At 32.3% G+C, this 71,162-nt stretch overlaps 8 protein-coding genes, 3 long non-coding RNA genes and 1 other non-coding gene across 68 annotated transcripts in view; 3 read left to right on the plus strand and 9 right to left on the minus strand.

Moving 5' to 3' along the window:
• The window catches only part of LOC106440540, a 3,049-nt gene extending 1,841 nt beyond the window's left edge, over positions 1-1,208 (minus strand). For 2 of the 29 annotated variants that reach the window (XR_007339992.1, XR_007339995.1), the window contains exons 1-3: positions 727-1,208; positions 484-535; positions 1-412 (exon numbers count right to left, since the gene is read on the minus strand). The exon at positions 1-412 is cut by the window's left edge and continues 326 nt beyond it. This is a non-coding gene — a long non-coding RNA (uncharacterized LOC106440540). Of the gene's footprint in view, positions 413-483; positions 628-726 lie in introns of all 29 variants that reach the window. The other 27 variants (XR_007339986.1, XR_007339968.1, XR_007339987.1 and 24 more) reach the window with 19 other exon arrangements.
• Positions 1,209-3,833: 2,625 nt separating this feature from the next.
• Positions 3,834-5,312, minus strand: LOC111206956 (zinc finger CCCH domain-containing protein 49-like). Its single transcript, XM_022704456.2, has one exon. The coding sequence runs from the start codon at positions 5,239-5,241 to the stop codon at positions 4,156-4,158; it is 1,086 nt and encodes a 361-aa protein (XP_022560177.2). The 5' UTR covers positions 5,242-5,312; the 3' UTR covers positions 3,834-4,155.
• Positions 5,313-14,124: 8,812 nt separating this feature from the next.
• On the plus strand, positions 14,125-17,196 carry LOC106396328 (glutathione hydrolase 3). Its single transcript, XM_048781546.1, has 5 exons — positions 14,125-14,399; positions 14,503-14,837; positions 15,128-16,147; positions 16,211-16,348; positions 16,747-17,196. The coding sequence occupies exons 1-5, from the start codon at positions 14,270-14,272 to the stop codon at positions 17,047-17,049; spliced, it is 1,926 nt and encodes a 641-aa protein (XP_048637503.1). The 5' UTR covers positions 14,125-14,269; the 3' UTR covers positions 17,050-17,196.
• Positions 17,110-17,746, minus strand: LOC125609938 (ATP-dependent 6-phosphofructokinase 1-like). The gene is made up of 2 exons (XM_048781562.1): positions 17,588-17,746; positions 17,110-17,509 (listed from the first exon to the last, which is right to left on the minus strand). The coding sequence occupies exons 1-2, from the start codon at positions 17,729-17,731 to the stop codon at positions 17,360-17,362; spliced, it is 294 nt and encodes a 97-aa protein (XP_048637519.1). The 5' UTR covers positions 17,732-17,746; the 3' UTR covers positions 17,110-17,359.
• LOC125609942 lies at positions 17,745-20,715 on the plus strand. Of its 28 annotated transcripts, none has more exons than XR_007340018.1 (8): positions 17,750-18,148; positions 18,248-18,391; positions 18,534-18,577; positions 18,964-19,200; positions 19,283-19,493; positions 19,590-19,874; positions 20,021-20,125; positions 20,219-20,715. It is a non-coding gene; the product is annotated as an uncharacterized LOC125609942 (long non-coding RNA). The 28 variants fall into 28 exon arrangements; XR_007340007.1 differs by having other exon boundaries at positions 18,340-18,391; positions 18,463-18,577; XR_007340011.1 differs by having other exon boundaries at positions 18,349-18,391; positions 18,463-18,577.
• A 2,262-nt stretch (positions 20,716-22,977) lies between these two features.
• Positions 22,978-25,087, minus strand: LOC106374436 (B3 domain-containing protein At4g34400). The gene is made up of 7 exons (XM_048781555.1): positions 24,922-25,087; positions 24,281-24,653; positions 24,090-24,149; positions 23,852-23,995; positions 23,688-23,759; positions 23,493-23,581; positions 22,978-23,407 (listed from the first exon to the last, which is right to left on the minus strand). Exons 1-7 carry the CDS (start codon positions 24,976-24,978, stop codon positions 23,150-23,152), a joined length of 1,053 nt encoding a protein of 350 aa, XP_048637512.1. The 5' UTR covers positions 24,979-25,087; the 3' UTR covers positions 22,978-23,149.
• Positions 25,088-25,779: 692 nt separating this feature from the next.
• Positions 25,780-28,694, plus strand: LOC106362857. Its single transcript, XM_022715624.2, has one exon. It carries the CDS (start codon positions 25,810-25,812, stop codon positions 27,352-27,354), a length of 1,545 nt encoding a protein of 514 aa, XP_022571345.2. The 5' UTR covers positions 25,780-25,809; the 3' UTR covers positions 27,355-28,694.
• Positions 28,695-29,044: 350 nt separating this feature from the next.
• Positions 29,045-32,015, minus strand: LOC106366584 (vacuolar protein sorting-associated protein 32 homolog 2-like). Its single transcript, XM_048781560.1, has 8 exons — positions 31,855-32,015; positions 31,668-31,765; positions 31,399-31,498; positions 31,238-31,323; positions 31,061-31,152; positions 29,668-29,782; positions 29,399-29,573; positions 29,045-29,303 (listed from the first exon to the last, which is right to left on the minus strand). Exons 2-7 carry the CDS (start codon positions 31,737-31,739, stop codon positions 29,400-29,402), a joined length of 639 nt encoding a protein of 212 aa, XP_048637517.1. The 5' UTR covers positions 31,740-31,765; positions 31,855-32,015; the 3' UTR covers positions 29,045-29,303; position 29,399.
• A 6,912-nt stretch (positions 32,016-38,927) lies between these two features.
• On the minus strand, positions 38,928-40,976 carry LOC106441095 (protein DETOXIFICATION 51). The gene has a single exon (XM_013882882.3). The coding sequence runs from the start codon at positions 40,742-40,744 to the stop codon at positions 39,128-39,130; it is 1,617 nt and encodes a 538-aa protein (XP_013738336.2). The 5' UTR covers positions 40,745-40,976; the 3' UTR covers positions 38,928-39,127.
• A 20,624-nt stretch (positions 40,977-61,600) lies between these two features.
• Positions 61,601-61,708, minus strand: LOC125579431. Its single transcript, XR_007317466.1, has one exon. It is a non-coding gene; the product is annotated as a U6 spliceosomal RNA (small nuclear RNA).
• Positions 61,709-62,661: 953 nt separating this feature from the next.
• Positions 62,662-63,781, minus strand: LOC106374405. The gene is made up of 4 exons (XR_001274933.2): positions 63,532-63,781; positions 63,106-63,256; positions 62,956-63,019; positions 62,662-62,878 (listed from the first exon to the last, which is right to left on the minus strand). It is a non-coding gene; the product is annotated as an uncharacterized LOC106374405 (long non-coding RNA).
• A 6,119-nt stretch (positions 63,782-69,900) lies between these two features.
• The window catches only part of LOC106358796 (transcription factor bHLH68), a 4,369-nt gene continuing 3,107 nt past the window's right edge, over positions 69,901-71,162 (minus strand). Inside the window, exons 7-8 of one of the 2 annotated variants that reach the window (XM_048781586.1) lie at positions 71,153-71,162; positions 69,901-70,448 (exon numbers count right to left, since the gene is read on the minus strand). The exon at positions 71,153-71,162 is cut by the window's right edge and continues 35 nt beyond it. In XM_048781586.1, coding sequence (XP_048637543.1) covers positions 70,251-70,448; positions 71,153-71,162 — 208 coding nt within the window. In that variant the 3' untranslated portion in view covers positions 69,901-70,250. The remainder of the gene's footprint in view (positions 70,449-71,152) is intronic. The other variant, XM_048781590.1, reaches the window with a different exon arrangement.

Genomic DNA, 71,162 nt, shown 5'->3' on the forward strand with positions numbered 1-71,162 from the left:
AATTTTGTAGAGGACATGATTTACTCTTAAACCTAATTTTATATTAGGATTTATTTAGTTCATAAATTTTGGCACCTTGATCACAAAAACGGGGAAACCTGGATTAAAGATTATGGTAGGCTCTTAGAAACTAATATATAAAAGTTAGAAACCAAGTACATGTCCAGTAACTTACTCTAAAGAAGATGAAGGCATTCGTCCCATTCAAAGAAACCATAACTACTATTCGATAGCAAAAATAAAACTATCTGCAATAGGTAAGGGTGGACTATATTAAAAAAAAAACAGAAACTATACCTCTGGTGAGAGAATCAACAACTCCATCGGATTCTATATACTTCCTGATACAGATAGACCCAGAAACAATTCAAAATCTTTTTATAAAGTTGCAGATAATGGTTCATCCCCAGATCTAGCGAGGAAGCAAAAATGAAATCAGTCAAAGAGAAAAAGGAAAACAAAACATGATCAAAAACTACATACCTGATTTAACTCCTTGTTTCAAAGTATACAAAAACTTCGATTTCTGCACCAACTGATTGTGTTAAACACAATATTAAAAAAACGAAGTACAATTTGTTACAACATAACATAAGGTTCAGCTCAATTTAGCGATTTCTGCACCAACTGATTGTGTTAAACACAATATTAAAAAAACGAAGTACAATTTGTTACAACATAACATAAGGTTCAGCTCAATTTAGAGATAACATACAACTTTCATACCTGTCTACGCGATTAGAAGCAGCAAACCCTGGTTAATTCATTGGCCGGAGGATTTTGTAGTTCTGAAAGCCATTGATCGCTGCGTGAAGCAGGGAAAGTTCGATCTACCTGCATCCCTATTTATAGCAGTCAAAATTAGGGATTTCGGGAGAACGCTTCAAGGAGAGAGGTAATGGCCAGACTTCGTGAGCAGGTTTCAATGACACAAAAAACGTTATAATTCGGTAAGGTTGTTGCCGGCTGGACATAGGGATATGAACAGACAGACGAAGACTTTCGAAGAAGATGGATGTGAACAATTGGGCTTGATTATCAAATTTTGGAATTAGGCCTCAGCATCTTAACTAAACAAATTTGTCCACATTTCTTTTAACTTGCTCGAAGAAGAAGTAAAGTGATAACACGTGTCCTCATTTGCCCTTCCTTCCATGCTGAAGTGGCAGCAGGAGGTGAGAGAAAACTCCCCTTTATATATATAGATATATTAGCTTGACGGGTTCAGTTTCACTTACTTCTGGAGATTTTAATACGCTTGGCCCAACGGCAAGGTAGTGAGAAATAAACCAAGGTTTGATTGATCTTTTATTTACGGGTAATTCTCTCAGATAACCATTCTTTTAAGTTTTTGTCATAAAATAATACTAAAGAAAGAAAATGAATTTTTACTCTTTAATAAAACATATTTTGATCATTTTTTTATTGAGAGTTATTTTTGTGACAAAAACTTAAAAATGGTTATCATAAAAAAAAAAATTTTATTTATCTTTAAATTATTTTACGTGTGTTATGTAATTTGTTTGAGTTAGATTTAATTTTCTTTTGTGAGGTTTAGAGATTCTTTGGTTTTTATTCGTTTAAGAAAAAAATTAATCGCTAAAACATTAGTTGTAAGAAAAAAAATAATTTGTATAAGCTTTTGTTCTTTGTGATGAATCGAATTGTTTCGACGAGATGAATTTTCGATATTTAAAAACAATCTAGGTATAATAGCATAGCTTGTAGTTTGGTTTGATTGTCTTCTTTAGCCTGGTTGGCCATTCCTCTACTCTAGTTACTCCAGTAATGAATTCATCTACTTTTTTTGAGAAAATATCATACCATCTCTCATTTGCGACCTAGCTTCAAATGACGAAAAAGGTGATTGCCATACGGAGATGTATAAACTGTTGATTTATGAGTTTGGAGAAGCTTAAGAGAAGGACGAAGGGTTAAAAACGCTTGTAATTAAAAGGGTAGATTTTATGATTTAAGGGATATGAAACACAACAACAAAAATAAAATATTATTTTAAAGTTAGTACGTTAAAGTTATGGTTTGTATTTTACATATATTATTATTATTATTATTATTATTATATAAATAAATAGTCATCTATTAACAAAGAAGTTAGTTTCACTACCAGAAATACATTGATGCAAAGAACTAATGTTATGGGCCGGTCCGGTTGGGAGCAATAGCAAAGGAATTTACTTAGGACATCATAATTTTGTTAGACAAATTTAATTGTATATAGGGCATTATAATTTGTTTTACGAATAATAAGAGTATCAATTTTATTCAACCATAGGCCATTAAGAGTTTTTTTTTTAATGTCAGACCAATCCAGGCTATGGTTGAATATTTGACAATAAGATGTACTATAAACAACATTTTCTAAAGATTCCAAAAAAATTGTTAAAATTTTTGAAACACGTGTAAAATTCCTTGTGGAAGTTTTGTGAAACTTTATGACAACTTCAACCGATCAAAATGTGATGAATAGATACACGGATAAGTTCTGCTGTTTAATTAACCTGAATAGGTTTGTCTACTCATAATTGTAAAATTGCGCTAACAAAGATGAGTTTCTGTATAATAAAATTAACTTAGGTTAGAAAAGAAGAGAAGTTAACTTAGGTTTCTACCAACTCGAGAATATGACTCTTTATCATTTTTTTCGAAAGTGCCAATATTAAATGAATAAAAATAGGTTATCTTAGCATCTTATATTTTCAAAAATGTTTACATATATAGCTAATTGTCCCTTTGATTACATAATGCTACATAGGCGTGGCAAAAATAATTGTTTTGAACAGTTAATAGAAGTAAACTAGTATAACAAAAATGACTTTATAAATAGGTTTCTTCTTTTTGACATTAGGCTCGAGTTTGTGGCCTAATCGCCCTACAGAAATGTACTAATTCTTTTGATTGCAAATTTGGCAGTTCCCCCATATAACAACATCTGTATCTGCATTCATTCATACTGCATTTAATTATATCTGTGTTTCTTCAAAAATGTTAATTCTGATACCTAACATTGGACCCACAATGTCGTTTCTATCATGAATAAGTTAATTATATCACAAAGTTTCAATTCTGAATTTATATTTTGCCTTAATGATAACTGAGTATTTCAAAGGTCAATACCAAATATTCTAAATAATTACAGTAAAAAATCTAATTACAAATAAAAACTAGATTCACACGGTTAAGGTATTTTTAACTTCATTCCATATTTTACTCTAAAATAAAAAAAAAATACAGTATAAAATAATAAACAAAAAATAAATTGTCACTCTAGGCTATAGAGTAATACTTTTTTTTTTTTCATTACTTCATTTTCTATTTCATTTTGTAATAAAATATGGAATGAAACCAGAGATGATCTTACGTACATCACGTTACTAATCGATTTTATTAATTTACGGCATGACTTAAAATGACACTCATGGCAATCATGACATACATCGCCCAATATCAAAGTATATATTACCCTGTTATCAAAGCAAAGATGGTACTGGTCTGATCAGAGTCAGACTTTTCTTAGCCATTGCAAATTTGTATTGGTCAATGTCATTTTCTTCTCTATGCTATAGCCAAATGGTATTAGATAATGTCAAAAGCCAATGATCTGCCAAACGCTATGGTACGCCACTGTACATGTGTTTAATTGGTTAAAATAAATTTAACTTTGGTTACTTATTTGGACAATAACTAAATTACTCATTCAATTCTGAACCGTTCAAGGTATGGAAGATACAGTCAAAAGTCAAACTCCTGAAACGAAAACTTACCGTTAAATTTCTCATTAATGATTAAATAAAGGAAAACTTGAGCAAACAAAGTAGATAATAATTAGCATTCATTTACTGAATAATAAACAAGTCGTTACATTTAACCATATAGTCTTAATAAACACGATAGAATATTTAATAATATATATTAATATTCCGTAATTAAAACCCTAGGCACATCTATACAAACAAGATTCCAAAGCTCAGAAAAAGCCTCCCCAAAAATCCATATTTAATATATTATTACCGGATAATGCGAAATTAGTAAATAATAATATGAACACACTTCTAGATCTCCTCCTCTTTTCCTTAGAAGAGATCCCAGAAAAAAAGCCGATATTTGAGATCCGGGTACAGTTCGGATCTTGTCCTCCTACATCACCAGCTCAGATACCCACTCTACATCGGGACCTTCACCCGAATTATGATCCGGATCCGGTTCAACCCGATCCATGCAATTCTCCTTGCTCAGTTTCTCAAACATCTTTGCTCGCAGCTCACGACCCGACTCTACGACCCGCTCCATTGCGGGCTCTTCCTCTATACCATTCTCCCAGATATCCATATTACCAGGTCGGGTTGGGGTTGTGGGTAGACTCTGAAAACCAGGACCCAAGATGGATCCTCGGGGCGACCCGAATCCAGATTGATAGCAACGTAACGGATTGTTGTAAGACGGAGGAAATGATTTCACCTTCTCAAACTGTAAGTTCCTAAACGAAGACACGACGTCGTTTATAGAGTTAGACCCGAGTGAACGACTCAGCGACTGACTCCCCGAGTCAGCTCTAGGACTCACCGGCGGCGAACCGGAAACCGGCGAAATCGACAGCTGAAACGCTCTGGCGCACGAATGACGCATCGGAGACGAAACGTCGAATGAATCAACACGATCAGGGCTACGATTCGGGAGATACCTAAGCTGATCCGGCGAGTGAGCAAAGAAACAAACTCTCCGGCGACAGTTACCGCCGTCTTTACACGGCTGAGTCCGGTAACGAGCCGGATGGAGCCAACACTCGAAAACACCGTGAGCGAACTCGCACGAGTCTCCTTTAACGCAACCGCCTTTGCGAAAATCGGGACAAGCCGTCCCGGAGTAGCTGTACTTCCTCGGATCTCTCCGGCGAGCCTTCTCTCCGGGATGAGCGTACGGACACTCCGTCCAGTCGTGGCTCCGGCCGCGAGCGCACCTCCGGACTTTGAAGTCGTACATGCGGAAATGGTCGCATGAGTAGGCGTCGATAGGAGAGTCCGGGCCGAATAGATCCGGGTCGGAATCCGGATCCGGTTCGTTAGAGGGTAAGTAACGCTGCAGCGCCGCGAGAGCTTCAAGCATGCTGCAGTCTGGACTGTTCATCACGGGAGAGAAAACATCCCCCGCCGTAAAATCTTCAGAAACGGGCCACGTTGGAATCTCCACCGTTGGATAAGTCCGGCGAGTATCTCCGATCATCATCTTTATCAATCACACTCGTCTGAGTTTTTTTTTCTTTTCTTTCTTTCTGATTGATTTGCTGTTGTTTGATATATCCCGGCAAAACCTTTATGTAGAAGAAGTAGCTAACCGTGGTTTGGTTAAATATTTTAACCATGGTTATGACTATCAGCCTAAGACTAGGAGCTGCCTTTCTACTGCTGTTAAAAGATAAGTTTAAAACATTATGTAACGAGGCTGTGAGTTACACGTGTGTAACAGCGGTTTTAGAGTTCCCCACGGGATAGACTTATCTGGATTTTTCATGAGGTGGAGGTTTCTCTAATGACCTTGAGGCAGTCTACGTGACCGGCCCGTGAGCGTATCGTCTCCTTAAAGATTATTAGCAAATCTCTTTGTCTACTGAAGTCAGTTGAGTTTTAGATACGCTGAATGACGACAAACTAGATAATCCGACTTTTGTTAATTAATTATATTATTATTTAGAAACATTTACACTATGTTAATTATCCGTTGCATAATTATCCTCACAATACAATCATAAGACAATCTCCAATAATACTTTAATTTATTCTATATTTCACTTTAAAATATAGAAAAAATTATAGAGTACCACTAAAGATACTTTAAAACTTTTTTTATTTAAAAAATACTCTTTTCTTTTTATAATATAAAATGTTTTAGAAAAATTTTAGTGTTTTAAAATATAAAATATTTTGATATTTTTAAGATATTTCAACTTTATTAAAAATTAGTTAACCAATTACATTTTACTGCACTATTTATAATTAGTTAACTTATGTTCAATTCATATTAGTTAATAATATTATTTTTTAAAAAATATTATTTTTAATTTTTGTACCTTTAAACAAAATATAAATACTATTAAAAGAGAAGGAGTCTTAAAAAAATCTAGCTATAAAATTGTTTGGACCCTTTCATTTAACTCATTATTTTTTGTCTTATTTTAAACTTAGACTAACAATATGTTACCATGTATTTCTCTAACAATAATTTATTCAATTCCTTTATTTATTCAAATATCACTTCTACATCTTAATCATTACTATTACTATATTTACCATTTTGATTTTTAATCATAAAAGCATTGAAACTAATGTTTTATATTATCACTTTTATCATATAATATATGATTTAAAGCAAGAGAAGTTACACGACATATATGTGTACATTCTAACTTCCTATTTCCTTTATAATAACGTAATCATATCATATATAAACTTTCCTACTAAAATCTCATATTATATACTACATTTTCAACCGTCTATAGTTTGATAGATATTTTCATATTTAAAAATGAGCTTTCTAAAAATATTTTATCAACCATGTTTTTGTACAATAATATTAAAAATCTATATCAAAAGGTTGTTAGACCCGATATGGACGTAATGGGTCCACATCTGTTCGGGTATTTAGGATCCTAAAAAAATTCGAAATATCTAAAAAATCTGAAAAATATCTGAAACACGAAAAGTACTTGAAACTCCAAACAAATAGCCAAAAAAATTCAAATACCTAAAAATTCAAAATCTTATTTAAAATCTGTCACTGAACTGAAAATACCCAAATTTTATCCAAATACCCAATTTTTTTTTACTTTGAAAATTTACCTGAAATCAAAAACTATAATCGTAAACCAAAAATCAAAAAAAAATATCCATAATGCTGGAAACATATTCGAAATATCCAAATATACCTAATAAACACAACATATTTATGATCGGGTCTAGAGTAGGAACCGGACTCAAACAAAGACATACGGATCCAAAAAAATCTCAAATAGGTTATCTTCTCTGGACCTGAACTAAACCTATATTTCTGGGTTGGTTCGGTTTGTTTTTTTTATCCGGATATAATTCTCAGGCGTAAAAAAAATTTACGTAAAAGTGTACATATAAAATATCAAATAAACTAATACATAGATTATATAACTGTTAAAAATTATATTTTCGATATAATAAGACTTTGTATTATAATATAATCCAAAAAATCTGCGCTTTCCAAGCGCGGATCAAAATCTAGTCTTATATTAAAACGGAGAGAATACTATTTATTTGTTTTTTCCTTGCATCCGAACTGTAACAATATGTTGCATTCTATTTACAGTTTGTTTTGAATATAAAATCTCGTTTAAAAATAACACTAAATCATTTTTTAAAAATATTTTGGCTAATTAAATATTATGCCAATTTCATTTCAATTCTTACACTTTTGTCAATATATAATTTTAACGTAAAAAAACAATGATCAGTTATCAGGCGATATATCTCAACAAAAAGAGCAAATTTAATAGGTTTTAGAGATTAAATATATCATACAATTCTCAGTTATAGATTTGAGCACCATTTTTTTTATTGAGGGCTTAACAAAAAGAGAAATGGATAAGAAATGTGTCGGATGAAGAAGACATGTTGGAACAGATTTGGAATAACGTTCAAAGGCATTAAAAAAGAAAAACATTTATGTTTCTTTGCTAAAACTGGAAGCAATTCCATATCCCTCTAACACACAAATCGACCTCTCATCTATCCTTTCTTCTCTTTCTCTTTTTCTTTTTCTGTGTGTTTCCTCTTTTTTTACAACAACTATTTATTTTATCTCAATTCAGTTTAAATGTTATGAAAAAAAGGGTTTAAATGTTATGGTCTTAGGGTTTCAATTAAACGTACACCGATAAATGCTTTTTTTTTTTAAGATGACAAAGAGTTTAAAGTTTAAACACAGCTAGAGGAATTATTTTATGATTTGCTTCCATCAAAATTACAGTACACGTGATTCCTCTTATACACGTGTTTAATTCTTACAAAAATTATACATTTAAAAAAAAAAAAGAGTGTTCCAGATTTCAGTTTGAAAACTCTTTTTTGGTCAAATAAAAAAACATATTTATTTAAAACCCATATTTCCTAAGTTCTAACGAAGAAGACAAGTTGCAAAATATCTAAAAACGTGTAGCTCATACCGATTCAACGAGCAATTATTAGCTATCTTTATTTGGAAGATAGTGAGATGTACACAAACAACCCAACGCCTTCGTTAAACATTTGTGTATGTATGGACCCAAGCATCGTTAATGTCGTAAACTCTTACGGGATGAGTTGTATAATTTCAAATATGTACTAATTTATAAAGAAATAGGAAGACGAAATTTGATTGAAAGTGATTTATATAATACCTAGCAGGGACCATAGGTATACAGGTTCACCCATTAATGCTTCTTATAAAGATTAATTCTTCCCTCTCTCAACTTGCAAACACAACCCAATCAAAAGACGGACTTCAAAATTTATATAGATGATTTCTCTTTTGATTTCTACTCGCTTAGATATTTATCCGACATTCACATCTTTGGCAGCCTTACCTTTTTGTCTGATACTTTAATGGAAACTTTGCTCAAAGAATAAATAGCCTGTCTTCGAGCACGTATTTTATTTTTAAGGTGATTAGACAATCAGGCAATTTCTTCTTGTAAACATAATCAAGAGGTAAACTATATTATACGTTAAACGGATTTTACAGTAGTGTTTAAGAACCGTAAAACCAAATATTACTTCTTATGTACAATATGTTATATCTCAATTCTTAAACTAAATAATCTTTTTGTCTGCAGAGTCGTACAGATTTATTAAATAAATTTCGCAGATTGAATCTATCTAATTATACATAATTATAAGCCAGACCCTTATATGACTAATATATGCAGTTGTAATGCACATATATAACAAATTTCGTACTTCTCTTTGTCTATATATTTGCTTGTGTGCATTAAATGTGTAAGCAACTTTATCCTTGTTAACCGGTGCAATAATATATACTATATGATCAACAACTACCTGCATATAAAACTGCGGATTAGCCAAACATCAAACATCTACCAAAAGTAATAGGTTGCAAAATTATTAAACTCTAGGAGATGAATAATATATTTAAAATCAGTGTACCAAACTAGGCATGGGGAGTGGGGAGGTAACGACACCCAACTATTAGCAGCACATGTGGAATGGTATGGTTACGTTTATTTATTTATCATCGATGACATTTAATACATTGAATTCACGTATTTAATAACATCTCCAATCGCACTCTATATTTACTTCAAAATGAAAAAAATAAAATAAAAAATAAAGTGAAAAACAAAAAAATAATAACATTATTCTATAAATAAAATAATACTTTTATTTTTTGTTCGTTAGTCCATTCTCTATTCTATTATTTTAATTTTGGAGTAAAATAAGGCATAAGGTTGGAGATGCTATAACACATAACTATGAATAGCATTTTTAAAAAATATGCTAAGGGTGCAGTTAGAATACAAATTTTTTTTTGAAATTAAACTGTATGAAATGATTTGTTTTAAGTATACCGTTTGAATAAAATAAAGAAACAATTTTCATTCCAAGTGATTCTTTTTCGGGGTCTAACATTCCAATGATTCTATGCAGTGTATAAAAAAAAATAGAATGTGCGCATAAATGAAATGAAATGAAATGGAATCTTTGGTCTACTTGTTTCTCAAATTCCCAACTTTTTATCTTTGCATAACTTCTCTTATTACATTCATTTGGCATTCTATTTTTTTAAGTTCATTCATTTATAATATTCATTGAAATTGATAACCATTAAACCTGTTTACGTACTTTACAAAGTAATGTCTCTAACTAAGATCACACAAGTATATAGTATACATTGGTTCTTTAATATCTTAGTTACAAACAATTCAACTATTTGTTAGAGTTTTGACGCTTGTCAACTAAAAGTGTAATTGAATAGGATCAAACACGAATGGAATATGGCCGTTCTTTTTTTTTTTGGTCTAAAAATGGCCATTTCTTTTTGACGGTCATATATGTAGAGCAGTAGAGGATCTATATATTTCTTCCAAGTATGTTTGCTATGGCTGCGCTTTTAGGCGTAGAGACGAGAATGGGACTAGTCATCTTTAAAACAATGGACCGATCAAGGAATCTATAAACCCATTGTATGCGACTTAAACGACAACAGCGAAGAAAAGGTAAAAATAGAGTTTGTAATTTGTTGGTGAAATTTGAGGGACCAGTCTCTCAGACTCTCACTCTCATCTTCTCGTTTCCTATATTTTATTTTTGTATGAATGTAAAATTTATTCATCAGAGAAAACTTTATAGATCGTTTAATTAGTTTATATACGAAAAACCAAGTTTATGCAATAAAATAAATTTAGAATGAATTGTTCACTGATTTACCAGTTATTTGTGCAATTAGTCTATAGCAGACGTGGTATTTATTATTACGAAGTTTGATTTTTTTTTTTATTTAACTTTGTTTTAGTTTCCCTTGACTTCTTTAAGCCAAAATGAACCCTTTTCAGGGTAAACATAAAACGATATTTTTAAATAATTTTTAAAATTGTGGATGTAAGTGGTAACAACTAAAAAGAATATATGGAATGATATAATTTTTTTTTTCTAAATTTAATGGAATGGAATTATTATTCTACTTATTCTAAAAGGTTTTTGATTTGGAATAATTTTTCAAATGATAGTTAATTTTTTTCTCGAATGATATAAAATATTATGGAATGAAATGGAATATACATTCTATTTTTTTAATTGTAACTGGTAAATTTTTTTTGAAATACACATTGATTAAGCATTCAAGAAGTTTTAATTCCAAAAAATTATATTTCAGTTGCGGCCTATGTTTTCGCGTCAGTTTTAATCAATTTTCTTTTCTTTCTCTTTTTGCTAAACATAACTTTTGAGTTTTTTTTAAACAAGATTTTGAGTTCTTATTTGTGGGCAGATATTCATTGTTTTCACTTGCATTTTCGATTTTTTTTTGTTACATACTGTAACATACCTAACAAAAAATGTACCATTTTGATAAACGAGTGAAAATTGTTTGAACTAAACATTGGTTGCGATTATTTAGTTGAACATGATGTAAAGGTTGAAAAAGAAACCATGCGACCCCAAAAACACTCCACAATGTGTAATCTCAGCCACAAGTTTTAAGATGTCAATTTATTACTTTTACTTTTTCTTTTTTTCTTAAACATCACTTGTCTTCCATCATTTTTCATAAAATAATCTATGTATATCGCTGCATATCGACCACACAATACAACACAATAACGTTTTCGCCATACGGTCCAACCTCATATTATACACTACTCCAATGCATTAACTGTTGTCCCTTTTATTTGTCAATATCATCGATAACTAAGAACATGATTATTGTTTTTATTCGAATATATGACACATCACTTTAATCACTCAGTTCTATTGTTTCTATCCAAGATTTCCGACCTGATTCCGCTCTCGTATTGCTTCGTTTTGCTACTCATTTTTTCTTTCTCGCATTGCTTTTTATTGCTCAATTTTACCATTTCTAATCGATTTTTAACACCATAAGATCATAAGCTTCTATCAGGGAAGAGTGTGCAACTGGCATCAGATACAAATCGGTAGTTTGCATCATACGATATAAACGTCGATGACAAAAAAATGTAACAATTAATTAAATCATCTAAAAATTGAAATGCCAATTATATGTCTACTCGGAATGTTTTTATAATGTAAAGGAGCTTATGCATGTGATGTACGTAAAGAATGTATACGTACACGCGTCGAAATCACATGATAAGAATGCCACCTCTTAAGGAAGCATGAGGGATCATGCATGCATGTCCCATCCATCTTGACCGTTCATTACGCTTAAATTTAATACTTTTATATGATTTTTTATACTTTCTTATTACATGATACCCACCAAACAATTAACATAGTTGATATAATCTATCCCACGATCATGACTACTACGTGACCCCTTTTATTCCTCTTTGATTACTCAATTTTTATTTACTATAATCACCAATTCTTGATCTTATCCACAAATTCCAAATTATTTTCTTAATTTGCTGTCATAACAATATCGACCCCTAGCTATTTTGATCATGGAATTATGTGAAAATAACCCTAGCCTAGTAGTTTTCTAAAATTTAACCTGCTACGAGTTTCTTAAGCACGATATCAAAGGTTTGGTATCCAATAAGGCAATAATGTATGAAAATATTCAATAATGTGTCAATAAATACATCAAATGTTTGGTATCCAACGACTATTATCAATACCATTATATCTACAATATCAGAAAAGTATATAGCACTGAAAATTTACACAAACAGAAAACTGCGAATAAAACGCTCTAGAATAATCTAAAAAAAACTGCTCTAGAATAATCTAAAAAAAACTGCTCTAAAATATAAGTAAATCAACATTTGTTAAAACAAATAAATTGAATAACATAACTTGCCAACCGAATCCGAATATTTTTTACATAAAAGTCGTCCATAAGCAAAATTACTTTAACTGGAAAATACTTCAATCTGTCAGATTCTCTAATACCTAATAGGGATGAAATCTCAACATAAAGGATCACATGATCTGCCACAAAGTCACGTGACACCGATCATAATGCGGACCACGTGTCTTAATCTCACGGCACGTGTCCTTCTTCAGAGTCCTTTAATCGTAAGACACTGTTCACTCTCCACGTCCCGTCAGAATAAATTTACAAGATTTTTGTTGATAAATTTGTACGGAGAAATATACGTGGCTGAATCATTTTTGGCCTTTGACCAGTACCGTGTCCTTTAACAGCGACGCAACACATGGAGAATCTGAAATTTTGGCTAAGATATTGCCACGTGTGAACATCGACGTGACTCCAACATCTTATGAGTATTTATTTGTGGTGCGATATTTGAGCTGCATAACATTTGGTTTTACTGTTGGAGCCGTGTGAACCGGATTACTCAAACTTTTTTTTTTTTTGGATTACTCAAACTTGTTATTGACCGGTTGACTGAACAAAAAGTAACTGATTTGTTTCGCTTCATTATGTTTTAAACAATTTCTATATTTTCTTTCAAAATATGAAAGAAAAATTATAGAGATGATTTTGATCTAATATATGCCTTTATAGTAAAATTTATCTATTTTAAGAAAAATATCGAAATGTTATTTAAAAACTAAAACTTTATTGTAGAAGGATTACATTACTTCTATTTAGAGAAAATATAGAAATGAACTGGCAATGGTCTAAAAAAATTTCTAGGTATTAGTTTTGTTAATGTTAATGCAAATTTAAGCCAATATTAAATTTTCTGAAATTGATTAAAAATTCGATAAGATATTAAAAGTTCATATGTTTGTCACACGACTCACACCTAAGAAACCGCAAACACCCTCCTTTTACTCACAAATTATGTAACTTATCGTGATAACCTCTAAAAAGAATAAAGCACTCGATTAAATGGAGCCAGATCATGTCTCTTTCATTCACTTCAAGTGATATACCAAGTTTGTAGTTTTCCATTACAGGTTGGAGTCGTTGGACGGTGGCCCCTCAAAACGTTTTCTTCGTTAAAAACTGATCTGTAGTGAAAAAAAGTAATTTTGCACCATTATGGAAAAGAACCAGAACATAATGTATTATCAAAGAGAAGTAATAATAAAACTCAAAGATTTTGACCAGGAAACGTAATGATTGACAGGAAGTGAGAAAACAAAACAATAACCTAAAGAGTAAAACATGATGAGAGGTTTGGAATCGTAATTACTATATACTAACTTTTTATTAATTCAAAACTTTTTATTAATTCAAGCTAGATTCGGTCCCAAATTTTGAGAGGCCTAATGAGACCCCCAAATACTTAGGGTAAACAATATGTAACAAGAGGTATGGGCTGTAAATATACCATGTTGGTCCATTACAAAAAAGTATACCGTGTTGGGCCGTAGTGGATATAATGATATTAAAAGTTAACATAATAATATTTATTGAAAAACATGCTCTAACAAATATAAAAATCACTACCAAACTTATTCATTACGTCACTAGACACCCAATCACTACCAACTTTAAAAATATAATAACTCTAATTAATAAAAGATCAAACTGGAATCCAAACAGGCTGTTCACTCTCAAGGTGGATTCTCTCTCTCTCTGTGCTAAGATCGAAAGGGGAAAGAGACAGAGATCAAAGATGGGTCAGAAGATCCTTGCCGATCCTCTTCTAGAGACCAACCAAGTAACTGTCGGAGAAACCAAGAAACAGAGAAGTAACCTAACCGTTACTCTTTCTCTGGTTTTGTTTCTATGTCTGGGAACTTCAGGTATGTTTCTGTACTTTCCTTTCATGGTCTGACACAACAAGCATAGTAAGCCGTTGACTATTTGCAACTGTAACAAAAGGTGAAGTGTTTTAATCTTGTATAGGTTTTTACTGCTTTACTGACAACATAACAGTCTGGTTGTCAAGTCTTGCAACCAATGACCACAGTCTTAGCCATGGAATCCATGGTGACGCGATCGAATCAGAGAACGGTGTTGTCGCAGCTGACGACGGTCGGTGCTCTGAGATTGGCGCTTCTTTCCTCAGAAAAGGCGGTCACGCCGTGGACGCCGCCGTAGCTACTACCTTATGCGTCGGTGTTGTTAATCCGATGGCTAGTGGCATCGGTGGTGGATCGTTCTTGATCGTAAGCTCGTCGGAAGATTCCAAAGCTGAGGCTTTTGACATGAGAGAAACGGCTCCATTAGCTGCTTTTAAGGTCAAAAGCTTTATCTTTTATCTTTTATTTCTTTACTAAAGAGTGTCATTTAACGTTATTCCCACAAATTAAGAAAACAATGAAAATTATTTATTATTTTAATAATTACTTTGTTCAAACAATAGTATTTTGAGATATATAAAACTATTTATAAAATTAAAGCATTTTACAACTTATATTAAAACTAAAATATTTATAAATTGTATTAGAAATATAAAATAAATAACAAGAAAAAATATTAAAATTACAATCTTTATTAAATGAATACTATAGCAAATCAACTGATGCAGGATATGTACAAGAACGATGCGAATGCAAAATCCACCGGAGCATTGTCAATGGGAGTTCCCGGAGAGCTAGCAGGACTTCACGAGGCTTGGAAACGTTACGGACGTCTTCCATGGAAACCACTATTCAAGCCAGCAATCAAGCTAGCACGAGAAGGTTTCATCGTAGCTCCATATCTAGGACGTGCCATATCAACCCACTCTTCTAAGATACTCAAAGACAAAGGCCTACGAAGCATCTTCTCAAGAAACGGACAAGTTTTGAAACCAGGAGACACTTGCTACAACCGGGAGCTAGCTCGGAGCCTAGAGACGATCTCCGAGCTAGGTCCTGAGGGGTTCTACAACGGGACAGTAGGGGAGAAGCTTGTCAGCGACGTGAAAATGGCGGGAGGGATCATAACGATGGATGACCTAAGAAGCTATAAAGTTCGAGTAACGGATGCAATGGCCGTGGACGTTATGGGATACACTATTCATGGAATGCCACCTCCTTCGAGCGGAACAGTTGGTTTCCCGATGGTTATCAACATCTTAGACAGCTACTCGGAGTTATACACTGCTTCGGGAAGTGATCTTGGTTTGCACCGTTTGATAGAAGCGATGAAACATATGTTAGCTGCTCGTATGGATCTTGGAGACCCTGAGTTTGTCAACGTAACAAACGCTATGAACCAAATGCTCTCTAAGCCACGTGCTGAGGAGATAAGGAAGAGGATCTTGGACAACACTACGTTCCCTCCCGAGTATTATTTGAGCCGTTGGAGCCAGCTTAGAGACCAAGGGACGAGTCATTTCTGCATTGTGGATGGGGATAGAAACAGTGTGTCTTTGACATCGACAGTGAACTACCCTTTTGGCGCTGGAGTTTTGTCTCCTTCCACTGGGATTTTGCTGAACAACGAGATGGATGATTTCTCTGTACCGGAGATCACTCCTGATGATCTCCCTCCTGCGCCTACTAACTTCATTGTGCCAAACAAAAGACCGTTGTCTTCCATGACACCTCTTGTTATCACCAAGGTTTAGCATCAACGTTCTTTTTGTGTGTTATGTCATCTGTAAACTCACGGGAACCTAATGCAGGAGGGTGAGTTGGTGGCGGTGGTTGGAGGAAGTGGAGGAACGAATATAATTGCGGCGGTGATTCAAGTTTTCCTTAACTGCTTTGTGTTGAAGATGAAACCTTTAGAAGCTGTGGCGAGTGCAAGAGTTTACCATAAGGTAACAAAAATGCGTATTATGATGTGCTTACTAGGCATGCGGGTTCGGTTAGTTTGGGTTATTTGGTTCTGTAGTTCGGTTCAACATAAATCTTACCAAGTTAACCAGAAATAAAGTTCAGTTCGGTATTCGGTTAGTTAGGTTTTTTAAAATCCTACCGAAGTTTTTGATTTTGATTACTTTGGTTAAATTCGGTTAGTTTGGTTATATGAATTTAAAATTTGGCTAGTTCAGTTCGGGTTTTTGGAATAGGTTGGGTATTTTTTTTTTCTAAAGAAAAAAACTGAAGTAACAGATTGCCGAACCGAAAACAAATCAAACCGAACTAATTTTGGATCGGTTCGGCGGGTTCAGTTCTGTTATACAAATGAAATAACGGAATGTTGTTGTTGTTGCAGTTGATACCGAATGTTGTTCGGTATGAGAACTTCACTGCTATTAACGGAGATCACATAGGAGTTAATAAAGATATCAAGATGTTTCTGGAAGAGAAGGGACATGAACTCGAGGAGATGTCAAGTGGAGGAGCTATTGTTCAACTTATTGTACAGAGTTTCAAGGAAGAAGAAGAAGATAAAGAGATGGTCACTGACTTTGGAAGGAAACTTGGTAAAGATTTTATTAAGAAACCAAAACCATTCAAAGGATTGCTCACTGCAGTTAGTGATCCTCGTAAAGATGGGAAGCCAGCTGCAGTTTGATTTGTTAACGTTCTCATTCAAGTCCCATTCTCCTATCATGATGTAAAGTCTAATAAGAAATTGAACCAAAACATTTCCTTATATATTTGTTCTCATAAGTGTAAATTACAGTTTGGTAAGAGCAAAGATCAAACCATAAGTTTAGTATATTATTATCACAATTATATAACCGTATGAACTCTCTTTCCAAGGAGGACATGTATATCTCTCTTTTGCTTGAAGAAAGATTATAAAACATTTTGAGAAGCTTCTATCAAAACAAAGAAACCTTACTTTCTTTTCAAACAAATGATTTCAGACAAGAGTTGTTTCACCAATTCATGGTACCTGCTTCACCACCCGAATGGTTTGGCTCGTGGTTATCATCGTGCTTCATGAAACTAGGCTGGTTTGTTGAAGACAAAAGCCTCGCCCACATTCTGTCAGTGATCACCACTTTGTTCTGTTTCTCCGTGATCCTCTACACATTAATTCAAAACCATTATTGTTAAAAATGTAAGATGATTTGATGATATAGGTTAGGTGCTCTGAGACTCACGTAGAAGGGAATGTAAGTATGTCTGCCATTGACAAGGCCAACGGTGAAGCCATTGTAACCAGCCATCACCCCATGAACCGCGCTTTGAGCTAATAGCGTGCAGCATACATTGTCTGATGCATTGCTCGGAACAGCCCTTATCATGTAAGTTGGACACGTGTTATCACTTTACTTCTTCTTCGAGCAAGTTAAAAGAAATGTGGACAAATTTGTTTAGTTAAGATGCTGAGGCCTAATTCCAAAATTTGATAATCAAGCCCAATTGTTCACATCCATCTTCTTCGAAAGTCTTCGTCTGTCTGTTCATATCCCTATGTCCAGCCGGCAACAACCTTACCGAATTATAACGTTTTTTGTGTCATTGAAACCTGCTCACGAAGTCTGGCCATTACCTCTCTCCTTGAAGCGTTCTCCCGAAATCCCTAATTTTGACTGCTATAAATAGGGATGCAGGTAGATCGAACTTTCCCTGCTTCACGCAGCGATCAATGGCTTTCAGAACTACAAAATCCTCCGGCCAATGAATTAACCAGGGTTTGCTGCTTCTAATCGCGTAGACAGGTATGAAAGTTGTATGTTATCTCTAAATTGAGCTGAACCTTATGTTATGTTGTAACAAATTGTACTTCGTTTTTTTAATATTGTGTTTAACACAATCAGTTGGTGCAGAAATCGCTAAATTGAGCTGAACCTTATGTTATGTTGTAACAAATTGTACTTCGTTTTTTTAATATTGTGTTTAACACAATCAGTTGGTGCAGAAATCGAAGTTTTTGTATACTTTGAAACAAGGAGTTAAATCAGGTATGTAGTTTTTGATCATGTTTTGTTTTCCTTTTTCTCTTTGACTGATTTCATTTTTGCTTCCTCGCTAGATCTGGGGATGAACCATTATCTGCAACTTTATAAAAAGATTTTGAATTGTTTCTGGGTCTATCTGTATCAGGAAGTATATAGAATCCGATGGAGTTGTTGATTCTCTCACCAGAGGTATAGTTTCTGTTTTTTTTTTAATATAGTCCACCCTTACCTATTGCAGATAGTTTTATTTTTGCTATCGAATAGTAGTTATGGTTTCTTTGAATGGGACGAATGCCTTCATCTTCTTTAGAGTAAGTTACTGGACATGTACTTGGTTTCTAACTTTTATATATTAGTTTCTAAGAGCCTACCATAATCTTTAATCCAGGTTTCCCCGTTTTTGTGATCAAGGTGCCAAAATTTATGAACTAAATAAATCCTAATATAAAATTAGGTTTAAGAGTAAATCATGTCCTCTACAAAATTGATGGAAATTTGGGTTTAGATTTTGAATCAGCTTTCCTTCTTAAAATTGGCTCTTAGTTTATGTTTGTTTTTCATGATCACGAATGCAGATTTAAAATGTTGCCTCTGTAAAATTTTGGACTCATACTCTATGATGCTTTGGTTTTTGCCAATCCCAGCTCTTGAGTGGTTTTTCTATGATCCTTCTTTGGGTTTGCTTCAGACTAATTCAGCATAAGCTAGGAGGTGCTTCAGTCTCTGACTACGAGAAGCTTCAAGCTTAGACGTTTGATCTTCAAATAAAATACAATGAGCTTTTAGCTAATCATCAGGAAACCCTCAAAGAGGTATCACATCATTGAACCATCTACTGTTGATTAGCACACGATTCCATTCTTATGTAGTTCCTTAATATTGGTTTTACTATAGTTTTTTCATCATCAATCAGCAGAGGATCGCTAGAGGCGAGGAGCTAAGTCCTCTCTCCCGAGTTTTTATCGCCTTCCACCGCTTCTCCCCGCATCATAGACCATTATCGTCGGCCGTTCAATGCCACGGCGGTGAAGAAGGTTAATAGTTGGGAAGACGGATATGGATGAGTTTGGTATGGGAAGCCCAACTGAAGCTTTCGTCCTTTCAGGTTTGTCTTGTGATGAAGAAATCTTAAGTCTTTATTGATCGGTAATTTGTGATGCTTGAGTTTCAACTTTGGTTTAAAGGCAACTGCAAATTCTAGGGACTTGACACGTGTAGCGGGAAGTTTCATCAGGAGGATCAGCAGCAGCTGTTGCAGAAATATAATGTATAGTGTCTCATGGTAGTGATACTGGTGGGAGTGTGAGACAGCTAGCTTCGCTTTGTGGTGTTGTGGTCTTAAGCCAACTTACGGTCGTGTCTCTAAGTTTGGACTAATGGCCTATGCATCTTCATTGGTTGCTTTGGCTCTACGTTTGCTGATGTTGGGATGCTTCTTCATGCTCTCTCCGGGTATGAGAGGTTTGAATCCACGAGTAGCAAACAGGTAAGGCCGGCTTGTGTTAGGTGTTGTGCATCGTAATATAGACATAAAGAAAGATCTTTGAAACCAAATATATCTTTTCTTTGTACATGATGTGCCTGAGTTCCAGTCCCAGTTTCTCTATACTAATTCTTTTGAATCCAAACCAGTTTGAAGGGAGTGAAAGTTGGTCCATCCGCGAGACGCTTGAAGATGGTGTTAATTTTGGAGTGAGATTTGCCAACTTAGAAGCATTGGGATGTGTACTGACAGAGGTTTTCTCTCTATCTCAGTTTTGTTTTGATTGTTATGTTATTTGCATAAAACACATCGAAGTCTAAGATCGATTTCTGTTGCCATTTTCACAGGTCTTCTTTCCGTCATTCTCTTGTGGACTACCAGCCTAATATGTGGTGCATGATGAGTATATCAATGTGGACACAGTTTTGGTGTAGAGGCAGAAGTGAGGATGGTGCAGCTGAAAAGAGTTCTTAGTGAGCATCTTCGCTAAATAATCTGATGATCTGATCTCATTTTGCTGGCTTTTGACTGATGTCATAATTTTCCCGTTCTTTTCTTCTTCCAACACTCTTATTATTATGCGAACGATCCCAACCCAAGGATGTTGCAGCCTCTATGTCTTCCCTCGAGAACCTTATTACGGTAATCATTACTTTATGTTAGGAACAAAGTTTCTAAAGAACATGAACACACGGTGATTTGGTTACTGTTATTATCCAAGCGTAGCTTACTGAGAATAACAAATTTCATGTAAGGCTCCAAAGTCAAAATAGTCCATGTCATCTGAAACAAAAAGAAAGATGGAAGATGTTACTTCTAATGCGTTAGTTCTTTTGTTTTCTAATGCATTGTACACAGTCCATATTTGAATTCATATTCTTAGAAGAAAAAAAATTAAAGTACCAAAAATTCATGAATAAACATACAAAATAAGAAATATCTATGTTTGGCATATAAAATCTAACCAATTGTCATCCTAAATATTATTATTTTATTTAATATCATAAATTAAAAGAAATTTATCTCTAATAAAACCAACAAACAAATAGTGAAAGTTACATTAATAACTAAAATCAGATTAACATTTTCAAATGCTCATTCAATGTAAGATGTTTCTATATTATCTTCTAATTTACAAAGATAATATTTTTTTGTTGAGCACTTAAAAAGATGGTCTAAGAAATGAATAAGCAAAGTTAAAAGGAAGTGTTTCATCGCTGTTCAAAGGGTCCAAAAAGATAAGACGAGGAAACTTTTTGTTACATGAACAACCTCCCACAACTATGTTTATGGAAGGAAATTTTTACCCTCAGAGACACATTTTGTCTTATTAATTTCACTGAGAGTCACATTGTGATACAACACACTTTCTTTATGCTAGGTTTACTAATATAACCCTCAACAAGAAACATCTTTACTTTTTCTTCTAACCAACCAAATTGATTTGCTTTTTTACTTTTTTCTAAAATACAATATTTTTTTTCTCTAACTAATAACCAAACCTTATCTCTTCAATTTATACAAAATCGTGAAAATTTTTTCTCCCCTGACATTTTCTAGATCCAGATGTTGAACTCAGACATGAGAGATTAAAGAGATTGAACCCTAACCTTCTCCATCTGAAATTGTCATTAATACTCTTTTTCACTTTTGTCTTTTCTCGATCTTTTTATCTCAATCTCGGAATCTCAATCTCTATTTCTCAATCTCAGAATCTCGATCTCTATTCCTCGATCTCAATCTCTCCTATGAACAAAATTTAGTCCCGTAAACGATGGAAGTTGCGATGAAGGCCGTGGTGTAGGAAGCAATGGATACCGCAATGGAGGCGGTGGTGGTTATGGAGGTGATGGTGGAAGGCGTGAGTGTGGATACAATGGTGGTGGTTGGTGGAGGTGGCTACTCAAGTGGAGGAGATGGTGGTGGATACAGTGGTAGTGGATACGGTGGAGGAAGCGATGGATACCGCAGTGGAAGCGGTGGTGGTTATGGAGGCTGTGCTGTAAGACGTGAGGGTAGTTACAGTGGTGGTGTAAGTGGCTCCACGCGTCTCCCGTCCACGCATCTCATGTCCACGCGTCTCCCATCCACGCATCTCTCATCCACACATCTTCCGTCCACGCATATTTTTTGTCCACAAAGTTCTTGGCTTTAACGAGATAGCTTTATCTAAATTTTAAAGTTCTTGGCTTGATTGAATTAAATCCACATAAATCCTCAAATTTGAAGACTATTGATGTTGAATTGCTTTTTATTAGTGTTTTCTCTTCTGGTTGTTGATGTAATCTTGCGCTGATCTATTAAATTGAACTTTTTTATCAGCAAGATTAAAGTCAGAAACCCGTCCACAATTTGTATATCCACAATTTGTTGATTCAAACAATATTATTCATTCTATATAATCAATATCAACCCGTCCATGATTTGTATATCCACAATTCATTGGTTCAAACGATACCATTCATTCTATATAATCAATATCAACCTGTCCACAATTTGTATATCCACAATTTATTGGTTCAAACGATATCATTCGTTCTATATAATCAATATCATTTATACAAGATGTAGATGTGTATAAGAGATATGTTCGTTAAAATTGTTCGTCCACAACTTGTTTTGTCCACAAACATTTATGTACTTATGTCCACAAATTTTCAAGTATCCATGTCCACAAACATTTTTTCCTTCTCATTAAGGGTAAATTTGTCAAAAAAACGCCTAGGCCCCACCATAAAGTGTGTCAAATGTGGAAAGTGTCTCTCAATGTAAAAGAAAGACAAAAAGTGTCTTTGGGTGTAATCAACTCCTAGTAATATATATTCCGTGTGGAAGTAAGTCTTTGTTTTCTTCCCTTTTACTTCCTTGTCATGATGGCTAAGTGGCTTACGAGCCAGCTCTGAAGCTAAACACTGTTTCAGATCAGACACGACCTGGTTCGTTTTCGGTCTATGGACTCCTCTGTCTTCAACGCAAGATATTACAGTCTTACATTACAACTTAATAAGGATAGAGATTGGTCGGTGACATGAATACTTAATGCCATATTTTTTAGATTAATACAGACTAATCCCTACTAGGAAAAGACTAGAACTCAGATCCAAACTCCTCTTAAATAAATAAATAAATAAAAACTAAAAACAAAGAGATGATTCATCAAAGTCTTAAACCTTAGAGCTCACAACCAAACAAACTGAGAAATCATAAACTTGGAGGAACTCAAATCTCTCTTTTTCTCACACCACATACTAATAACATTTTAATGCGTTTATTAATATCTAGGAGGTGGTGGTGGTGACGACATGGATCTTGACTGCATAAACAAGACCTTCCTTTCGAAACAGCTCGCACAAGAGACGATCTCCTTTCTTCAGTCCGTTTCTCTCGCATATGCGCTCCCATTTTTTGATAGACACACGATAATCCTGCCACGTTGCTACTCTCGCTTCTAGCATCCCATTTTCGTGGTTGTCAATGTAGTAAACGTAATCTTGGAACTTCAGGCAATAGTCTCTCACTGTTTGGCTAGGAACGCTCTGTAGTTACAAAATAATTAATCAGACAAATCTTTTAACTTAGAGAGTTTACAATTTAAGAAAATGATCTATTGCGGGGGCTTACCAGGTCGTATATCCTCTTCTTAACGGTTGTCTCAAAACATACATTATTGGGATCATCCAGATACACCTCTGGATTCTTGATTGTGGACGCTGTCAATAAAAAAAAACATTTTCAAGGATAAGTATTTATCACATATATAGGTTAAATAATGCTCTTATGGAAATGAGGGAATCAAAGCAAATGAAGAAGTTTTACGTCTCTTCCTAGACACTGAAAGAGAGCTGTTACTTGTTGAACCAACATTAGAGTTTACTGATCTGAGCTCTCCTGTAAAGAGTCAAGAGACAAACAAACACAGTTACGTATATTTATATAAAAACAAAAAGATCAGTGAAGTGATAATGTGTTTTTAGTTAAACCTTTCTTCCTTGAGTTTGTCACTTTTGGGGTCACGTCAAGGAGTGTGTCATCGTTAGGAGGAGAGTAGGAACTGTCACTCAAGCTGTCGGAATCTTCTGAGATGAACGAATCATCAGAATCTTGAACAACAACTCTCTTTTTTCCTGAATAAAAAAAACACAGCTTGTTAATATAATAACCAACCAAACGAAAGAGACTAAAGTGATTGAGAAAGATAATATAGAGTGTGTTTTAGACCTTTGCTCCTGGTTCTTGGGACTCTCTGTGCAACCTCAGGTTCAATGATGGTGGAATCCTCTGAGGTATAAACCACAAAAAAATATCAGAGCATTAAAACAGAGCTTCGTTGTATATATAAAAAAGCAATCAAACCAAATGACTTTAACTTTTAAGTGATGAAAAATGCTAAAGAGTGAGTGTTTTAGGACCTTGGTTTGTGGCATTGGGGACAGTCTGCGCCATCTCAGGTTCTGAAGAAGTGTTTGTGTCTTCTTTGTCATCATCATCATCATCATCATCTACGGATATAACTTGAGCAACAGCTCTGACCTCTTTACATGCTCTACTGCCACCATAGATGTCGACCGTGAAACTTCGAGATCCGTCATACACGAAAGTCAACACGTCTCCATCTCTAAGTCCGTTATCCTCCACGAACTTAGCCCACCCTTGTCCAAAGTACACCTCATCTCGCCTCTTAATCATAGCCACCTTCCAGAAGCATCCACCATCACTTCCTTGGAGAAGCGCTGTTTTGGGCAAAACAAGTGGTAGCTCGTCGTAATAGGACGCTGGAATCACCTGCACAACCGCAAACCATTAATCAAAAGCCAGCTTTCAAGATATATAAACAAGAGATCGAGACTCTAAGGTAAGACATGACTTAAGAGCCACCTAAACTCGTCAGGTTGAATCCTCTGAGCATAACGGAGGCTTTCCATACACAATAACAAGACTTGGTTTCATCTCAAGAGACGTACATACAGTTTAGAAAATCGCACTTTCCAGACCAAACTGATTCAAAGTCCATGACAATGACAAAAAAAAGTATAGGGAAGGAAGATGTTACCATGGATTCAGAGCTGAAGTGGGAGAGGAAGATCTTAAAGAAACCTGGGGGAGCCATTGAGAGAAGATGAAGAGTGAGTGAGAAACTGGAAACAGAGGAAATGTAAACTAGGGTTTATGTAGAAAGAGAGCAGCTTTGAATATGACTTATGAGTCAAAGTAACGATGAGCCACTCTCTAGTCTTTAAAGACAACAGTGTACTATATACTCTGCATGGGCCATCTCAGAAAAGTTTCAGTTATTTACTACTTTGATCCTCAGATAATTTTCAGAACAACCCTCTAACTTCTAATAAATTTACGGTCAAAGACAAAAGTAATGAAAAAAACAGAGAAGCTTTTGCGTGTTGGAGTGGTCAAAGAAACGATCGCCTAGTACGGTGCCCATCTGATACGGATGCTACTCCCACCTTTTTTTTCTCTGCCATCTCTCCAGTTACCTTTTTGATATAAAGGAATAAAAACTTACTATTTTTAAAATTCTTTACATATATATCATAGCAAAACACACAAACGAATTTATAAACTAAACAATGGAGTGTTAAAGAAATTAGAAGCAATCTGATATGACCACATAAGCTAATGACGTGTTAAGTGAGAAGCTAATGATGACCTGTCACCTGCAAGTGAGGAGAAGAAACGGTTACACTAAGGAAGATAGTATAAATAGATGGAATTGTAATTGGGAAAGTTAGTTGGTTAGTTAGAGCCTTGTGGCTTTGGCTTGTTTCTCTTAGGAGATTCAAGATAGCTTTCTCTCTGTACTTTCCTTTTGTAATTCCTCTGTTCTTGATAAGAAAGTGACATTGTTCTTATCAAATTGGTGCGGTGAGCGTGGATCGAACACGCGAACGGATTAAGGAAGAAGACGATCGCGAACGGATCAACGATGAAGACGACGTATACGCAGACGATCGGCGATTCACCGGAGCTGTGTTGTGAGTCGATTACACCAACGGATTCATGGGAGACGAGAATTGATGCTACCTTCGACAAATGGTATCACAGAATCAGCGAACTACTAGATACACACGATTCGAAGAAAAAGGAACCAGTCGCAGAGAGATTCGTGGAGATTCCTGTGTTCTATGGTGATGATGATTTGCGACCATGGATGGATTGGATGGAGAATCGATTTGCGTCCGAAGATTTCACCGATGATCAGAAGATGGCGATGGCTTGCGGTTTCATCAGAGGAGATGCTGAGTCTTGGTATTACAAGCAAATCTCACGGTTTCCTTTTCTAGAGTGGGATGACTTGAAGAGAGCGATGTTGATTCAGTTTGGAAACCTTGGCGATTCTGAACGCATTAACATTTGCTTGGATCTTAAACGATGGTTGTATGAAGAAGAATCTCAAGCTACGTCAGGAGAAACCTCAAACTCAGTAGCAGCAATGGAGTCCCTTGATATGAAAGCCGAGATTATATCCAACTCAGTTTTTCTTGCAACAGAAGTTATTGATACAAAGTCGTCAACTCAAACGATAGAAGTTGTTAACGATGGAGTGATTCAGAGGATGGGTGAAGATGATGAAGAGTTGCAGAAACCACGAGCATTTGTTTCACTTGAAACAGAGTTGCTTAAGAGACAAATGATTCCAGAGGAAGAAGAGCTTGATTCACATGAGCCAACAACTTCAACCTTGCCATCTGATTGTGTTCCAGCACCTGCTCTGGTGGAGAATTCATTCGTTGAGGACCTTTCTTCAGTAGTTTGGGTGTCTTCCGAGGACTCAGTGAATCAGTTTCAGTCCTATTCTGGCCTTGTTGTTGATACTCTGTCTTTGGGTTCTGACAGTGGTAGGTTATATGCTCATCAAGATGAAGCAATCTATACCCTCACAAGCTCTGAGATAGAGGACTTGGTACAAACATCAACATGTGTAAAAGAGAAGCTACATGTACAAAAATTGTTTGTTCCAGTGCTTAGAAGGGTACAAGGCAAGAAGAAGAAGCAAAAGTACCAGAAAAGATGGAAGTTTAAGTTCAAGAAGAGATCATGGGAAAGAGTGTTCTTCCAAGAGCTCTTTGATGAATTTTCCGTGGGTTTTGGTTGTGGTAGCTTATGGGAAAGAGTTGAGTTGCTGACAAGGCCAATATATGTCACTATGAGACGTTTTGCACACCAATTATTCAACAAAATGTTTTTGGACTTGAGAAGAGAGAAGATACAAAATGTGCAGAGAAAATTACAGAAATCATGGAGGTTTAAGTTCAGACGTAGGCCTGGATTGCACTTGCAACGTACATTGGCAGACAATCCGTTCTTATGGCATGGTTCTGAAGCAGTGGAAACTCTTTCACAATTTGGGTTTGGCATAGTTCAGCTCTGCCTTATGAGCAACAGAGTGACGTGGAGGAGACACGAGACTGATTCTTTTGAGCCTGTTTCAGCATGTAGGCAGTGGAGTGGGTTGAGTTCTGAATTTTAGGATACAGATTTATGGAGCAGACATTCTGGAACTATGACTGAAGCTTATGGTGCTGTTAGGACTGCTGTTGTGATGAGTGAAAATCACATGTTACTGCTACTGTCCAACTTGTGGAGGCAATCTTGTGTCAAAGGCTGCTTAGCTACACAAGGTAGCAGCAATGATTGGTTGTTCTGTCCACTTACAGCAGACACATCAAGCTGGTGCATTCGAGCTACAACAGGTTCCATATCACAGTTCATGCCATTAGATAAGGATGGTGCTGATACTGATTTGTGGTTGCAACTTGACAAAGACATGTTCCGTGAGAAGTTTCACCTGAAGCATAGGTGGAAGAGTAAAGTTCTACATCAGAAACTCATGATATATTGGAAGAAAATCAAGGAAAGGGACGGGTTTGCTAATGCGGAGACAACACGTTGCAAGCTTGATGCAGTATGGACAGACGGTGTGGGCATGTTGTTACAAGAACGTGAAGTTGTTTACAAGCTGGATCTTAAGGCTACTCATGTTAGAATGGTGGAACAAGTTTCATCAGAACAGATGCTACAAAGTCAGGTTCAAAAACAACAAAGGAAGAGAAAGTTTATGAAGTGTTGGATGTTCAAATACAGGGAGACAAATATACAACTTGTATTCTTGGAGTTGTTGGAGGTGGATTCACAAGCAGTGGCTGTCATGAGTTCTAAAAGACACTTGCATCAGTTGACTATGGCTTGCTACAGGTGTGACTATCACAAGCTGATTTTTCTGTCTGAGCCGAGCCAAGAAGAGCATAACGATCAACTGGAATCTGCAGATTGTGGTGTCACAAACCCACAGTCGTATGAGTTGAAGCAGTGTAGCTACAGTGCAGCAGTTATTATGGTGCTTCAGAACAACAATACTCCTTATGGTACTGCAAAGATACTTGTACTAGCGCTAGAATCTGTTACACGGACTGGGTATAAAGCTGCTTGAATTCCGGTGTTGCTTGCTAGGTTTCAAAGCACACAACATCATTCTGCTATGTCACAGCTTATGGTCATGTTTCTCAGTGAGCTGTCTACACAGGCTTCAGATGAATTGTATGACATCAGTCTTCATCGAGGCCGCAGATGTATCCACCGGATGAAGCAGATCACAATGCAGCACAGACGTCATGATGCTGAGGAGAAGAGTACATGTCATATCAGCTTGAGGGCAAGCTGAGTCTTCACAAAGGGGGTATTGATATGACCACATAAGCTAATGACGTGTTAAGTGAGAAGCTAATGATGACCTGTCACCTGCAAGTGAGGAGAAGAAACGGTTACACTAAGGAAGATAGTATAAATAGATGGAATTGTAATTGAGAAAGTTAGTTGGTTAGTTAGAGCCTTGTGGCTTTGGCTTGTTTCTCTTAGGAGATTCAAGATAGCTTTCTCTCTGTACTTTCCTTTTGTAATTCCTCTGTTCTTGATAAGAAAGTGACATTGTTCTTATCACAATCACATACATGAAAACACACTCAAAAAAGCATAAACATATCATTTTAATACTACTACCCTGAAGATCAGATTCAAGTTTCTGGCGAATCACTCCTAAGCTGTTCAATGGGGTATAGTTTGACGCATGTGAGGATCATTTATCAGGTAATAAGGCCAGTTTGATAATAATTTTGACATGTGTGTCTGATCCATTGTGAGAGGATTTTAATTGAGGAGGATAATGATATGAATCTCCCTCAAAGGACAAAGTAGTAACGCAGAAAAACAACGAGTAACAAACGATTCAAAAATTACAAAAACACGATAAAATATAAAAATATATGTAAACAAGTCAAATGTTGAAAACATTCAAGACGATGATGATTCTTAAAGTTCCGCTCCAGTTTTTAATTTTGACTCGGTGATCCTTTTATATATATACATCGCATGTTCTTGTTTATCATCAATGCATACACAGATCTGCTCGACCAAGTCCATAACCTGCGGTTAAATCAAGCCGTCGTGTTGCATCAGTTAGAACATCCATCGTGTATTTGTTTTGGTTATAGAGATGATTAAGAGAAGTGAATGGAGACCTTAGAGGGCCATCTCAGCTTGTAATGCAGCGAGTTCTTCTTCCTCAGCTGTCCGCTTAGGAGCAGCAGGACGGACGGGTTGACGCCCTGGAACTGAAGGCATTGGTGTCGGCTGAAGAAGTTGTTCTTCAAGCTCTGCACCTTCTAGCTCTTCAAGCTCTGCTTCAAGCTCATCCTATTATCAAACAGAAGAAGTTTATATATCTCAGAGAAAGATACATTAGCTGGACGAAAATAATGATAATGTGGGGGGTTAAAAGAGAGTTTACCTCATCGAAGTCAGCAGCAGCACCGATAGGAGTAGACAATGCTTCTTGGATCTGTTTCATGTTCTCTGTCTGCTCATTGATCTCGTCCATGGTCTTGTCCACATCATCAATGTTTCTGTTTTAAAAAAAAAACAGTGTGTTTAAGAGTTTAGGCACTAGTAGAGGTGTCAACTGGGCGGGCTGACCATGGGCTAGCCCAGCCCAATTCATTTTGGGCGGGCTATGGACATGCCCAATTAATAAATGGTCCAACTGGACAAAAGACCAATTTGGTACACGGTCCAATTGGGCGAAGACCAAATGGACAATGGGTGTCCATGGGCTTCTTAAAATATAATTTCATGAGTTTAATAAAAGAAAACATAACTTTACAATTTAACCAAAAAACAGTTTTACCGTTAAAATAAAAAATTAATGATTTTGACGGAAAACGTAATTCACAGTTTTGACGGAAAAATGTATTTCATAAATTTGGCGGGAAAATTTAATTTTTCGGTTTTGGCGGAAACACACACAATTTCTCGGTTTTGGCGGAAAAATGCAATTTCTCAGATTTTGGCGGAAAAACATAATTTCTCGGTTTTAGCGGGAAAATGCAAATTTGCGGTTTTAGCGAGAAAACACAATTTTTCGATTTTGGCGGAAAACGCAATTTCTTGGATTTTGACGGGAAAATACAATTTTTCGGTTTTGGCGGAAAAATGTAATTTCTCAGATTTTGGCGGGAAAATACAATTTCTCGGTTTTGGCGGGAAAACACAATTTCTCGGTTTTGGCGGGAAAACGCAATTTCCCGGTTTTGGCGGGAAAACGCAATTTCTTGGTTTTGGCGAAAAAACACAATTTCTCGGTTTTGGCGGAAAAAACACAATTTCTCGGTTTTGGCGGGAAAATGTAATTTCTCGGGTTTGGCAGGAAAACGTAATTTTTTTGATTTTGGCAGAAAAACGTAATTTCTCGGTTTTGACGAAAAAAAAAAAAATCGGTTTTGGCAGAAAAACGCGATTTCTCGGTTTTTGCGGAAAAATGAAACTTTTTCGATTTTGAGAGGTAAACATAGTTTTACAGTTTTGATAAGAAAAAAATTACTTTTATAATTTTGGAAAGTAAACATAATTTCAAAATTTTAAAAATAAAATCTAAACTAATAATTAAAAAATAATTATAAATATTATTGGGTGTCCATGGGCATGTCCATTTGGACATGGTCTCTATTGGTCTTGGACATTTGTTGGACCATTGTCCAATATGGACCACCCATTACTGCCCAAAACTGAAATGGTCCAAATGGTCATGCCCAATTGGGCCATGGACGGACCATTTGACAGCTCTAGGCACTAGAAACGTTAAAAGCAGTAAGGCAATGTTGAAAATGTGATGAACACAAGCTTACGTAGCTTTCTGCATGGCTTTCATTGCAGAAGCTCCACTCCGCAACGCATCAACAGTTTCGGTTGTTGCTTTTGCGCCTTCTAACATTATCATCTGTACGAAGAAGAGATATAGGATCACGATAAATTCATCTACTACTAACAATAATAAGAAGAAAAAGAAAGGAAAAAAAGCAGACTTGATCATGAATACGGAGCTGGAAGTTGCCAAGCTGTTCGACTTGTTGCTCATACAACCTCTTCCTTTTCAAACACTGTATAGCCGCTGCAACAAAGATCAATACAAGCTCTTTAGATTGTATATACAAAAAAAACAAGAGTGGGGGGTTGTTGTTGTTACAGCGTTTGTTTTTAGCACGAGTGTACTCTTTAGCTTTCTCAACCTCTTGTCCAGCTTTCTTCAAGAGCACTTTCTCCTTCTTCTCTAGCATCTCAAGTGTCTAAATCAACAACCATTGCGTAAGTAACAATACACAACTGACAACTAACTAGGATCTAAATCCCTAATTCGATCACATATCATTCGTCAATTCAATTCAAAGTCAGAATCTTTTCGTCTATAAGTCTCAATTGATGACGGTGAGAAGAAGCGAAAATCGAAATTGATACCTCGTTGAGCTTGTCTAATGTCTGGAGAGCATTACCCTCATGCTTGGGCTTCCCAAATAGCCGATTCATCATCTTTGCTTCCTTAATTCAATCGATTACTAGATCCCCACCCAAAAAAAACCCTAATTATGAACCGATTGATCGATATATTGATTAGACCACGCAGATGGAGAAAAAAATCAAATACCTGGGAAAAATCTGGATTTCGATTAAAAAAATTAGAAATCTTCGGAGAGATGACTTTCTCAGGTCAATTAAGATCGAAGGAAGCTTACTTTCCTTTTATCTACTACACGCGTTGAATTTATTATAACACGTGGACAGTTATAATTGGTTGTCCCTAATATTAATCTTGCAACGAGTCGTACTGGATTGGTGGTTAACCAAAATTCTCAATTAAATTTAAAACCCAACCCACTTTTACCATTGTACTATATAATTGGGCTTCTGATTCATCAAACAATGTCCATTTTTTTTTTTGAGCATTACATGAGGAGGAAAGTTCAAGTTATTTGGGCTATGAGAGTCTTCAAACGGGCTGACTCCTCCGATTTTCCTAACTTGTAAATTCAGGGCCCATTGTTTTACATTTATGGATGTATCATATGGCTAGAATGACATTTACGAACAATATAACAAGACAAATATGGTGTATAAGAGCATCTCCGACCCATAGATATTTCCATCTTTATAATAACATTTAGAGGTGAAATTACTCCAACCCACCTCTATTTATTCCTCTATAATAGAGATCTCTATTTTTTTCTCTATTTATAAAGGAAGAAATAGCATTCCTCTATTTTTTACTTTACATTTAGAGATTGCTATTTTAGAAAAATACATTGGAGTATATCCCATCTTTATTATAGAGTTCCTCTATTTTAGAAGTAAAAATAGCAAAATACATTGGAGATGGTCTAAACCTCTACATCTTTGACTAGAAAGTAGAGTATTTGGTCATATTCATTTCGCTGTTTTTAGTTAGATGTTGACATGTTTTATATATTGTTTGTTTTCTTATATCCTAAGCAATGAATCAGTGACTACATTATGTCTGTTTTGTAGTCGTTTGTCTAACTTGTTAATAGATTTTCAACAGCTAAAGATCAAAAATTTCAGATTAGGAATTATTGTTGCTAGACTATGTCGAACTAGTTATTAATTACAAGGAAACATGATGAGTTTATCATTGACACGTATTTGTTAAACCAGCGATAACAACACAAACATACGGTTAATTTCTCTACTTTACCAAAACTAGATTGTTATGATCTCTGATTCAGGTGTAGTAAAAACATGAAATGGAACCTTGGGGCAGTATAATGTGTATGAACATGTAAACCATGTGTATTAACTTCGCGCCTTCCTTCAAATAGAACCTTATACGCGAGTTTGTGGAGAGAGAAACAACATTAAAGTTCCAGATGGAATCTAACTCTTAAAAGTACTACACACTCTACACATATTAAAACGAACATTAGCATATACTCTTTCCTATGTGTATCATAGTCGGCCATCTGCTTTTCCTTTATGTTTTCCCCTTCCCTAAAGGTCAAATTGCCCTTGGTAATATCACGAGGAGTCAAATTAGTGAGTCTACATATTTCAAAATAAGTACATGTGAACCGATGAAAGAAATAACAAAAGGTCTGAGAAAAGGCCCTAAAAAGAGCAAAAAAGGGAAACATGTGGAGAAAAGAGTTTCCCACAGGCAAGTCATGTGTTCATAAATCATACTTATGACATCTCCTTAATATGCACTGATATTTTTATCATATATACATGCAACTTGCCATATACCAGTATATATATATATATTAAATATATTTTGTCAGTCTTAAGTTATCAAAAGTTTATAAATTTTGTGGCAGATGCAAGTTCTAGATTTTTGAGAAGTGAATTGTCGCACTAATTAAAGTGATTCGATTGTATGATATGATGAGCATTTATCTATCTAGGGGTTAAATAGATTGGTCTAAGTTTGGATAGATCATTTTGTAGATATCAAGTTTAACTTTCATATAATGGATCATGTAGTTGTATATGTATGACATGACATATGCATAGTTTTATACAAGTCGATCACTATCACACTCTAGTGTTACCTAGATTATAACATTCCCCCTTTTATAAACCCAAATAAACGTATGAACATGTATGAATCTTGATTTAACTAGTCTCAAAATCTTGTCCAGAATCATGTTAGCATGAAAGTACGATCACCAGTAGTAACTTAGATTACTTTGAAATTTAGAAATTTTAGATAACATTTTTGTGGAGTATATTATCTTAAAATGGGTTCATGTCACCTCTTGATTATTTATTTGGGGGGAGGGGTGTTATAAGACAAAGATGGGTATGAGATTGTGAATGTGCTGGTTATAAGGTGGACAAATAAATTAGGGCGTTAACCAAACATGTTTGTGTAGGCTCCCATGTATGTGCATGTGTTTTGGTCTCTCATGGCATGGTGGTCTGGTTTATGACATTTTGGTTTTATTCTGTATTATTTTTTTTTTGTTGGGGGTCTTGTTATCACATGTTTGTCTACTATTGGATATAAGCTGGGCTGGATTGTTACCATAAATGGAACCCATGTGATGAAAAGATAGCTTGTGCATATATCATATAGTTCGAGTGACTAGATATTTATATGTATAATATACAGAGAGGGTGAGTTGGTCTACTAAGAAGGATAAGCTATAAAATAACTTTGACTTATAGATACATTAATAAACATATTCCAATTGTAATATTTCTACATATCGTTATGTCAAAAACGGCATCCACCAAGCTTCTTATAGATGGATCGGTCCCCAGTTAGTAAATTCGATAGCTTTCAATATTATTTTACATTGTGCACCGAGGTTTTTGCATAATTTTTTGGAATGTGAACTAGTTTAACAGCATTATAAGCGCTCAGAATGTCAAATATCGAACATGGTTAACAATGAGCTGTCACAAACCAATCTTATTATAAACTAAGGTTTCGCCCAAGATATTGCATATTCTTAAATTGAAAAGCACTCACAAGAATGTTTTTTTTCACTCACAAGAATGTTAATTATGTTTATCTGCGTATAATTATATATTCTATATATTCTAGAAAATAAATGCACATCTATAAACTTAGCATCATGTTGAAACGTTTTCTTGTGTTATTAAAACTAGACAGCACGTCTTTTTTTGTTAACTAGTATATTAAATAAAGTTCCGCAAATATACTAAGAACCTAAGAACATCTCCGATGATAAACTTTATTTTTTTCTTTAAAATATAAAGTTTTTCAAAAAATGAAGAAGTATGTTCTCCAATAGTTTACTTCATTTTTTTCTTAAAAGGAATATTCAAATATATTATTTTCACTTTTATCATTATTTATCAATAACACTTTTTACTTTTGCTAGTTTACTAATTTTACCTAGTTATTTTATTTTAACAATATCTCACCAAAATTGCTAATTAGTATAAAATAAACATTATCATATAATATAATTAGTATACATAGCATAAATAAATAACACAAAAACGCTAGATTTTATAAGGAAGCATGAGATGTATATTTTTCCCACATATGATCAATTAAATTGTACCGAAGAGTGAAATGCCTTTCTTGATCTTTAATTCTTCTAAACCGAGCAAAACAATTCTTGAAAACGAATATTATCATGTTTTTCGATATCAACCTCTGGAAGTGGAACTTCCACCAACTTCAATTGGAGCATCAAGATCACGTTTATCTTCAATTATCATGTTATGTAGAATTATACATGTAGTTATTATGTCATGTATTTCGGTTTTTATATTATTTATGTAATTTTGTTTCATCTAAAATATTAGTAAAAAAGAAAAAAAATATGTTTTTAGTTTATTTAATATTTTAAATTGATTGAATAAAAATAACAATATAAAACATTAAAATTAAGTTGGTAATATTAGTTCTTATAGGTTATTTAAGTAAAAACTAAGAACATGTTAAAGTTAAAGGACCAATCTATAATTAAAAAAATGTATCTTCAAAAAATGAAAAAGAAATATTAATAAAACAAAAAATGAAACAAAAAGTGGAAAATAAAACTTCATTGAAGATGCTCTAAGACATAGCTCGAATGAAATACATGTGATAAAACTGGTAAAGACATACTTTCCGGAGTCAAGGACTCAAGAGCCCAAACAAAAAAATTTAAAACAACAATAAAATCTTAAACAACAAGACTATTCATGAAACTCAACTTTTTTTTTTATCGTTTATTAGTGAGAGAACAAAAAAAAAACAAAATAGAAAGAAATGAGATAGTAATCCCAAACCAAAATGTCAAAAGCACCGTATAAGAAAATCTTTTGTTTAACCCTCGTCTCAAAATAATCAGAGATACATCGAAGCTACAAACTCAATCCGTCCATCCCATTAATCAGAATATCTATGGATATCTTATTTAAAATGATTTAAGTTGCATAGTTTTTTTATCAGAGTATTTTTATCAGGATACTTTATTTTATAATTAATACAATAATTAGTTAAGCGTTTATCTACAACGTGAAAACTTATGATTTGATATAAAAATTTAATTTGCATTTTCATCTCATTATATATATAATACTACTAAGATGATTGACATTTATCACTTTATCAGACATGACTATACCAATCATATGTTATTATGCGACAATTTACTGACCTATGAAAGTTTGAATGTACTTTCTTAGGTTCAAAACTAGTTGACTAGTAAACGTGTTGAAAATGTTACAATATATGTAAGTAGTAATTAAGAAAGGTGGCAAGGTTCCACATAAATAGTTAGAAATTTGATTTTAATAATCAATTAAAATCAATTATAAAAGGTTTCTCTCGTTCCTTTTTGTTTAGTAGTACATTTGAGGATGATAACTTTCGTATGATTCGAAGCCAAATCTAGATCGATCTGCATGACCGCAAAATCTATTAAAACTGGACTACCCAGGATTAGTCCATCGCAACATCCTAGAAGAAAATGTTGGAATTGAAATTATTTAAATAAATAGTGAGGAAGTTAGAAGAAGAGATCAGTTTCAAAAAAAACAAAAAATGGTTCGAAGAAGAGACGTAGTAAATAAAGGGAGGCCCCCTCGTGTGGAACGTGAGCAGTACACTCCAATTATATAACTTGTGCTCTGTCTTAACTTGTGGGGGCACCTGCCACTGTTCTGCTTCTTCTTCACTTTTTCTCTATCTCTCTTCTTTCAACCACTTTTGTCCTTTCTCTTTCTCTCTTTCTCTCCCCCACACATCTGTTATCCATTTTTGGGGCAGTGAAAATTAATTTCGTCGCTCCAATCTTGTTGTTCTTACTTGATCTATAACTTTCAACAATTTATTACCCTTTTTCATGTATCAGATTCTATTTTCACCAAAATAGAATCTTTTTCATTCTAGGTGATTCAAAGTAGAGTAAATAAAACCTTAGAAATAGGTCTATACTTGCTATTTGTGACACCTAGCTACCTATATTAAGGTTTGAATAGAATTTCAACGTTTGTTAATATTATGTGCTTATTTCTTATCCGAATGATGAAGGTTCATAAGATTTTCGGAGATGCTTCTGTAAAAAAACTTTGCAAGGTGATGTGGCCAAACAAAGACCACAATGTGAACGTTTTTTTCTTATCATACCGGAGTGTAACTAAAATTTGTGGTTTCAGAAAAATAATATAATATATCAGTTTAGAAAATGTGATCTATTATGATAAGGACTTTTTGTAAAATATTATATGATTTTTTGGGATTAAAGATAAGTGGGTTGGTATGGAAAGTGTTAATATAATTCTTTTGTTAATATAAAAAATGTTGATATAATTCAAATATTATTTTTTCTTTCATTTTGAGATTTTAATAGGGAAAAAAACTTAAAAGATTCCTCCACTATTTTCGAAATCTGTCTTATTTTCCAGAGTTTTCTGTATCAGAGGATAAGTTCAGTACTTTAATAATTGGTACCCAATTTGTAACATAAGATTTTAGTAGTACGAAGTTATTCTGCCGAGAGGAAGTACCCATTTTTATCTAACTGGCTGTATACTGAATATCCAAATTATTATTAGAATTCTACTTAAATAAAATAAATTATATTCATTTCTGTAAAGATATATATTTATGATCGAACAATGGTGTACAGCAGGTATTATGGATCGCAGCTATGCATTCTATTTTTACGTAACCTATAAATGTGGTACTAGTTAATTACTTATTGCTCAGACCAAAAATAATCAATTATAGTATTAAATGTTTTAATTTACATCATACTAAGAAATCAATGCATGATTCATTTAATTAAGAAAGAAAAAACAAGAGGCAATATTGATACATAAAATCACATTAATTTCATAATTAAACACCCTCTTAATTATATTTATTTTATTCAAATAAATACCGTTTTCATGATAATAAGTTTAATTTTAACTTTCTAATTTAGAAAAAGTTTTCACGATATTTTTCATATGTGACTCCCAATGACAAGTTCTTTTTTCAGTGTAACAGGTTACATTTTTATTTGTAATGAGAAGTTTGTTTATTTCAATGTAGAATTTTTTTGTAGAATCTAATTTACTGTACTTTTTCACACTTTTACTCCATGTTAGTGAAATTATAAAGTTAATTAAAAAAATTCAGATATAGTGTTACAAAGAAAAGAAAGGCATTTTTATAAATGTTTTTTAAAAGCTAGGAACCGAACCATAACCATCGAAATGCAGAATTATATAGATAAATATTTTAAAGTTATGATAAGAAAAAAATTGTAGGGCGAAAAAGATTGAGATGATGCAATGGTCCTTGGGACTTGATATCTCTCTCTCTCAACTCTGAACAAAACAGCACTCTAGTCTATAGGGAATCCAAAACATTCATTCAGACCTGTCTGAATCTTTGAGACACAAGTTTTTGTTTCCCTCAGGGTTGCCACTTTTTCCAAATTACGATATTACTTCCTTTCCTTTTTTATCACCTTAACACATATTTCATTTATTACTCCAACATTTTATTTAATTAATTCACTATTCGCACAGTAAATTATTTTCTCTATTTTCTTAATTAACAAAATTTCAAAATAGAATACTTTGAATTCTCTGTCGCTCCAGCTATATGGTCCCAACATCTTTTGTCTTAGATTGGGTGCAATTAAAGGGTTAGTTGTAAGGAAGATTTACGTTTCAAAATGGTTCATGTGATTAAAGTTTATGTGAGCGAATTTTATTTGAATAACCCCAAATAAAAATATATTCATATGTAGAAACTTAAAGAGCAAAAAACTCATTGAACTCCATATAGACGGCCAATCATAAAGGCATAAAAAATAAGGAGCGAAGCAAAAAAAAATTGTTAAATACAAGAAAAAGGAAGAAGAAATGTTAATTTTTTTCAAGAAAGACAAAACTTTCTCCTTCTATCAAAAGAGGGGAAATATATTTATAACCATACTTTATAATTAATAAAGCACCGTGATGCGAATCAATGGCTGTGCCTCATCGCTCTCACCGTCGTCCCCTATAGTATTCGCCACCGTCTTAATAAGATCGTTCTCTACGGTCTCTGCGCATGTTAGCGTTTGCGCTTTCTCAGCCTCCAATACCCAATTTGTGGTCCCCACCACGTACAACATAAGACCGGCGCAGCTAATCTGCGCTGCTAGGAGTCCTAACCAAAGCCCATTAAACCCAATACCGGCCCAAAACCCGAGACCAACAGCCACCGGCATGCCAACCAGATAGAACGCGCCGAGGTTCACGTTCGCCGCCGTCGACGGCCGTGCCGTCCCCCTCACGACACCGCAACCCACCGTCTGAGGACAGTTTCCTATCTCGCACAAGCCCAAAATCGGAAGCGCCGCCGCCGTTAGCCGGAGAATCTCGTCGTCTCCGGTGAACACTCTTCCCCAAACGTTTCTGACGGAGTAAGCAAACGCCGCCGCTGTAACACCCGTTGCCGCCGCGAAAACGATAGACAGCATCGCCGATAGCTTCGCCGTCTTGGGACGGTTCGCTCCCAGCTCGTTTCCGACACGAGAAGACACGGCGAAGCTCAGAGATGACGGGAAGACGTAGAGAAACGACGTCGTCTGGATCAAAACGCCCATTGCCGCCACCGTCGATCTCGGGTTTACGAGCAAACCGCAAAGAACGGTCATGATCTCGTACCACCACCACTCTAAACACACGGAGACACAGCTAGGTCCCGCGAGGCGGAGCAGAGGACCCCATCCACGTAAGCAGTCCCATGTCGGGTCGGTCCAAGTGGGTACGTGGAGACCACTTGCCCAGACGTAGCAGATCAAGAACGCGACGACGAAGAGGTTGGTGACGGAGGAGGCGACTGCGACGCCGGTTAAACCGAGACGGAGGTAAGAGACTAGGAAGAGGTTGGCCGGTAAGTGAAAAACAGCGCCGGAGATAGTGGCTAACGTGACGGGGTGGATGATGGCTTGAGCACGAAGGTAGTTTCTTATTGGGTGAAGGAGAGTGTTGGTGAGGAGATCGGGTAAGGAGAAGATGAGATATGTCTGAGCTAGCTGTGCGATGTCGGGGTCTTGGTGAAGGTAAACCGATATTTTACCGACGTTGAGCCAGAGAACCGATATCGGTACGCAGCAAACCAAGAGGAAAACCACGGTTCGATGGAGGGTGAGGGAGAGGAGTTTGTAGCGGTGAGCGCCAAAGGCTTGGGAACAGAGTGGTTCCATACCGAGTGCTAAACCGGATAAAACAGAGTAACCGGTTATGTTAGCAAACGCAATGGCGAGTGAACCGGCGGCTAATTCGAGGTCACCGAGACGACCAAGGAAAAACATGGAGACGGCGGAGCGTAGGTAGAGGACTAAAGCCGCCACGGCGATCGGAAAAGCGAGCGTGAAGAGAGTTTTCGCCTCCGTTACAGCTTCGGACATAAGTGGAGATCCTAAGTTGTCGCAATGCTGGAGATTTCGCTTTGTGGGTTGTTCCAAGGTTTTGATCGACAAGCGATCGAGGAAGATATCGGTTCGAGATTGTTGGTTCTCGGTCACGGCCGTACCGGTGCCGGTGGTGGTTGTTGTTGATGAGTTACACATGACGGTGGTGATGATGATGAAGAAAGGTTATGATATTTTTGGAGATTTTGATGGGAAAGAGAAAGAGTTCTCTCGTGAAGAGCCCTCTGGAGTTTTTGAGGTCTCAAAGTGAAGAGCTGTGAAAATTTGATGCTTCTCTCCTCTAGCTCTCTCCTAGTATCTTAATAAAGGAGTTGGCCAGTGTTCTTTTTCCTTCATTTTCATTTTTTTTATTTCATTTAAAAGAATCTAAACTATTTATTTATACATATTTTAAATAATATTTTCAGAAATATGTGGGAGTAACTTTTTGGATAGTATACATTAGTAGTAAATTGACAATGTAGATACATGACTGATTTGTGGCAATAGAAGGAAAACAAAATATACAGTATTAATTACCAAATGTAATTACAGGTGGACCATAAATTAAAGATGATGTATCTGATACGTATTAGCAATATATAGAAGATACGTACCAAATCCAAGATTATAGAAAAAACTATTAGTTCAAGGAAAAATTGCATTTGAATCACTTTACATAAATAAAAATGTAATAAATGTAACTATATTATATTTTCAGAATCACATGAAAAAATGGATGATAAATAACAGACGTAACATTATATATAAAGAGGGTAAGTTTGGTAGTTTATGTTAACACTCCGGCGTATTATAATTTAAATGTATTAGTTGTTGACGATAAAATATAAAATATACCAACATTAATCTAATGTTAATTTACTACTAACATATCTATATGGTCAAATCGTGTACTAGAACTCCACGAGATGTACATGCATATTGATCAAAACTAGCTAGTTATATTAGTTACAAAAACTATTTAATTTTATCGACATTTAAGGGTTTGAAATCGAATTTTTTAAAAATTATATATGATTGAATTCATTTGGTATATACTACTAAAAATTATCATAGATAGCACCGATGATGTATTAGTTTACATCTTCTATATAAAGACAGTTCATCGTAACGCCTGCAAAAATTAGGTACATTGATTCTGATCAAGAAATATGGTACAAGTTGATTACACGTGAGATATCAAATGTTTTTCAAATGACATGCGGCATAAAAAAATCGTAAACATATATTAACTTTAAACTTTTTATAAAATGTACTTTTGTTACACAAAAATGTGCGTTTTAAACTATTTATTTCAGTTTATATATAATATTTTTCTATTTTAATATATAATTTTATATTTGTCATATTCTATTTATATATAATAAACATATTAGTTGAAAATATACACTTACATAAATACTATATAAGACATATTACCATCATTATTTTGTGAAAAGTATCAAAACAGTATTTATATTAGGCGGAATGTAAAAACCAAATTTACCACATGAATAGAACCGGACCCATCCTCGCGTCTATTTAACTACTAAACCAAAACTGGATTTAGTGAAAAAATTAGTTTTTGATAGTTAATGACCCAATACTAATATTAATGTTTAGTTTGACTATCTTTAACCAACGCTTGAAATTAAATGGCTTGCAATTAATTTAGCCGTTATTCATGTTTGTCTCCATCCGGTGAACAAATTATGTGTAAACAGCAACTTATATCCCGGATTTATATACTGTACTTCGTAATTGTTTGTAAGTTAAGAAACATCTGTATTCACAATGGAGTTAAATCTTCAGCTATTAATGGCTTTTCTTTGACTAAATAACCTTCCAACCAATATATTAAATAACTTTTCTTTTATAAATATATCCGTAGATTTTGTAGTGATGTCGACGATTGCAAATGTTGTTTTTATTAATGCAGTTGGGAGTTGCTATTACATAAATAAATATGATAGCTTATGAAGAGTAAATGGTAACTATAAGCATGAACCAGGTTGTACAAGTATAGTGGTACATGTCATGCCAGTTTGTAGGAACATCTTAGATCGTGTGGTCTGATCTGACTTAGTCTTTCACTCGTAAGTTTTTATGTAGCGAAAGGAAAAATAAACTCATCTATTAAATATAATATACTAAGCTTAAAAAAATATGTTATCCAATTTATTTTTCTAATCACGAACTGTATATATGTGTCCTATTGGTTTTAATGTAATTTATACAATCATTTGTGGGTTTAAGTGTTTCCCGTCGATAAGATTTGAATCAAAGAGATAAATAGTGCAAGGCTTTTGTGGCTTTGTGAGCGTTCATAGTTAGGGGGGGGGGGGGGGGGGGGGGAGGTCGACCTACTATTTAAGCCTCTGGTTTTTGCTGTAAAATCATTCCCCACTCTCGGTTTCATCTGAACAGTTCCAATAATTGTTTCAAAATAATTAATTTAATAGTCTTTTTGAACATATATATAAATATATTGTGTTTAATATAAATGCAACCTCCATTACTGTTTATAAATTTCAGTTTGAGATTAATATTTGATGCATTAATTATATTTATCGTATATGTAACCGATGCTGCAACAGAAATCATGTCATTACAAGAAGTAGTTTACCGTTAGTTCGAATGTTCGAAGATACTACTACGCTGAAGATTGCAGTTAAACTTGTCAACGCAATAGTAGTATAGTTATAGTACGATTAGTCAAAACGTAGTATAGTACGAGAAAGGCTGTAAATCTAGGATTAAATCCGATTCTAAACATATCTATGAAAAAACTCAACAAATAAAAAAAAAATTGGATGAAAGTTTGGTTTCGAGGATGGATTCATCATTATTGGCCATGCATTGTTGTATATGTATATACTTTTTGGTAGGGGGCTATTTATTTGAAAGAAGATAACATTCCACCAATCTCTTGATCAATAATTAATGTTGAAAGTGTGACTTATAGTACAAACTATATATATATTGGTTACCCATTTTTCATATTCATTATGATGATGTAGACAATCGTCAAAATCAATTAATATTCCAGCAGTAGCAGCAACAGTAACAGCACCAATAATAATAAGAAAACTCAAATCATGATGAAAAATATCATAATTATTATATAACAAACCTTTTCATGAAAATGAGCGCTTGGTAGCATTAATTTTACAAAATGTATCTGATTCGTCCACACTTTAAGTTATACTAGAAAGAAAAAACTAAACGAAGATCGATGATAAACTCTTTAACATATTTCCAGTATTTATAATTCTACGATAATTGAATAGATCATTCATATTCTAAACTGGATGCTTAACATTCATGTATGCATTAAGAACACACACACACATATATATGCCTACCAGACTATTTCATGATGTATATCTGTGAAATATACGTCAGTCCACTTACAAATGTCAAATCAAAATAAATTTAAAGTCGTGCATTATGTGAACAAATAAATTTTGTATCATAAAAAGTTACGTTCGTCGAACTGATATGATATCCAAGTGTATTTGTTATTTTATCCATTTCGAACATAAAAATAGATATACATACATGTCTATATATAAGGTAGAAGGTAGATGTAATCAATGAAAAGTAAGGATAGGGATATATTATCTTCAAACTATTTTGCATGGACATGAAAACGGTGACGTAGCGAGAGGATGGTCACAGAACAAACGCCAAAATGGACTTTCGATCAAGAAAGGGTTATATTCACAGCTGGATCTTGGAAATCCTTCTGTTTTTTTCTCTCTTTAAAATAATATAGTTACATATATATATATCAACAAATTAAATGAGAACAAAATACAGGAATTGACACAAAATATAAAAATTACTTATATGAAGGGAGGTCCCAAAAGAGCATTGGCTGAGAAAATACAAAAGTAAAACTATTTTGGCTTCCCCTTCAAGAGCAGAAGGCTAAAAGGGGACATGTGCCCTCTCTCTCATGCAATTTTATTTTACACTCATTTTTTTCTAGATTTTGTTTGCAGATGATTTGTAATTTTGTACCCATTTTCTTTTATATGAGTCATTAGATAAGGTTGCCTGGCTCCTTAGACTATGTATATATATCTATAGACCGACTCATAATTCAAACATTCATATCTTGAAGAGCAGTGTTTTCGGATTTCCGTCTACCGTATTTTTTTCTCATTTGTCGTTTTATTTTTTTATTTCTTATTTTTCAGGAATATTGTTATTTTTCTTTCCTTCTACTTTCGGAAAATTTCTAAAATACAATTAGACATGTAATTTCTTTCAACTGGGACCAACATGTGATTGTGATATATAGGATATACATCTCTCCCAAATAAGCTTCGAACGAAGTCTTCCTTGAAACCATTTTTGTGTGGTCAAACCTATCAAACTACATACGTTCGATCACAAAAATATTGTGTATGATTACTTATTTCGGTATCTTCTATAGTCTAAAAGTAAATAAATGTGAATAATCCATGTCATGGTGGATTTATTACTATTACCACCACTTATCAGCTCAACTGGTCGAAGTCATTCATTGATGAATATTGTCTGTTTGCATATGTTGTCTGAAACAATCAGAGAAACATCTAGAAATGTCATCTTTCACGATAGTCACGCTTGTTATGTAATCAACCGTTGTGTAGACAAAAAATAAGAGGATAAAAGAGTAAAATTTATGTTAGATTTTGCTGGTGACATTATTTAGCTGATCCAAAAATTCAGACAGTAACTTATATAATTTTACTTTGACCTAATTCACGCAAAAAAGAAAGAAAGGCTATTAATGAGAAGAAAAACAAATTTAGGAAGTGCCTATCTTGACGTGACGCGTGCCGCACTGAGGGGCGTTATCCTTACACGTGCCGAGCGTCCCTGACCCGTGGGCCGGTTGAAGTCGTTCGGGTTGGTTGTTGGGCCGTAGGGCCGTTTGAGTGTGTGTTTCCCCCATTTGTTTTGGGTTTTGTTGGCTTTTGGTTGGGCCTCGGACTATGTAATTTGGGCTTAAACCCTTTTCAGTTTTTATTATAATAAACTTGACGGGAAAAAAAAAAAAGTGCCTATCTTGACAACTGACGACTGTGAACTGACAGGTGACTAATTGTGTCAGATCTCTGTGTGTCGGGACCACACGCTCACACGGAGAGACTGTGTGTTTCTATTACGGAAGACGTCCTCTCCCCGTTATAGTCCCTCTGTACGGCGCCGTTTCGATACTCTTTGTTCCCCCACTTTGGATACCTCATACCTCACATGTTCTTCTTTCTCCTCACGGTTATACGAACCACCACATCTCTTCTCTTGCGGGTCCTCCACGGAGCATTGTTCATAAATGATGTATTTGGGGTTTATCTTTCAATTAATGTTTTTACACCTTTTAAGCTTTCCTTTTTCTTCATATGATGTCATTCAAATTAAATATGTTATTACTACATGGGTTTTCGAATGCTATTTGGATATTCTCATCTGACTTTCAAAGCTTTTTCTCCACTATGGCTAAAGTTAAATTGCATACGGAACAAGTACGAGATAACTAAACTCCCTGTCAAAATGATTCAAAAATGTGTGACAATCCATCCCGCTTATTTAGAATCCGACTCACAGACTTCCCTGCATGGTACCGACCCCAACCTTTCCATTATGAATCATCTCTGACTTTATAATTAAATTGTTGGTGCGCTTAGCGTTTTTCAATCCCAAGACCTCACCTTTTAACAACACTCTTACATCCCACAGGACGAGTTGTCACCAGTTGATCGTCACCAATTGACCTGCAGATCAACTGGTGACAACTCATCATGTGGAAATGTTGTTAAAAGATGAAGTCTTGGTTTCGAGAAACGCCAAGCGCACCAACAACCTAATTATGAAGTCGACAAAGATTTATAATAAAGGAGTTGGAGTCGGTGTTCTACAAGGTTTTGAACCTGAATTCTGAGTGAACGGGATGCAATGCCGTACATAGTTAAAGCTAAGTTAATTCCGATATCGTCGTCTTTTGAAAATAAGAAGACGGAATCTGGCTACCTACTACCTAGTGCATGTGTAGCAACGGGATATTAAATTATTTCGGGAAAGAGGGGAGCTATAAAGACGTATATATAAGATTTGTTTCGATAAATTCAACGGCACTATGCCATATGTATTGGGTTGAAATAGATAGATTGTATCAATTGGTTTGAAAGAGACATGACAATGGGACGATTTCTATTAGTCTAAGACACGTTAAAACACATGTAAAGATCTATGTCCTGTTGTTCTCAAAAACAAGATTTATATCCTGTTGAGAGATTACAACGATGGAAAATCACGTGATTGGCGTAATCAAGGATACTTTTTTTTTTTATCATAATACTTTAAAATAATATTATTTTAATATCTCGTTTTGGGTTCAGCCAACAACAATTAACGATGCAATCTAAAAAGTTTCATGTGGTTTTAGGTATTTGTAGTTTATTTGCTGTCTGCAAAGATTTGACATTGTGGATGGGATGTTTTGTTGTTATTTTTTATAAAGGATGAAACTGTTTCATATTTATTTTCATCATGAAAGAGAGAAAGCGTGTTGCCAATAAGAGCTTATAGTGGAAATAACAGATGAACTATGATATACTTCCAAACGTGTGGATGATTGTGTGGTATTTTGGAATTGTGCTTTTGTGTGATAATTCTAGTAAGAATGCATATTGACAAGTTGTACTTTTCTAAATTGGTGCATTCTAACAATCTATATAAAAAACGATATTTTATGGTGGTTTTGATCGATGGTAATTTGGTCACTTTGTTGTCAATCGTTTTTGTTGATGATTGATATACATGTAAAATTCCTAATTGTTTGACTATTTTTCAAAATTGTGGTACCCAGGATTTTTTGTTTTTGTTTTTGCATCCGTGAAACACACATCATACTATACTTTTTAATTTACCCTTTGGCAATGATGAATTATAAGTTAAAGCTCAGACCGCTGGGATGTGAGAGAAGCCAATGCGGGTTTTTGGATCTGGCGGAAGCTGCTAAAGCTCAGACCGCTGGCAAAGAGTTTTGTTCATATGGAGATATATAATGGCCGCAATCTCAAGTTTTGGTTCGATATTCGACATCCCCTTGGTAGACTTATAGACTTAACTAGTGAAGTGGGAATTCAAAATCTTGGGATCCCTAAGGATGCTGCAATATGTGATGTGCTGAGGGAAAACAAATGGTACTTCCGTAGTTGTAGAGATCCAAACATTCGATTGATTGTTAGTCAGATTAAAGCTTTTCCTATAGTGATGTCTAATGATCCAATCATTGTTTGGTTCCCTCAAAATGTTCCAAGATTCGCGTTCATAACTTGGCTAGCAATCAAAGACCGATTAGCTACAAGTCATCGTATGCAAAGATGGGGTCAACGACATGATTTTTTTGTATCTTCTGTGGAGAGCCAAATGAAACAAGAGATCACTTCTTCGCCTGTCCATACACCTATACACTTTGGATTGAAGTCGTGGGGACCCTAATGGGTGGCCAGCCTGATCCTGATTGAGGAGAACACCTTGCTCAGCGCTCGCATGACAGGCTGACAGATATCTTACTACGCTTGGCTTTCTAGGTAAATGTATACCACATATGGAGGGAGCAGAATGGAGAAAGCACAACAATCTCTTGAGATCAGGCCACCAGTTAACTCATATCATAGAGAATATCATACGTAACAGCATTTCGTCCACAAGGTATTTTGAGAAGCCTAAGCTGAGAGGACTCCTCCAAAAATGGTTTGCTACGAGACTAAGCACTGCTTAGGAAATATTTTCATTTTTCGTAAAGATTCTAGAAGTTGTACATATTAAACTCCGGGCTTTATATTTCTGATTATCAATAAATTTAAAATTTCATAAAAAATGCTGAATTATAAGAAGAGTAAGATAATGTATTTAGTGGTTGGTTTTTTTCATTGATAGTAGAAAGAAAAATGTACTAGTTGTAAACACAAGTTGAAAACTGCAGTTGAGACAAATCAAGTATTTTTATTTTATAAGTCCATGGATATTTTTTTTTATATTCGACTCTTAAGCTGATCTTTATCCTAATTTTGATTTAACACGGCATAAATTTAATCAACTATATATTGGCTTACAAAATTGATATCGCCTTCAAAGTTTAAACTATACTACACTACTATTAGAGAATGTAATTACTTTCTGTGCTTTCTAAAAGAGTGATTTTCTAGATTTAACTTTTGTTATATAAAGATAGATTTTAAAAATAATTTTAATAATTGATGTTAATCAATTATTAATTTTAAGAAACATTAATTATATATTTTAAAAACATTAATTAAGAGTATTTAAATTGATTAAATATTATTGATTGACAGTTCTTGGAAAGTATTTAATAAAAATAAATAATAAATTTAATTAAAAATAATTATTATATTTTTAATATGTGTGAATACTATAGATTTAAAAAATGGAAGGGTATTTACTTATAGTATTTCCATATAAACATTATTAAAATAAATTTACTCTGTTGAAAAATTTCGAAAACAAAATTCATATGTTTCTCAGAGATATTGACATCAGCAAATTGTTCTCTTGTTCACTGAAATATAATAATATAAATAATTTTAGTTTATAAGATAAAACTTCATAAAATTATCTTACTTCATGTCATTTCACTAAATAGTTTGTCAAATTCCATAAATTAAACTATATAAAAAGCTTTCGAGAATTAAATATTTAAACATATTCCAGAGTCGTCTATAAAATTTACAAAATTTCATGTATAAATGAAATAATATTGGTTTGATCAATATAATAATAATAATATTGATTCCAGTTAATCACATATATTATAAATTATAAACATTTACTATCAATAACATATCATATTAATTATGAAATATCAAATTACATATAAAATTGGCTAAACGAAGTTTTAAGCGAGACAAATACATATGTCGTAGTTATAAGTTAACTGATACTAAATAAAATATTTTTATTTTAAAATATGCTGTTAAATGTCTAATCAACTCATCTCTTGAACATTTGCATTCCTCTAGATATTTGTTTTTGTTGCTACTAAACTATATATATATATTATAGATTTACGTTTCGAACTATATCAGAATTTTGAGACATCAAATTTCTCACGTAACAAAAGAATGAAAACTTCAAAATAAAATATTGATATAAAGCATGCAATCTTATATTTAATAATAAACGTAATAAGATGCAACTATAATTTTAGTTGGGTTTCACCTAGCTATAGTGATTTTTTCTTACTAAAGTAATTTTGCATGTTTCTAAGAGAAATTACTTCTACATGTTGATATGATTTATCACTAATAAACTTTAGTATTCAGCTATATTTATTTACCTGCCTGAATACTTTATTTGATAATATCCTAAAAATTTCAGATGAGTTTTAAACGTGTAATATTATGCGAGAAAGCAAAAAGTAACACATTTTGTAAAGAAGCATAACTTTAAAAATACACATTACAAAATACCTACAAATGAACGAGATGAGAGTGGAAAGAAAAGATCAGAATTACAAAGTAGTTTGACACTCAACAAACAGTTATGCAGTGGTGAAAACTTCATCGTTTAAAGTCATCTCTTCCTCGCCACCACCACGTATGTATATCTGTGGATTTACACATATAAACACGATACTTGAATCGCTTATTAAATTTTGTAATAACAACCAGTTTTGTGTGACGATAATATATGATTTGGGTAAGTATATATATAGATCGAATTAAATGATAAAGTAAGTATGTAGTGGATCCATTTCAATCTCCACAACGTATGCATGTGCCCATTATTCCATTTTTAGACGTTTCTAGCTAGTCTTTAGATAACATATAATATAATTAACTAGATTTTGACCCGTGCAACCGCACGGGTGTTCGTTTTCACTTTTTTATACATAAATTATTATTTTAGAACATAAGTGGTATATATTTTTAATGTTAATCATATACTTAAATATTTATATAACTATTTCAAATACAATAATTTTATAATTTACATGTTATAATTAATTAATTGTTTAAACCTTATGTATTTGCCACTTCTTATTATATTTTATCTTATTGTATTTGCATTTAGTTATTAAGCAAATTAATATATTCATGAGAAAATATATTTAAAAAATATTTTGTATTTAATTTAGGCTAAATTCTGATCCGTATTTCAAAACTGGATTTCTTTTTACCAATATTTTTATGCTTATTCATTTTAGATAATTTATTATTGTATATATAAAAGTGTAAGATATGTTAATTTTTAGACATGTATTATATAGTTTGTTAATTTTAAGCTGTTCTATCATCATATTATATTTTAAATAAATAGTTTATAGTTATGAAAATAAAATTTATAAATTTATCAATTGAATATAATTTTATCATATTTATTTTAGTATAATAATTATATTTTAACATGATCATGACTATAAAAGTAGATAAAATATGATATAATTTATTTATTTTCATTTCTAAACGATAACTTAAAATACATTAAGTTATTGTTTAAATATTTTTACACAAATTTATTAGAATTTTTAAAATATAATAGAATTATATATTATATTTAAAATGAAAATATATTATGATTAAAGTTGTTACAAAGATTTTATATTATTAACTTTAAAGAAATACATGTTAATTTTTATACATGTATTATATAGTTTGATAATGTTAACCCATCTTACCAACATATTAGATTTTATTTTTGAACATAAATATTTTTTAATTACGGAAATAAAATATATAAATATATGAATTTAATATAATTTTATTATATTTAGCTCAATATAATAATTTTATTTAGCTCAATATAATAATTTTATTTTAATATGATTGATTATGATTATATAATAAATAAAATATTATAGATTTTTTTATGTTTCATTTTATATAACTGAATATATTAATGTATAATAATATTTTAAACTAATTTCGAAATTAGTGAAAATATTTAAATATAATTTCGAAAATGAAGATCTTGTAAAAATCTTTTCAAACAGATTTGTTAGACTTTTAAAATAAATATATTTATATTTAAAATGAAAAGATATCAAAAGATATTATGATTAAAACATTTTAAAAATTCTATTTATTATTAGTCTGAATTAAAATGTAGTATGAATTTCTATGAATAGGTCCATTAGGTCCATTTTTAAAAAAAATCACACATGAATCAAGGTTGTGACTTCTGTTTTAATATATAAGATACATCTCAAAATCATTTATACATATCGTATTCCCCACTTAACAAAACATGGTGCAGATGGAACATCCCGATTTCATATAAGGTTTTATGGGAAATATAAACAAAATATATACACATTCATCAGGCTTGTTTATGAATATATGCATCATGTGTGTGTTTATAATGGGCTTCAACTGGGATGATGAAAAGCTAAATTAAGTTCATATGTACTTTGTTCTGCTTTTGGATTCTTAATATATAAGTATAACCCATGCTAAACCAAAATCTGCATCTACCATGTGAATTCTTAGGTGATCAAGCATGCACAAAGAATTATCTTCCATCAACAAGATGAAGCCAACGGAACTTGATTCTTTATACTCTTTTTGTCAAGTAAATGATTTTTTTTTCTTAAGAGATTTAAAGAACAAGAGACAAGACCTCGATGTATGGTTGATGGCACAACTAGACTGTAATTTATTTACCATATATATACTATATTTTCAATATAATTGGTTGTTTTCTTTGTGTTATAAGAAGTTGTTTGGTTGTTTTCTTTGTGTTATAAGAAGTTGTCCTCAAACTCATAAACCAGTTGTTCAAACTGATTAAATCTCACGAGGCGAACAAAATGTGACGAAAATATAAGTTGATGTTGCAGAAACATTCCGTTTTCGATATAGCCATATCTAGAAATTTTACGAGCTCTATATCTTGATAAAATCAATACCTGCATGAGAGGGTAAGAATCTTGAGTATTTTATAGCAACTAAATACTAGTAACTACTAGAAAAAATTAATGAATAATTAGTTCGGTAGGTGATATAATACTAAAATGATATTAGACAATGACACAGACTTAACACCACCAATTTTGGTCTCAACCATTCAAACAAAAGTTTTCCATATCTGGAAAAGAAAGACAGATTTGAAAAAGGTAGAAATAACTTAATATTGAAGAATATAAGGGTTGGCAAAGGAATAATCATAAGGGAACGTAAAATATTCCAAGTTCTTTAATTAATAACGAGTTGATTATTATTTAACAGTATAATTTTCAGTTGAAACTTGACAGATCAGTTAATGAACTGTACTTTTGAAAAGTACCAGCATCTAACTACATGTGTTTGGTTGGTCGCACAATTCGCTTTTCTATATAAAATTATGCATATATACATATATAGGCGTGTGTATTTTAATCAAAAATATTTGTACTAGTCTACTAGATACTATGCTTTTATACAGAAAGCAACCTAATTAAAAAATGGCAATCTAATATTAAGCTATATGAATAGTGTTTCAAAAAAAAGAAGAGCATCCATCTGGTGATTGCTGATTCACATATATGAACACTTTAAGAGAGAAACTAATGTATATTAAGTTTACCTTTACTAAAGCTCAAAACCATCGGTTACATAGTCATCCAAATAATCAAAGTAACAATTTATTTTCGGAAATTTTAGTCAAATTAATCGTTTTATTAAGGTTTTCCTATTTTAGTTAAGTAGTATTCTTTTAAAATATAAAATAAAGGTTATTTTAGTTACAAAAACCTCACTTTGCTAGGTATCCTATCATTGTCAAATAAAATAACTACAATAATGTAACATACAAATTTACAGATTCATTCATTGTTTTGAACGTTGTGTTTAGTTACGATACTTTAGTAAACAACAGTTGGAATCGATATTTATCAGATGCGCACATCCTTACTAATTACTTTTACATCTCATTTTAGTCTATAGTTTGTTTTGACAACAATTAGTCTTTGTTGTTATTTACAAAGAAAGTGGGTACATTACGATTTCAATATAACATGAAAAAGTGGTACACCTTGGTAGGAAAGATGAACAATATCGAGTCATAAAACACGTGATGAATGGGTTAATTTACATAAAGTGAAAAAGATATCAAGGATTGTTAATACACGTAAGTAGCCAGCTACTTCCTACTGTACCCACAGCTCATCGTCCACACGAATCCAATCCAACCATCAAAAACATCATTATATTTTACACGAATTTGCAATTTGCAATTGTATTATGAACTATAATAGTTTTTTATCTATATAAAAAACGTAAGCTCTACCAAGTTTTGTGTGTTTCCACGAGTTTTATTAGTTGATGCTCAGAACCATATTATTTGGGTTTCTGCTAAGCCAAACGCAAATTTTACGCACATGGGAAGCATTGGTGTTGGATATCAATTATTGTAATTCAAAACCAAATATAATAAATAACTCTAAGGCCAAGCTCAAGCTCATTTTATTATGAATATGATTGACTGAAACGCTTGACATTTTCTAAATAACTATATATATCACGCCATTCTAACAAAAAAATATATAACCTTGGTATTTTCGATCTAGATTTGATCTTCAAATTGAATCATACATGTACACATGAGGGCACTGACACAAATGTATATATGATATTGGAAAATATATACACAGTCTTTTTCTTTGGCCACCATATATATATAGACATTTTGATATTAAAATAGTACATATCATATGATTCCATAAATAGAAGCATTTTGAGAGGGAAAAAGAGAAACTTAAAAGAAGTGGAACACACACACGTTCGGATCTTACACGTGTGCCCCACATTCCTCTATTCATTTCGGTCTCAGGTATCACGTATCAAGCTTTTCGCAAACATTAATTTCTAAATAGAATTCCTCTATTCATTTCGGTTTACATTTCGGTCTTGCGCGCACAAAATGACTATTTTACATATATATTATTTTTTAACATTTTTATATTTATAAAATAAATTAATAAATATATATAGAATAATTGAAAAACTATTAACTGTTACATATATAATTAAATTGACACTAATTCATAAATTAAAAAAATACACTTTTGTTTATTTACAATCATTTTGTGGTATATACATTAAATTTTTTTCTATGTTGTATTAAATGTAATTAAATTTAAATAATATTAACATAAATATTAGTATATTTTTAATATGACTATCTATGAAATGAAACTCCTAATCATATGATTTTATGATCATTTGTGTTTTTAACAAAAAATTAAAACATTAATAACAAAACTTTTAGTGTGGTAGTTTTAATATTTTAATATTTCTTGAAAATTCAACGAATTAAAATATTAAGTTCTAAATTTCAAAATTTTCAAATGATTGATCATAAATTTTTTTAATGTGAGACTTTTAACAGTTTTTGTAATTTGTAGTCATTTTTAAAAATTCAAAAATATAACATATACAAAAAAATTTAAATTTTAATTGTATGGTTAATATGATTATTTAATTTATTTTAATAATATAACCTTGAACAAAATTAAGGATATGTAAATTGTTATCAATTCTTTATTATTAAAATTATTAATTGTCAAATATATATTCTATTCACTTTTGGTAATTCTGTACATTTTATTTAAGAAAATAATAAAAAATATTAATTATATATCTAATCTATTAAAATATAATCCTATTTTTATCTACTATAAAAATATTGTTAGACCAATTCACTAGAAACCTAATATATATTACTTAATATTTAAGAAAATGGAAAGATATTATTCTCCTACATCGTAGATTTTGTGACCAAGATCTTAACAATAGTTTGGTAAATATTATATATTTAAATAGTAAATACATTTATTTGACAAATATATTTGGTTTACATAACCGTCGGTATATCTATATATTATATATTTATTGTAAACATATTTACATAAGTTTTTGCATCTAAATATATACACAATATTTTGAAATCCCATATTTTATTTCAAATAGAAAATGTTGTTATAAAAATATAAAAATAGTAGAACATATGAAATTTTAAAATATAGATTATGAAAACTATATAGTGATGAAGGTTTAAAGTATTGTAACAAAAATAATTTCACCTATTTGTATATAACATTATTTTTAATAATAAAATCAGTTACATTATTATTAATTTATATTTGTAGTAAAGATGACAATAATATCCGCGCATCCGTGCGAGTTAGAATATAATTGTTAATTAATTTATGGTTAGTTTAATAAATAAATATATATATATATATATCTAGTGGACCAACATATTTTTCTAGAGATTTTAAGACTATTTAGTGATGATACGTGTCATATAAAATGTTGTAATATATTTTTTTTTAATATATAAGGAATTGATTAACTTTGATTAACTTTGCTGCAAAGTCAATTAATTCTTCAACAGTACTAATTGATTTAGAAACGTACAATCTTTGCGTGAGGACCGCACCTAATTAGATACAACTTTGTGTTAGTTGTGCTGATTTACTTAGGCTAATGACCGTTGACTCTGTGGCACGTGAGACTAATATGCACATGTGTCAAGCTTATTTTGCAATGTATCATTGATTAGGATGGAAACACATCGAATATCCGAACTTTTGAGGTATTCTTGATTCGATACGTTTCGCCATAATAATTGATTATCCAATCTTTTTCACGGTTAGTCGAATATCTTATTTTAAATATATTTAACAGAATATTCAGTTTGATATATATATAAATAAAAATTATAAAATTAAAAATTAAAAACTAATGTAAATAATAATATTTTATTACAAAAAGTTATTGTATTTAAAGTTATAATAATTAAAATAATAAATAAAATACTTCAAACTTACATAAAATATGATAATTATGATTTATATATGCATTTAATATATAACGGATCAGATTAAATATTTAGTTTTAAAAATATTAGTATTTATGTTTTTGTTTTTGTTTTTCATGGATATTACATATCAGTATTTGTTTTATTTCGTAGAGTTAAATATTATAGACTTTTCAATTCGAATCGAAACAGAAAACAAATCGAATTAAAGTTTACGAATATTTTTTCTAACCCTTCATTGACCACATATAATTGTAATTCGATACTATTAGTTTTATAACTTCATTAGTGGTTTTAAAAAGACTTTGGTTATCTTTCTTCTTGATAGCTACAAAAGAAGTTATGTGAAATGGTCCTAACCAGAAAATATGAGTTCAAACTATCTAGTATATAGTTGAGACTATATAATATGCTTCCTCATGTAAACATAGATTCTTTAGCATATTTTAGCGTTGTGTCGATTTAAAACGTTGCCATCTGAATAGGGAATCAAAACCGTTAAACTTGAATGCAAGTTTACACTCAGTATTTGAAACAGACAATCAACAAAGTGTGAAAACAAGGCCTAAATTTACGTCCTTTTGGAATTTTCTTATTTCTTCAAAGATGAATCAACAATGAGTTTGACTCATTAATTCAGTTATAAGAATATCTCCATTGATCAACGTAGTAGAGCGATGATTCAGTCACAAGATATTACGTCGGTCCTACCTACCTGGCGATGGATTTCGTCTTAACTTTTGTTTTCCTTTAGACAGTGGTTTAGTGGGAATCGTACGTCCTCTTCGGTCTATAGACGAGAAAGCATGTAAACTGTATTCTCTTTTGTTTTATTTATTTACTAGATTTTGACCAGTCCATTTTAAGGGCGGGTATTTTTTTGTTTTACATTTTTTAGAAATTTAATTTTTATATTTGTTTTCTTAGTTGTATTTGTATTTTTTTTGTTTAATATTTCTCTTAAATGTTAATAAAAAGTTTTAATAATTATATTAAAATAGTTAGATCACACCTATATCAATAGGTCGTATTGTTGTTTTAATAGAATAGATTATCTAATCTATTAAAATAGAATCCTATTTAAAATTTAACATGACATGTTTTAAATTTAGACTTATTGAATATGTTGTGACTAAATATAAAAACACACTTCATATTATCATTTAAGTTTTAAATATATTCATATCATTTCATTAAACACACGTCACTTACATTAAAACACAAGTTTGTTATATTTACACTATAGGTACTGTGTTTAACCTAATTAAACATTCATTGTTCAAGATGTATCTATTTTTTTATTTATAGTATATTTCATTCTTCACTAATCCAATTAGAGTAGGAGACAAAGATGTGACGAAACCCATTGAAAGAGAATTCAAGGTCTGTCTATATCTCTGCTTTTCGTAATTATAACATATTAATTTCAAATTTTGAATGGAAAAATTTGCTGATGCAAAAATATGTGTTGTTATGAACACCAAGTAGCTGTTTCTGGGATCTCAATCAGTGGTGAGAAAAAGATTCTGGGTGCAATGGGTTATGATTTCACTATCGTGGTAATTTTTCTTCTTTCTGGGCAACTGATTATTACTAAAGATTAGGGTGGTAGTATTCACTTAGCATTGGACTAAAATATGTATGGTTGAAAACTGAAGATCAAAACTCGAGACTTCTTTGAAGGATACACCAAAAGAAGAGCGTTAACTTGTGGCCTGAGATTCTGAAGCTGAAAGACTAGCCACCTTCAAACAAATTTGATAACCTTTTACCTCACCAATGCGCTGAGCTCATCTCAGCATTAACTTTCCGAGAATATAGTGATCCTAGCTCTATATTTCTTGACACTACTACCAACTCTTTGGTTTTCCTGACATTGATAACATGAACACAAAAGATTTATCTGCTGGAAATATTCTAGCTTCTTAAGCAATCATATCGTTAACGTTTCCCAACCAAGTTCTGTATTTGAAAGGAATGTGCCCCTGGAGGGCGTATCAGATTGTTCCAGATAAACATTGAAAGAGGATTTAAAGTCTGTCTATATCTCTGCTTTTTGTACCAGATTGTTCCAGACGTATAAAGCAAAAACCCAAACAGGTGTCTCTTGCAATTGATGAAGATTGTGAAGCAATTAAGTATAGACTATGGTTGAAAATGTGGTTTCTGACCATAACACGTTTTTTTCTCAGTTCATAAAGATATCAATGCTAGCTTTGAAAATGAGATTTTACAAGAATAAGAATAAGTAGATGCAGTAGTAAAGTTGGTTGAAGCGGCAAAGTTGGAGCTCACAAGGCTTCAAGTTTTTGAGAAAGAAGGGATACTCATGCACTGGAGAAAGAACGCATGTCCACTAAAACATAAATGGATTCTCTTGCAAAGTAACGAAATGATCTAGAGGAACAATATCAGATCTTTGTGAATAACAAGACATAAATGTCGTGTGAGAAAGAGATTTTTGATAGATTTCAAATGCAAGTGGAAGATGAGAACCAACACATAACCCGGTTGCAAAATGAGCTTGAAGTTGAAATAAACGCTTTATCATAATATCATCTTACAAGCTTTTTCTTTCTTTGTCAAGCAAAAACGAAGGAGTGTGTGGAGCGCATGACTTTTGACAATATAGGCCACTTACTTTGATTAGTTAAACACAAATTTTTTATATCAATAAGCTAACAAACCAATCTTAGATAGATCTGCTCTTGAGGAAATTTACAAGTTTGATTCTTCTTTCTTTCTTTTAGGGACTGAGCGGAGGATGAAGCTGAGAAGAACAACATTCCGACGAATGAACAATGCATATAGCTGAAGATATGGTTCCGTATATTATAAATCTTTCGCTTCATAGGTGCATTTTATGTCAAAACGTCTTTGCCTCCTTGGACAATATTAAAGTAATTGAACTACACATAAACGAAATCTATTGAATCTGAATAATAAAAAGAATAACACATGTAGCTTTTAATTTCTGTATAGAAATATTTATTTTCATAATTTGATGGGGTTATTTATTTTATTATTCTAAATTATAAATTTAGTGTAAAAAATATTTTAAAAATATATTGATATGTATTAATAACTGATAATAAATTAAATTAAATATAGAATTTAAATTATAATATATATACAAGAGGTATATATATATAAGAGGTTCACAAACAACCATAAACTTATCAATTAATAAAGTTACATACTATATATTTTTAAAAATCAAATAGCGATATAAGCAACCAAAACCAGTTAGAAATCTTTAAAAACATAACCAGTTTTAGATGTAACGGATTAAAAAAATTATATAATGCAAATGCACAATACAGATCAAATTTTACATTATATTTTGAATCAAACGATTATTTTCTCATAATCAAATGATTATGAGATGTATTCTTCCCATAAACATATTAAAAATAAATTATTAATTTTAACAACCACCAATATATATAGCGACATATTACCAAAATATAGCTAGATATCTCTATTTACACTAAAAATATCTACTATTTCAAAATGATAAATATACAACTTACTTTTATCACATAAAGTTACAAAATTAGTATAATATTTTCTGATTTAATATATAATCTTGAGATATACCGATTCTCTGAACAAATTAAAAAATATATATATTCAATAACAAAAAATAATAATCTGAAAATGAAACTAAAAATATTGCTACCTAAATAAGAATCAAAACCAAAACTTCCAATTCCCTATTCACACGCCTTAACTAAAATTGAAATTTTATTGGGTTCGTAACATTATTATTGGAACCAAACCAAAATAATAAAACCCAAGCTAAACCAAACTCAAATTCATAAATAACTAAACTACTATATTTCCTAAACTGAAAACTAAAATCCACAACCAAACTGGAACCCCACAGAAAGCAAAAAAAAAAATACAATATGGATGAAGCTAATATTTTTGAAACATCAACGAATCATAAGACTAATTTAATTTTAAAATATAATTATAAATATAAATAATCCCGCGTATACGCGCCGGTCATAATCAAGTTCTTTTTATAGCCATGGAATATTGTATGTATTATACTTTTAAACACGCCTCCATACTTTAAACCTCCGTTAAAACAAAATAACGGTTATTGAGAAAGTCTTGACTTATGTTTTGGCTCAGATATTAAATTTGATAGTCAAATAATACAATTCGATTACTTTTTAACATTCGTTAACAAATATTCTAGCTTTGTTTCAGACAGTCTACTATAGCGTTTAGTGCATTTATATTAGATATCGAATCAACCGATAAAACATACTGTATAAAAAAGTTTACATAGTATTGTAAGGCGAATAAAAAAACATGTTGAAAAGGGTTTTTAGTAATTAAACTCATCAACTAAAGATGAATTGTAAAAAAAAATCCTTAACTAAAAATTATGTGAAATAAACCTCAACTTTAATTCCGTTAACGTTTGTTATCTTCCGTCTAAAAAACCGTGACGGAGGGTGACATACGTTAACTGTTTATAATGTTGAAAACTTAGTTGAGAGGTTTTTTTACGATTCAAAAATAGTTGAGAGATTTTAACATTAAAAGTCACTAAATGTTTTAAAATCTTTATTATCATTTATATATTATTTTAGATTGATATATAAGCCTTTAAAACTCATTTATAAATTTTAATACATTAATTTATTATTGCAAAAACTTATAAAATCATTGTGAAACGTTCTTAATCATATGTAAAAATATTAAAATATTTATGAAGCTTTATAAATAGGTTATAAAGTAATGTATTAAAATTTATAAATGCGTTTTAAAGGCTTATAAATCAATCTAAAACAATATATAAATGATAATAAAGATTTAAAATATTTAATGACTTTTAGTGATAAAAACTCTCAACTATTTTTGAATCGTAAAAAAATTCATCAACTAAGTTTTCAACATTATAAATCCTCAATTTATAAACCGTTAACGTATATCATCATCCGTCACGGATTTTTAGACAGAGGGTAACATAATTTAACAAAATTAGAGTTAATAGTTTATTTGATAGATTTTTTTTTTTGAATTCAAAAAGTTCTAGGCCTAAGTCCAGAATCTCTTTAAGCCAGGGACAAGAGCCGGTTGTTTAATCCCCTCCCCCTCCCGGCTGCTGCTGAGGCTAGAACCTGGCACCTCTACCCTTTGGGAAGAAGGCTTTACCATTTGAGCTAGCAACTCCGGATAAATTTAGACCATTTTTTTATTTGTGCATACTATCCTTGCGCAAAGGCCATAATAATCTTCTTTGTATCGTTCCAATTTTATCGGATGTATGCGAAAGAATTTCACCGAATTTTTAGTTGAGAATTTTTTATGATTCATCTTTATTTGAGAGATTTAATTACTAAAAACCCTTGACAAAACTGTATCAATAATGAAATCCTCTTTTTCGTTTGACGTGAAACGAATCTACTTTGGAATTCTAGTTAGATATCTCCTATATATTAAAAGAGAAGCATTACAACATTAGAAGCATGACACGTGTCATTGTGAGAATGTTTTTTGAGAGTCCTTAAAAAAGTAAGTTGGTCCATCTAAATATAAACTATAGTTTTCATTAAACTTATCATAAAATCAGTTATTAGTATTAAAAGTTATTCTTCATTGTTTCCTTTAAAAAAGATACGGAATTACCTAATGTATTAAAATATATATAGCAATTAATGATTTTCATAACAAAGATTTGCTAACAATTTGTATACACTCAATCATTTTTGTTTAAATCTTTGTTATTAAAATATATTACACAATTGGATTAACCATATAATAAAAAATTAGATTTTTTTGTATATGTTGTAGTTTGAATTTTAAAAAACGAGTATAAATTACTAAACTGTTAAAAGTCTCAAACAAATTTTTGATATCAATAGTATAATTATTTTTGTTATAATATAGATATAAATAGTTATAAACCACTTGAGTAAGAAGTTTTATTTAATAAGTGTTTATATTAATATATATATATATTATTTAATTAAACTACATATCATATTAAATACAAACTATATATTGATATTTGCGTTGAACCAATATTGAGAACGGTCATTGGCGCTTAGTCCTGGGAAGCGGGTCGGATCCGCCCCGCCCGACCCGGCCCGCAGCGGGTATGAGTCAAATATTCAAAAAAAAAATTACCCGCATGACCCACTGAGAGTTGTACAAGATATCCGCACCCGCCCCGCATTAATTAAGCGGGTCAAGCGGGTAACCCGCCCAAATCAAAAAAATTTTTTTTGTCAAAATCACAAAAAATGACTGATAAACATAATAGAAGTCTTAAGTTTAAACAACATATATGAATTTAAGTTTCAATAAACACCACGCAATAATCTTAAGTTCTAAAGAACAACAAACAACACAGAAAAATAAGTTCTTGTCCAAACTGAAATCAAACTTAAAAACAAATTACGTAGAGGTCTTCCTTCTTGTTCTTGCCACGACCTCAAGTTGATCAGTTGCCTAAATGATAAAATAGTTCAGTATATGATCAGCAAATAAATGGAATGAAGGCAAATGACTAATAATTGATCACTTACACGTCTATGCAAACGTCAAAAACGCAGGGAAAATATACACTTATTGATTCAGCAACCTCTGTTTCTGTCCAAAACCAGCAAAATATTTCATGAATGAAGTCTCCGTTTCTGTACAATAAAAATACTAAACTATGAATCAACTAAAATTACCATTGTCATATTGTTCGTGGGAGAAGACAGTTTTTGTCTGACTTGAATCCTCTAAAATTTTATGTGGAAAGCTCGACCCCTCACTCCCAACACTATGCTGTGGCTATTCCACCATCAGCTCCATCTTGTTGGTCTGAATAAATTTTAGTACCTGTTCAGAACAAAAATACAACAGGAAGACGAAAACTCAACAACAAGAGAAACAGAGTGTAAAGAAGACAGAGATCGAGAGACACAGAGATATAAGAGACAGAGACAGTGTCGAGAGGGAGAGAGACAAAAACAGTGAGTCGAGAGAGACAAAAACAGTGAGTCGAGAGAGACAGCGATCGAGAGAGACAGAGACAGAGAGTCGAGAGAGATAGATATCGTGAGAGACAGAGACACATACATATAGTTGAGAGATCGACAGAGATAGACATATACCTTGTCCTTGACCGAGAGAGAGACATCAACAGAGAGTCGAGTCTAGAGACACAGAGATAGGCTGAGAACTGAGAAGTCGAGACTCGGAATGAGAATTGACGATCTGCAGAGAGTGAGATTCGATTAGGGTTCGGCAGAGAATTGAGACTGAAGTCAATTAGGGCTTTCAGATTTAATTTTATTGCCCAAAAAATTGAAAACAACACACAGTTACAACCTATAACTAAAACACAACACACACTAACAACCTACAGCGCAAAAACGACACAACTTTTAAACCAAAACAACATGTTTCTTAGCATATGCGGGTGCCCGCTAACCCGCTACCAAAATTATTAGAACCCGCGCCCGCCCCGCTATTTTCTAACCCGATCCGCCTGACCCGCAACTTTAAAAACCCAAATTTGTTTGGGCCCGCACCCGCCCCGCAGCGGGTCAAATGGGCCGGGTCCCGCGGGCAAAGAACCAAATTCCCAGCGCTATTGGCGCTAATCGGATCCTCTCGAGCCTCCGGATACCAGGGTCATCAAAAAACAATATTGAGAACTTAACTAATATTTTAATTTTGAAATCCTCATTCAATTAAAAATAATTATAAATTACTTAAACTATTAGACATCTCGAATTAAAAAGTTTATTAATGGTTTACATTTTTGTTATAAGATGACAATAATCATAAAACATATGATTAAAAACTTCATTTAATAAACAGCTTTAGTAAAAATATATTTTATATATATGTTAATATCATTTAAATTTAATTATATAATATAGAATGGATAAAATTGAACTTTTTATTTATTTACCATAAAATGATTGTTAATAAATAAGAGTGATTTTTTTATTTATATGTGCAAGCCAATTTAATTATATACGTAATATTACCGATTTCTCAATATTTCAATATATATTTATCATTTTATTATTTCCTAATATAGTTTATATATAAAATGTTTATCCCGCGCAAAACGCGGATCTTAACCTCATTTCGTTATTGTTTTCCATCCAAGGAATACACAGGTTAAACTTTAATAGAAAAATAATACAGACCACATATAGATTGTATATAGTACTAATTTGTTTTTGACATTATAAAGAATAATAATAATGTAATTAATTACATCAAACATCTTGATACAAAGATTCGATACTATTAATGATGAAAATGAGATTTGCATAGGATTTGGAGGGGTCTATATAAACTAGTCTCCTTAATTGTTATTCGAAAATTAATGCTGGACACTTTTACATATAACTGATTATGTATATTGTATACATAGTTACATTATATATATACATAACGAAAAACTATATTTGTGTCCAAAAAAATCATTTCGACATTAGCATATAACAATTGGACTGGAATCCAAAGCGGAATATAATAATACAGCATGGTTTCGATTCGGTGTTGTTATGTGTTACTGTTGACAAATGCGTCTTTGCGTTGTCGTAATATATCGAACATGTAGCAATAATCAAGACATGCGCTCCCGTGATTTCGTCTGCCCGCCTAGATTTCGGTCAAAAGCAGATTTGTGGGCGTAATAATATTTGTTTTTCCGTCATGTAATGATGCATGCTTTTAAATAGTATATAAATATTATTACTATATGATATCTTGAGTATCTAAGTTCATCGAACGATCTTATACCTTAATCAAAGGTTAATCAAATCAAAACAACATTTGTCAATTGATTTGGGACCACTGGTGAACTGAAAATAATTATTAGCTATGTTCATTAGGATCTGACAAATAAAGACTATTACTACTATCCAATTATAATAATTAAATGGTCATAATTGTTACTGAGAGTTGACTTGTAGGGCATATTACAACTCCATAATTTAGATTAGTTAGATTTTTAATAATGAGATAATGGAGAATCTAATGATGCTGAAATTGTTGGTTTAGCTCCCCACACGGAGTCATATAACAATACAATATTGTTTATTGCCTTTCTAAGAGGATCTCCAAAAAACACTCTATAATTTCAAATATAAAGTTTTTTTGCTTTCCAAAAATAAACTTCAAAACTTCAAATTTGAGCTGTGAAACTCTATATTTGAAGTTTCACTACTCAAAACTTCAAATTTGAAGTTTCATATTTTTATTTGCATTTTGGCTCCTACAATTACACATCACATTTATGATTCATAAATATTTTCTTGTTTATTGTTTAATCCTTATAAAAATCATATCTCATAAATATTTTAAGTTTTGTTTACAAAATTTAAGTTTACACAAAAAATAAATAAAACTTTAAAATAAGATTTAAAATATTTAAAACTAGATTTAGATAACAAAAGTATACAAAAGTATACAAATATTGAAAACATAACTATTATACAAATTTAAATATTACGACGACACTAATAGTCAGGTAAGTTTAATCCGGAACCTTCAAAATTTTCAAATATTGTCCAATTTTTGTTTGTGTAACTGAAGATGGTTGTTGTTGTTGTTGTTGATGATGTCTTTTCGTACAATTCTTTCTTGTTCATATTGAATATATTCACGAGTATTAATATCATCGATAAAAGTTAGTCTTTTAGCAATATTTTATGTTTCTCTTTTACTGTCTTGTTCTAATCTAATGTATTTACAAGTATTAATGTCACTGATTTCAATAATTTTTATCTTTAATCTACAAATTAAAAAAAGGGGAGCCATTTTTACTTCAAAATGCACTAATATATCATATATGCATTACGAAAATCACTTTATGGAATAATGTGGTATTTTGCTTGAAGTTTAATATTAATTAAGTTATTTTATTTAAAATTTTATATTTTAATATAATATTTTATTAATTAATATTCTTGTAATATGTTTATATATGTGCTAGTTATTTACAAAAGTTTTGTGAATTCAAATTAGTTATGACAAATATAAGGACCATATTATAAAATACAAATAGTTTTGAAGTTGAGTTTGAAGTTTTGCTTTTGGAGAAGAAAACCTTTAAACTTCAAATATAGAGTTTTGGAAACTTCAAAATAGAGTTCTTTTTTGGAAATGCTATAAAAAGTAAAAAGAATATATTTTCTTATTCCTTTTGAAGCAGATTAATATGTGAAATTTAAGATTTATAAGACGCCAAATAATATATTTGAATAGCATCTTCAAGATGTATATAGTGTCAACCTATCAATAAGTCTGACGGTCTTTTTCCGTAACAATGGGGCCTGTGAATTTACATTAATAACTTTATTATCTAATTTGTTTCCAATTGACTGATGACTAACATTGTACCAGTTCGTTCTTGATCAAAGGAACTTGCAATATTGTGGGCTGGCCCAAAATAAGTACCGATGTGCTAACATAGTTAAAAACTAAAAATGATACATTAGACCAATTTGTCTTCTTAAGATGCTACTAAGATAGGAAACACAATGATATATAATACACATATATTATTAAATTTGTTTATCACCAAGTTGTAATATTTGGAATAAATTAAGAAAAAAAAAACTAAATAAATCTTATTTTGAGATAGTCCATGATATTGCCCAAACCAGTGGAACTACCCGGTACTCCATAGTGGCCCGTTAAAAAAAAAAGAAACTAAGTTGAGGAAGCCTACACAAAAATAATAGAACATGCGAGCCTCAAGGATACCAGTAAATTTTGGTCACCTAAATATTAATTTTGGTCACCTAAATAATGTTTGATTAGTTTCCCAAAAATATCATCAAAGTTTGTGTTCTTACTTTTTTTTCATCTAATTTTGTTTTTGGAAGTTTTGTGCAAAAGTGATCCTACACAAGGTTTTTGGTCTGAAAAGGCCAATAATAAGTTATGATGTTGGGGTTCAAGCGATGGGCTCTCTTATACTGGGCTTATTCAATAAATGTGGCTTTTTCAATATAGTTTAAGTACTCCCTCTGTTTTTTAATGTTAAATATTTTAGTTTTTTCACACATTTTAATAAAACACATTAAATTTGCTAATTTTTTGTGTTTATCTTTGTTCTATAATTTTAAATCAATAAAAATTCATTAAGTACAATTAAGTTTTTTGAAAGGAACAGAGGGAGTAGTAAATTTTGAATTTTTATTTGTTTTATAAATATTGTAATTTTGTGTTTCCAATGTACTTATTTTTTTCCATATTAGTTAAGGAGAAATTGCCACAAATACCACATTTATAGTACCACTTTTCATGTTTGCACTAACCACTTTTACCCTCATTTTTAATGAATGGTAAAATACAATTATACCCTTAGGGTTAACTAATCTAGACTTAGGGTTTAGAGTTGAGGGGTGGGGTGGGGTAGGGTTTTTAGAATGTGAAATTTATGATTCTAATAAATATATAAATACTTAAAAAATATATAAAAAATTTTGTAAAAATAGTTTCAAACATAATTTTCGTTTTTCAAAAAAAAATTTGAAAAAACAAATTCGAAAAAAAATATTAAAAACTTTTTTTTTTATAAAAAAGTTCGTATTTGAAAAAGTATAATTCGAAAACATAAAAAAAAAAATTACATTTTTTTTATTTTTTTATTATTTTATTATTTTATTTATTTTTTATTTATTTTTTATTTATTTTTTATTTTTTTTATTTTTTATTTTTATTTTATTTAAATAATGATTTATTATATATATAAATAACAAGGACATAAAAGTCTTTTGTCACTTAATGAAGAAGGTATTTTTGAAAATGTCTCATTAATGATGGTAAAAATGAAAAGTGGTACCATGAAAGTGGTAAACATGTAATTTCCCCTTAGTTAAGACAATTAATACATACAGCAATTTTTCTTTTTATAAATCATGTGTTAAAATAAAGTTATTTTGGTATTCTAACTTTATTTTTAAAGTGTGCGAAAACTCTTAAACTACAATCCTAGTCGAAATCAAAACAAGTCTTGGTTAGTTGTAGTCTAATTAATTTAGTTACTAATCATTGCACGTTTACGAGAAAATTGTTACCAATTTTACATGGAGATATAACATCGGTAATCTTATTCCATGCAAAATTTGACCATTTTTAATACTCAATATATTCTAAAAAAAAATTCATATTTTAGAGAAAAAAATTATTTCAAAAAGATACATGTTAGCATAAATTAATTTTAAATTATAAACTTAAAAAAAAACACAATTGTGTTTATTAAAATTTTATTGGTTAAAATTATGGAGAATAGTTAATAACGGAAAGTAATGTATTGATAACTAAAATCTGATATATTTTCTTAATAAGCAAAAAAAAACTTAAAACATACATCTTTTTGAAAAAGAGAGAGTAGATTGTAACAACACAAAATAATGACCGAGCCACAATTTTGTGTATAAATACCCAATTCCTCATCCCACCGGTCTACTTCACTAGTTTCACATTAACCAAGTAGCCATCAGTTCCAATTTAAACATGGATGTTAAGAATACCAAAGATATTGTAGCAATGAACCCTGCAGGTACTGCGGCAGAAGCGGTGCTTCACCTAGAGTTTCCGATGCTGGTAAACCATTAATGGTTGCATTTGGTACTGGAACAGATGCAGGGCCATGTCTGAAAAATATTGGTCCGCAAGCAAAAAATATGTTTTTGGTCTTTTTGTTTCTTAAAAACAGTGACAGTATTAAAAGATGAGTCTCAGGAGATTTGAACCCGGGTTCAATTCTACATTTAGAACAATGTTACTAGTAGAGCTACATTTGTTTATGTTTATTATTGGCCCCAAAACATAAATATTTTTGTCGAGCCTAAACATATACTTGATAGACTTCTATTCAGGTCTGGCCTTGAGTAGATGTTCGCCTTTCAAGAAATTTTTTGAGAGTTATTCTAAAAAGTTCTTTGATGAGCTTCACAATAAAGAGAAGAAGTAATTCGTTATTCGTCTAAATAAAGAGTATTAATAAATTTCATCTTTTTTTTTGTTAATGATCTACTGATCATCTTCTAGTGATGGAGTAAACACAATAATTATCATAAATAATAAATAAAATTAATTATTAATTGTTTAATAATTAATTCGTTATATTTATATATATATAATTTTAAACTAAAATCTATTTTAAAATAAATATCTTATTAATTTAAATTTACTTTTTGTTTTACAATATTTTAATTTAAGTTTAAATGTAATTAAAAGTAAAAATTAACATAGATAACTAATTAATATAAATAATTAATTTTTTTAAGTTTATATTTAAGAATGAATATGTATATATTTATAACTATAATTTTAGATAGATATTTTATCTACTTCTTTTGGTTAAAATATATTAAATCAAATTGAATTTTTTTAAAAGGCGAAATGAAGGGGACCTCATAGCATCTTCTATATGTTAAAGCAAATTGTTTTTTTTTTAATATTTATTTTTGTGTGTTATGTTGTATCTTAACACACAGTAGACATGATGTAAACTCATAACAGCAATAATAACGATACAAACCACGTGGAAGTAATTAAATAAGTACTTAACAACAAATTACAATTAACCGGTGAATGAAATAACAATTTCTTAAAGCACGGAGACATACTAGTGCTTGAGCATCTGATAACAAAAGTGATGTAACAATAAACGCATATTCGTCAAACGCCAAACGGAAATTCTCTAGCAAAGTATTAGACGAAGTACTTTGTATACCATCATGAGCAATCAGCCTTGGAAACTCACTTTGTTGGTTTCTCAGTAGACTGACTGCTCATGATGTTATATCATTTTCTCTAAGGTTGGAATTTCACGTGGCGTACTTTGTCTGGCTCAATGGAAACCGGCAGAGCCGAGTGCTGGAGCCCAGTAGTCGGCGCCGTTGTCACTCCCAACTTGGAGTGTGCAGGAGATTGGAACAAGACATAAACCTCGACTTCTCAAATCTTTCTTAGGTTCTTCATTTGCATTTTGAGTTTCCGTAGACGAAAACGATGCTTCTTGTCTCTTCATGCACTGATCATTCAGGAGCTAAAACCATATAATAAAATAAGAAACAATTGGTATGTTTTGTTGCATTGACTAATAGCAAAATAACACATATTGATCTGTCACATATATAACGAGGTAAAAATGTGTTTAGTTTTACTACATATATTGTACTTACTAGATACGAAATATAAAATGACAACAATTAATTTTCTTATAAGATATTGTGTTTTTATGAAAAATATAATTCTTAGCCAATTGTACTACTTAAAATTTGCAAAATATGAATCAACATGTAGAATGGAAAAGAAAGAGGTACGTAAGGTATACCTTTTGTATATATAATTTCATTGGGTTTTCTTTAGAGGAAGGCATATAATAAATAGTTTTAAGAGCATATAATTAATACAAGACCGCCCAAAGAATTTGAAATGTACTTTGATGGAGAACACAAATAAGGAGAAAAGTTGATATTTAAATAAATGCAGTGGCTTTGTTGGTTTTAACAAGCTTTCTTTGGTTATTATAATCAATAATGTAAGGGAGGAGGGTGAAAAAGGCTGGCGATTGCATCTTTTAATATTAAAACTTTATCTTTGAAGAAAACAGTAAAAAGGAAAAGGGATATATGTTGGAAACTAAAGCTGTCCACATTTTTAGATTTGGATTCAACTGATCCAATAAAAAGTATATTGTTTAAACTATTGCTCTATATATAACGCAGACGTATAAAACTGGAAGTATACCTGACCGGGG

The sequence above is a fragment of the Brassica napus genome, chromosome A1, assembly GCF_020379485.1.
Source record: "Brassica napus cultivar Da-Ae chromosome A1, Da-Ae, whole genome shotgun sequence".
In the NCBI taxonomy this organism is placed as follows: domain Eukaryota; kingdom Viridiplantae; phylum Streptophyta; class Magnoliopsida; order Brassicales; family Brassicaceae; genus Brassica; species Brassica napus.

What these genes read in the sequence shown, in the direction of transcription:
- LOC111206956 (XM_022704456.2), bottom strand. Translation starts at nt 5,241, where the DNA reads ATGATGATCGGAGATACTCGCCGGACTTATCCAACGGTGGAGATTCCA.
- LOC106396328 (XM_048781546.1), top strand. Translation starts at nt 14,270, where the DNA reads ATGGGTCAGAAGATCCTTGCCGATCCTCTTCTAGAGACCAACCAAGTA. An exon ending in TCTATGTCTGGGAACTTCAG is followed by an intron (nt 14,400 to 14,502) that starts GTATGTTTCTGT and finishes AATCTTGTATAG; the next exon opens with GTTTTTACTGCTTTACTGAC. An exon ending in CTCCATTAGCTGCTTTTAAG is followed by an intron (nt 14,838 to 15,127) that starts GTCAAAAGCTTT and finishes CAACTGATGCAG; the next exon opens with GATATGTACAAGAACGATGC.
- LOC125609938 (XM_048781562.1), bottom strand. Translation starts at nt 17,731, where the DNA reads ATGATAAGGGCTGTTCCGAGCAATGCATCAGACAATGTATGCTGCACG. An exon ending in ATACTTACATTCCCTTCTAC is followed by an intron (nt 17,510 to 17,587) that starts GTGAGTCTCAGA and finishes ATTAATGTGTAG; the next exon opens with AGGATCACGGAGAAACAGAA.
- LOC106374436 (XM_048781555.1), bottom strand. Translation starts at nt 24,978, where the DNA reads ATGGCTCCCCCAGGTTTCTTTAAGATCTTCCTCTCCCACTTCAGCTCT. An exon ending in CCCCAATGCCACAAACCAAG is followed by an intron (nt 24,150 to 24,280) that starts GTCCTAAAACAC and finishes TTTATACCTCAG; the next exon opens with AGGATTCCACCATCATTGAA. An exon ending in TTCAGTGTCTAGGAAGAGAC is followed by an intron (nt 23,582 to 23,687) that starts GTAAAACTTCTT and finishes TTTTATTGACAG; the next exon opens with CGTCCACAATCAAGAATCCA.
- LOC106362857 (XM_022715624.2), top strand. Translation starts at nt 25,810, where the DNA reads ATGAAGACGACGTATACGCAGACGATCGGCGATTCACCGGAGCTGTGT.
- LOC106366584 (XM_048781560.1), bottom strand. Translation starts at nt 31,739, where the DNA reads ATGATGAATCGGCTATTTGGGAAGCCCAAGCATGAGGGTAATGCTCTC. An exon ending in CATTAGACAAGCTCAACGAG is followed by an intron (nt 31,499 to 31,667) that starts GTATCAATTTCG and finishes TTGTTGATTTAG; the next exon opens with ACACTTGAGATGCTAGAGAA. An exon ending in AGCTCCGTATTCATGATCAA is followed by an intron (nt 31,153 to 31,237) that starts GTCTGCTTTTTT and finishes TTCTTCGTACAG; the next exon opens with ATGATAATGTTAGAAGGCGC.
- LOC106441095 (XM_013882882.3), bottom strand. Translation starts at nt 40,744, where the DNA reads ATGTGTAACTCATCAACAACAACCACCACCGGCACCGGTACGGCCGTG.